At 42.7% G+C, this 72,089-nt stretch overlaps 1 protein-coding gene across 1 annotated transcript; it reads left to right on the forward strand.

Moving 5' to 3' along the window:
- The first annotated feature begins 16,561 nt into the window (after positions 1-16,561).
- TXNRD3 (thioredoxin reductase 3) lies at positions 16,562-44,034 on the forward strand. Its single transcript, XM_063426263.1, has 16 exons — positions 16,562-16,797; positions 20,007-20,067; positions 23,257-23,366; positions 26,579-26,686; positions 29,571-29,643; positions 30,241-30,360; positions 32,107-32,249; positions 32,484-32,599; positions 34,234-34,459; positions 35,018-35,110; positions 35,569-35,645; positions 36,272-36,428; positions 37,220-37,327; positions 38,712-38,807; positions 40,466-40,600; positions 42,616-44,034. The coding sequence occupies exons 1-16, from the start codon at positions 16,693-16,695 to the stop codon at positions 42,676-42,678; spliced, it is 1,791 nt and encodes a 596-aa protein (XP_063282333.1). The 5' UTR covers positions 16,562-16,692; the 3' UTR covers positions 42,679-44,034.
- The last annotated feature ends 28,055 nt before the right edge of the window (positions 44,035-72,089 follow it).

Raw genomic sequence — 72,089 nt, forward strand, 5'->3', positions numbered from 1 at the left:
AGAGCAATTGCTACAGCATGGCTGTCGCCGGAGGGCCCGGATATACAAACAGTGGTTCCCAAAATAAAAGACTGCAGGTTGATGGATGACCTGACAGCTAGGGTGAAAGGCTCTGTGGAGAAGTTCATGAAACTCTGGGAACCTTGGGACAATTGCGTTCTAGGATTGAACAGAGATGGTGGTGGATAGGTCCCTGACCTATGGCCGGGTGCGGACGGAGGTGGAGACCGAGTATGGATTACTGTTCGGTGGGTTCCCCCTTTTCCCTCCTCCTCCTCCCCTCCACCCTTTATACATCCTCTATACATTCCTCTTTGCCAGAAGTAGATCCGTCCTCATCTCTTTTCCGCTCATATGAGGGGAACTCTCCCCCCCACTTCTCTGTCTCTCCTTTTTTTCTGTTTCTTTTTCCTATTTCTCGTCCTTTTCCTTCTTCTCCCTAGCCTGATTGACGGGTCGGAAGGTACAGCGGAGCCATTTGGCTACCCTACTTGGGTGTCACCGAGCTCTGACGATACTGATATTGGGCTTATATAAAAGTTAAAAATTTTCCTCGATAGAGGGGCGACCCATGAGTGACCCGGGAACGGGTAGTAAAGGGGAATGCCATTATGCCGGACCATGTGTACGTTCGAATGTATAATGACCACACACATCGAGCTGACTCCTGCATAAGCAGCACGGTCAAGATGCATTTACACTGCTAGACGAACATGTCTGAAAAATGATAGCCCGAGATCCTAGATTTGGGGCGGGTTATTTACAAAACCGAAAGCAGATGTATAATTACGAATGATGTCATTACTTGTATTTACAAATTTGATTTATATTGAGTCTGGCTTCTGCGCAAGCCCCATGACTGTGTTAACCTTGCCTTTACTGTCGAGTACAAAAATAAAGAATTAAAAAAAAAAAAAAAGATGGCTCCTGCCGCATTTCAGTGTGCCACGGCCCACACACATACCTGGCATCCCTCCCAGCGATCCACTTCTGAATGCTGTGGCAAGGAAGAAGAGGTCACCATATGCGTGGGAGCTGCAGCAGACATCAGCACTTATCACCAACAGAGTTCCAGACACATGCCATAACATAAAAGGAGCAGCCATATTAAGGTTTTTTCTTGCTTTCTGATTTATATTTATGGGGGAGAAAATGGGGATCAGGGAGCAGAGGGAAAACTGCTGTGATGTCCCATCATGCCCTCACACCACCTGCTGTATTGTTGGAGCTGTAGTCTCCCAGCATGCACTATAGAGCCATTAACTTTACAGAGTACCATAGGACAGGGGAGGAATGAGAATCAGAATTGTGTTGTCCTCCTCAGAAGTCACCTTTAAAATATCAAAGTTGTTCTATTTAATTTTTTTAAATTTCTTAATTTGGGGCTCAAAAAATAGGGGTCGTCTTAGACCTGTGCTACGGTCTTATACACGGTAAAATATAGTACAGTACATATTTATCAGCCCTCCTGCATATCTCTGGGTGAGTAGCAGTGTAAGAGCCATGGTGGGCCAGTGGAAGGCCCGGAATTCTGTAGGAAAATCAAAACACTGGTCGAGCCAACTAGTCTGGGTAACAGCTAAAATTAGATAGCTCAGCAGATGAATATACAGACATCCCAACATGGAAAAACTCATTTCAGGTAGGTGGCCTCCTAATTTCAGGTAGGTGGCCTTACGAGCTACTGTGCCCCAACCTCCCCCCTCCTCCCCCCCCCAAATCTCAGGAGGGGCACTGGTAGTGAGGCAATAGAGGCTGTAAAGGAGGGTATGGGCTGTTATTTTGGGACTAGGAAATTTAGTGCAGGACAGGGGCTGTATTAGGGTGGTTAGGGACTGAATAAGGTAAATGGCTGCAGTTGGGGAAGGGGGTTCTAGTGGGGCATAGGGACTGTAGGGGGGTTACGAACTATAGTCAGGGAATATGGACTGTAGTGGGAGGTACGGACTGTAGTCAGGGAATATTGGCTGTAGTGGGGGTATGGGGTCTAAAAGAGAGGTTAGAGGCTGTACTAGGGGATAAGGGCTGCACTTGGGGTGATAGAGGCTGTAGTGGGAGGAATAGGGGAACCAATACCAACCAATTCCATCCATATCTCCCACTCATTCCAACCATATCTTCCCCCAATATCTCCCACTTTCCATCTATATCTCCCCTCAATGTCTCCCATCCCCTCATAGCTTCCCTCAATATATCCCACCCCCTCTTAGTTTCCCTCAATATCTCCCACCACCTCATAGCCTCCCCCAATATCTCCTACCCCCTCATAGCTTCCCTCAATATCTCCCACCCCCTGATAGCTTCCCTCAATATCCCCCACTCCCTCATAGCTTCCCTCAATATCTCCCATCCCCTCATAGCTTCCCTCAATATCTCCCATCCCCTCATAGCTTCCCTCAATATCCCCCACTCCCTCATAGAAAATGAAATACATGCGCTATAGAACATCTCTGTAGATGCCTGAGTGCACATAAGATTGTTGGGTGCATCTTAGAACACAGTCATCAATTTGAACACATAAATGTTGTAGAGGTAAGTGTGTTTCTTAATTACCCCCAATGCACTCCTCACATGCTAAGCACTGCAATACTGTTTACTGGCATGAAGGAACAAAAAACTGTCGCTTTCACAAGAGTGTCAGTTCCACATTAAAGGGGAACTCTACCTTCTGTGGAAATTGCACCATTTAATAACTTTTTCATATGAAGCTTTGTTTTCTTTTATTTAAATTCTTTATTTTTGGTGCATATAGTACGGTAAGTTTAACATACTCGCTAGCATTGCCCCAACAGCTTTTGCCTGCAAATCAATCAACATATAATAACATTTGTTAGGAATGCATAACAGTGCACATTTTATATTTTAAAGAAAAAGATAATAATACGTTGTAGTAGCTTTAACGCTTGGAATGTGGTACAGTGGGCGATGACCTATAAACTAGGATCTATGTCTAGTATAGCTTGTTCTGATGTCGCTTTGTCGTCTGGGGTGTAAGACCCCCTAATGAAAGTCATCTGTGTATCTTAGGACAATATACAAGAAAAGAGAGCGCTAGTACTAAATCGATAACTGACTAACGTAACAACCAATAAATAGTCTAAATAAAATAAATAAAAATAGTATTGTAACTATTTCTGTAGTGATCAGCAGCTAAAACAAACTAAATATCCCAATTTCTATGTAGAGATGCACATGAAGGTTTCAGCGCTTAGTAGATAATCCCCTTATTGATAATAGGGGTGTCTAAGTATAAAGAACAATCAAAAACAATATAACATATATAAGAAAAGTTAAAAACAAGATGAAAAATCAAAAATAAAAACAACTATAGTCCAAAATAATTGTAGAAAAATACCAGTATAAAGGAAAATCCAAAGTCTGCAAAACCTGAGTGTATCTTAGGAGCTCGTCAGGTCGTGTATTTTCCTCTTGGACGCTTAGTTATAATATAGATTGTGGTTGACATAAAAAAAAAAAAAGGGAGAGGAGAGTACTGGAATAGGGAACCTTAGCGTTTAGTCTGGGCTGTTAGTTGTCGTCTGGTAGTTGGGGGTCTTGCGTAGTCCCTAACCGGAGGGGACTCTGGGGGGGGGGGTGCTAGGAAGCAGGCCTACGTGGGGCCCTGTTATGATCATCGCTATTAGTACGGGCTATAGTGGGCACAGACTTTTTCTGGGGTATCCGTCGAATCGGTGCAGTGGGAGTAGAAGTAGGGGTGCTCAATATGAAGGTTGGGTCAAAGGAGCGCTAGAGTCTCAATCTGTGGCTGAGGTGTGATTCCCTATGTCACTGCTCCATGTCCATGTCGGGGGACAAAGGGGGTGACGTTGTCGACATCCCATGTCCCACTGGTATCTTGGACCTTCCGCTCCTGCGGGGCGTCTCTGATGCCAAGCGCTGTCAGAAATGTTTTGGCCTCCGCAACATCGGTGGCCTTGAACTGGATGCCTTCTTTAAGTACTGTGAGTGATCGAGGGGCAGTCCATCTATATGTTATCCCTTCCTCTTGCAGCCTTCGGGTGATGGGTTTTATAGTCTGTCTCCATAGTAGAGTGGTGCGTTGAAGGTCTTGGAAGAGTGAGATCTTGTGGGTCTCAAAGTCCATAGGCGATTTATTATGGATTGCTCTCATCAAGGCTTGTTTGTCTTGTCTCGTTCCGCATCGCAGTATAATGTCCCTGGGTGCTGCGGGCGGCGCCCTAGGGGATTTTGCGATACGGTATGCGCCGTCATGTGTGAATTGCTTCGCCTGTGTTGCTGGGAGCAATGTAGTTATTAGGCGTCTTATGAGGTGCGGTAATTCTTCCGTAGTTACTGCTTCTGCGACCCCTCTGATCTTTACATTCTTCTGGCGGGATCGTTCATCCAGTAAGTCTAGTCTCAGAGACATGTGTGAGTGTTGCTCTTGTAGTTTCGTTACGGTGTCTCTCACCACTGCCAGGTTGCTTTGCAGATCAGCTATGTTTGTGTCAGATGCCTGGATGCGGGCAGTGACCGCCCGTACCCCGGTCCGCACTGCTGCTATGTCTGCGGCAAAAAGCTTTTGGATTCTGTCGAAGAGGTTATCAATGTCATGTTTTGTTGCAGGTTCAGTGTTGACTGGGGTTTGTGGGGATGGGAGCCCCTCTGTGGGTGGTCCCTGTGTGTCTTCACTCACCCCTGCTTTCACCTGGTAGTTATAGGCCCCTGGTTCGGCCTGCTCCAGCTCTCTGGGGTGGGTGTGCGTTGAAGCAGCTTGCCGATGTCCTGTGAGTCTTGGGGTATGGATGCCTGAGATTTGTGGGATTTTTTGCCCAACTCTTCTGGCTCTGGTGTCTGCGCTTGCTGTTGATCGGGTGTAAGCCAGTCTGTATCCCACCAGGCCGCGATTGCATGCGGCCTGTATTTCTGGCTGGCCGCTTGGGAGGCCTTTGAAGGCCGGCGTTTCTGCTTTGCACTCTGTTGTTGAAAGAAAGGCATCGATGTGTGCCGTTTGCTCTCCTGGAGCTGAATCTGGTCGCCCCAGTAGTCGGGGTGTGCTCGTTTAGGTGTTATTCCCTGGTTTTGCTGCAGGATTAGCGGAGCTCTGTGCCGTTTGCCCGCTAGGCCCCGCCCCCCATGAAGCTTTGTTTTCTTTTAAATTAATATTAAACAATTACCAAGTGACATCAGTCTTCTAGGCACAGGCAGGGCACACATGGCAAGTGAGAAGAAAAATCATTACTTCATTTCTTTCTCTATGCTGACTATCAGGGAGCCAAAATGGAGGCGCCCAGTTGTAGGACAAAGAGGTGTTGTTTTCGATATTTTATTTTATTTTTCATGTGCCATCCTGGGAAATGACAGTTCTAAATCGAATGGACAATCTGAACTAGCATTTACTGCAGTTTTTAATTTATTATCTATGCAGTAGACACAGTGGGGACAAAGCATTAATCTCAAATGGGACACTACAAGACAAAATATATTTCTGAATGGCACAAAGGAGATTGTAAGATGTAGAAAGATGCTAAAATGACATGTATGGATCTTCCTTATGTGTTTGCTTATACCAGGAGCAAGTATGACTCTTTTGTCATACACCATGAGTTGGCTGAGGTTTATAGGCATTGGAATATTTGCAAACCTCTTTATGACTCGTGTTCTGTGAAACTCAAGATATTCATGGAACACTATAGTGATGTACTTAGCTTTTTCCAGCACTGAGACTCTTTCGTGGCCACTCACTCTTTTCCACCTCCACAACGTTACGTAGGAGACCTGGCCTCCTCTGCAATGGTGCACTCCTGTTCTCTTCATAGAGGAGAAATGAAGCCATGCGTGCATTCAAGCTTCACCGTAGGAAAGCATTGTGTTCAAACTCTAGACACAAACAAGTCTGAGCGATGTGGAGAGCTAAAACACACTTGGGGTTGGCGGGAGGGGGTGGACTACAAGACACAGTGAAGAAAATTGCGAGAAACAAGGCTGGAGACATGGAGGAACATTGACTTCATGGAGGTGTTTTACAGAACACCGATATGCCATAAATCATTGACCAGTTCCTGACCCACTACAGAAAGAATATATTGCCACCCAACTTCACTACTCATATCACAAACTTTGAAAACGGCTGGCATATATCATTCCGCAAGTTTGGAATGTCAGACTGTCTTTTACACAGACACAGTCACTGAATTAAAAGGTTTTATTTTGAAAACAAATAAATATAATGTAAAAGTCCCAATGCAAGTATAAACGGTAAATAAAGCATATTCTTCATAAGAAATAAGTCTTTAAGGACAAATAAATTATTTTACCAGCGTTCCAGCATTGAAGTTGTAGTAGAATTGCTGGAGATAAATCAAAGCTAGGACAGCGTTGCAGGAGTTAATCAAGGTTAAAACAGCGTTGCAAGGGGTTAATCAAGGTTGAAAAAGCATTGCAAGGGTTAACCGAGACTTAAGGCAGAATTCAGGCAGATAATAGTTGATTTAGGGGAATTCCACAGGTGAGGGTAATCAACTCACTTCAGTCAGGATCTGGCTCTGTACTCCAGGGGAACAACAAAACAACTGAGCACAGACCCTAGGGTGGTCTGTGCTTAAATAGGGAAAAGGGAATGGGAGCCCTCCCATGAGGAGGGGTCTAAGGGCCTATATAAGTGGAGGAGAACATGGGGGGAGGAGAACACAGGGGAGGAGAAATGGGGGGAGGAGAAATGGGGGGTGAGGAGAACACGGAGGGGGAGGTGAAGAGAACATGGGGCAGGTAGAGACCACTAAGGGAGGAAGGGTGGTGAGAAGAATGGGGGAGGGGGGGTGTGAGAAGAATGTGGGTGGGAGGGTGAGGAGAGACCACTAGGGGAGGGTGGGGGGAGAGGAGAGACCACTAAGGGTGGGGGGGATACCACTAATTGAAAGGGGGGGAGAGGAGAGACCACTAATGTAAAGGGGGGGGCAGAGGAGAGCAGAGACCACAAAGGGGGAGACGAGAGACCACTAATGGAAAGTCAGGGAGAAAAGGAGAGACCACTAAGGGAGGGGGAAGGAGAGTAGAGACCACTAAGCGTCAGGGGAGATCTCTAAGGGACGGAAGGGAGAGCTCTATAGGACAGGGGGCAGGACAGGGATCTCTTTCCCACTACGCACACACACACAATGCATACTCAGAAACACACAATGCATCCCTACACACACAGAAACACAACACGCTTCCCTTACACACAGAGACACATAAAGACAATGCATCCTTTGCACACATACACAGAAACACACAATGCATCCATTACACACGCATACAAACACACACTGCTTCTCTTACACACACACAGAAACACAATGCATCTCTTACACACACTTAATGCACCCCTTACAGACACACACACTGCATCCCTTACATATACAGAAACACACCTTGCATCCCTTATGCATACAAACACAGATTCACACAATGCATCTCTTACACACAACCAGAAACGCACAATACATCCCTTATACACAAACACAAACTGCTTTCTATCCCTTACACAAAAACACACTGCTTCCACTACACACAAACACACTGCATCACCTACACAAACTGGTATTCCTATACACTACATTCCATAAGCACACACATTAGATTCTCTACAATAACACATAACACATCCCCTACACACTCCACTCCCTGTGAGCGAACTCATGGGTGGAACATGTAGGTGGACTTATGGGTGCGCCTTATGGCCATACTCACCGTCAGGCCCTGGGGCCCAGACCTTGAGCTGTGTAAGGGGCCCCAAAAAATGGAGCTGCTTCCCGTTCTCCCAGAACATTGACTTTTGTGACCACAGTTACAAACAGCCTCCAGAGATCTGTTCTACACCAGACCAGTGGAGCCAAACTTCAGCCAGAGCCCATCATCATCCTCATCTGGTTGTAAGTAGGCAATCTAGTATATTATTAGTGACACTAATCTATAATTTACCTCACATTAAAGGGAGACTATAGTCCCTAGAACCACTGCAGCTTAATGAAGTGGTTCTGGTGTCTATAGCCTGTCCCTGGAGGCTTTTTAACGTAAACACACACTGTGTGCAGCACTGGGGTTAGTTCATATGACAGATCATATGGGTGGGGCATTGTGATTTCACATCGGGGGGGACTTTTCTTTTGCCTAGGGCGGCAAAAATCCTTGCACCGGCCTTGGTTTTATATGATTAGGGAAGCATGAGGAGGATCGCAGAATGAAAAGAAAATTTATATGCTAGCTGTAGCAATTACAGGAGTGGGTAGACTAAGGGAAGGTGAGATTAGGAATGACAGACCACAGTTAGGTGGAAATCAATGTGCGTATTGCAGAGAGGAAGGACATTGGAAAAGTGACTGCCCAAAGAGGGAATAAAGCAAGTTTTAGACAAGAGGAAGTCTTGGAGGGAGTGACAATAGTAGCACAGGAGACGTCCAGGAAGGTAGATACTATCCCCCTACTCAGAGACCAAGGTATAGGGACGATAGGGATTTTGTGGGTCTGGCTGATACAGTCATGGAGGACTATTGATACAGACCGGGCTCCATCCCCTTTGGCCGAGCGGAGCCTATGGTCGAAGTGACAATAGAGAAAAGAAAAGTCCCTTAATGATTGATACGGGTGCTGAACATTCCGTTGTGACCAAATTAGTAGCCCCTCCCTCTGGAAAGACTGTTACTGTAATAGGAGCTACTGGGAAAGGAGCTTTAGACTGGGTCTCAGGAGTCGTACTTGTACACTAGGGGGCCATTTTGTTCAGCATCAGTTACTATATATGCCTGAGTGCCAAATTCAACTTCTAGGACGAGATCTATTGTCAAAGCTTCAAGCACAATAGATCACCAGGCTCAATAAATCACCAGGCACGTTAGCTGTACTGGTGCCAAAAGAAGAAGAATGACGTCTGTATTCTGCAATGATAACCCCAAACCCAAAGAGTGATGGATCATTATTTGATATTCCAGGATTATGTGCAGAAAATAATCCTCCAGGACTCACCCGTAATATTCCACCTATACATATTGAATTAAAACTTGGGGCTTATCCTGTTAGCCTCTGTCAGTACCATATACCAGAGAAGGCCAAGAAAAACATACAGACATACTTGGATAAGTTTGTGAACTGTAAACGTGGCGGAAGTGATTCCCTGGATTCATCTCTCTAGGGTTAAACCAGCAGCAGATTCTTGGCAAGCTACCCCAGATCCTGAGAATCCTTGTAAGATTCAGGTGAAGCAAACTACCCAGTCCCTGAAGCTTGATTAAAGTGACATAAGGAAGTACGAGACAATTTTTCAAAAACGATGGTTGAGAAAGATATCAGAGAGCACCAAGTAGGTGTTTTGACGGCCATAAAAAAACCTGACCACCTACCAATGTTTCATAGCCAGAGTGTCTCAAAGGGACCTCTGTGAAGGGAAAAGAGGATCAGACGAACAACATTCCTTGCAGCCCTCACAAGCGGGAAGCTGAGGTGCCGTCACACGGTTGAAAATGTGAATGAAGACGTCCATCATAATGTATTTCTTTGTGTGTTTTAGTGTTTTTATTATATGCACAGAATGCAAAGGTGATGACATACAAGGCTGTGATAGTTGTATTAAGACTACAAAAACAGGTAACCAGATATCCCAAACTTAGACACTTAGAAACTTAGATTATAGTGTGTGTCAGCCAGTGTCAGGTGAACCCAAGTGCTTTGATCCCCAATTCCAACCCCGTACAATCTGGCTGGTTCTTCGAAATGCCTACTCTCAGGGGGCATTGATAAATAAAACTTTGTTAATTACCACCTCTTCCTTAGGCATCCTACTATTCGATGCATGCAAAGCAATTTCTGGTAGTGGAAAACCTTGGAACATATGTGGTAATTTTAAGTGGGAACGAACATATGTGTTTAATGATAAATACCTATGCCCTAGTAGAAGAACTACTGAACCTGATTGTCCAAATAGGGACTTCAACTTTTTCCCATATTGGTCATGTCTAGGTTGGGGGACCTGGGGAAAAACACTAGACCAAGATCTGATATTCAGAGGTTACCTACTCCTCCTCATTGTAAATCAGTTGTGCATAATCCTGTACACATGAATACAGCAATTTATTAATAAGCGTGGGAATCTTTTCGGTTTCCAAATATATGGTACAGGGACAGACCCAGGAGCCATCCTATATATAGGCCTTGAAACCAAGACCCTGAATGCCCAAACGCAGCAGGTATTCCATTCCTTTTATGAGGAGATGAGTTTTGAAGATGAAGTTCCTCACACTGTTAAAAACCTGTTCATTGAGAGTATTGCAAATAGTCTTAATATAAATAACTGCTTTGTATGAGGAGGTTCAAACATGGGAGACCAATGGCCATGGGAAGCGAGAGTAGTATGGTACTCTGGTTCTGAGACAAATGAGCAACAGATGCCTTCCCACTCCAGTAATCAAGCAACCATACGGGAAAAATCGGAATGGCAATTAAAAACATCCATAATCGGTCATGTATGCTTACCTAGGGGAGGCCCAATGTGTAACACACCTGTAGGCGAGTTGACTTATCTAGGGCAAAAAGCATATAATGTTAGTAGCCATAATACTACCTGGTGGTCAGCTTCAAATGTCTCAGAGCCTACCAATTCTTTTGTAAATTACATCAATTTAAGAGAGGTATGGTTTGATCTATTGGCTACATCTAACTGGAGAGCCCCAGAAAATTTATATTGGATTTGTGGTTAGAAGGCATATTCAAAATTACCACAAGATTTGGCTGGGGCATGTGTGCTAGGTATGCTCAAACCATCCTTCTTCTTGTTAGCAATTCAAACAGGAGAGACCCTGGGAGTTAAGGTCTATTATGTAAATCATAGGAAGAAGCGAGTACCATTAAATATAGGTAATTGGGAAGATGATGAATGGCCACCCCAGCGAATTATTACTTACTATGGACCTGCTACTTGGGCTAAAGATGTTCTTATGGTTACCGAACCCCCATATACATGCTCAGCCACATCATAAGATTAAAGGCGGTGGTTGAGATTATAACCAATGAGACAGCTAAAGTATTTAACCTCATGGCAAAACAGAATACCCGTATGAGGTCAGCCATTTACCAAAATAGGCTGGCTCTTGACTATTTATTAGTGGTAGAAGGAGGTGTGTGCGGAAAATTTTATCTCAGTAATTGCTGTCTGCATACAGATGATGAAGGGTGAGCTGTGGTTGACCTTACCAGCTACATGGTTAAATTAATGCACGTACATACTCAGATCTGTAACGGGTATAATCCAGGTAGTTGGTTTGGAAGCTGGTATGAACAGTTTGGAGAGATAAAGGCACTGGTAGAAGAAGTGGTATTTATTATCTTATGCCTCTTACTACCCTGCTTGATTCCATTAATAATTCTGTCCATACCTATTGTTATTGAGAGCATTATAGAAAGGAAGACACCAGCTCATGTAATAGCCATCTGGAGATATGAAGCTCTAGCCCAGAGAGAAATAATTTGTAATCAGGTCGATGAATTCTGAGAATTCATAAGATTCAGCTAGAATGCTCACATGGTCTCTCCTGTTTTGTAATTGCCTAAGTGGTATTGGCAAAGTATGGTAAGTGATGCATCTGTAGTACTCCATATCAGAAGCATCAAAGGGGGGAATGTGATGGGATTTCAGCTAGGCCCAAAATTTTGTAGGCCTAAAATCTCCATGTGGTATATACAAGTACAGGTATCTGTTAGTTAGTTAGTTAGTTACATGTAGCTAAGATACTGTTATCAATGTATTGAGCATGTGCAAGAACTGAAACCACATTCCATTCTCCTCAAGGGCCATGGTGCCTGTCCATATAAGGGAATCCTGTGTATCTTGTTTGTTGATTGGTGTAAGGGTACTGATGGGCGATGCATAGCTTATAAAAAGCCTCTACTCCATGTGCTCAGTGCACTGGCCTCAAAATGACTATTGCAATCATGCAAGAGTTAACATTGAGTAGCAGTGATGAGCAGCAACAAGACATAAGCGCTGGAGGGAGGTGATTACATGAATCAGGGGCCAATGACAAATTTGAAAAAGGCAGAGAAACTTAACTTGTCTCTACTTTTTCTCATGTATAACTTTGAATTTAAGCTTTTTTTGTTTGTTTGTTTGTTTTTAAAGGAAGGGTAAACTTAAGTCAGGAATTGGAAAAAATATAACAACAACAAAAACATGACAGATCCCATTTACTCTGAATGCAGATTCTTCAGATGAATGGACATAATCTCACACGCTTAGAGGGAATGGGCAGATGCTCTGTGTAATTAATAATAAAGGACCAGAGTGGAAGCTGACACTCATTTTTCTCAATGGGGAACTTCCTGATCAAACGAACACCATTTTGCAGACATTGGGGTTAAACTATTTTTTAATAAGGCAAGGAAATTGTTATGGTGCCCAGAGTGGTTCTTTCAATATAATAATAGCTCCTGGGATTTATCCTTTCCTTTTTTTTATTGTTTTTTGTTTTGTCTTATGACTTGCAGGGTTGGTCTGTCAAACAAATTAGACAAATTATTCATTTTTTAAAGCATGACACGCCAAATATTAATGTTTTAATGAAGGAAATGTTTGCGTGTGTGAGCGTGTGTGGGAGGTGCCTCAGCTGATCTTTGATTCCGACACTTTGGGCTGGCCCTGTGTAGATGTTTTAATTTTATCTATTTAAAATGAGTCAGCATCCACCTGCACTTTGTAGAGAGCAGTCATGCTTACTCCACAGTTAACATATCAAGAATGAAAACCATAAATATAATTCAGTATATTCTGCCAGAATCATCCAGAGGGTGAAAGGGTTCACGAATTGCAGAAGCGGACTGAAAATGTTGTACATCAGCAAGTAAAGCTAACCCAGCTCAGCACAAGGTGGCAGAATTGTGTCACATGCAGGGCTAATCACTAAACTTGAATGTGTGAAAATTGGTAAGGGGAATACAAACTTTAAAGGACCACTCTAGGCACCCAGACCACTTCAGCTTAATGAAGTGGTCTGGGTGCCAGGTTCAGCTAGGGTTAACCCATTTTTTTTTTATAAACATAGCAGTTTCAGAGAAACTGCTATGTTTGTAAATGGGTTAATCCAGCCCTCAAATCCTCTAGTGGCTGTTTCACTGACAGCCGCTAGAGGCGCTTGCGTGATTCTCACTGTGAAAATCACAGTGAGAGCACGCAAGCGTCCATAGGAAAGCATTGATAATGCTTTCCTATGAGACCGGCTGAATGCGCGCGCAGCTCTTGCCGCGCGTGCGCATTCAGCCGAGTGGGAAGAGAGGAGGAGGATCGGAGGAGAAGAGCTCCCCGCCCGGCACTGGAGAAAGGTAAGTTTTAACCCCTTTCCTCTCCCCAGAGCCGGGTGGGAGGGGGTCCCTGAGGGTGGGGGCACCCTCAGGGCACTATAGTGCCAGGAAAACGAGTATGTTTTCCTGGCACTATAGTGGTCCTTTAAGATAAAATAGCAGAGATGGGAAAATAGTTGCCCCTAGTTTGGCCTTATATTGTAAATTTTGTGAAATTGACAAAATTCTGGGGAAAAATTATGTCCAATCTATTTACCAAGAGGATCCAGGTTTCAAATAAGCACCAGTTTTGTTACAGAGAACTCTGGGTGGGAAAAGCTATTTTCACCATCCTGAGGTCTCCCCGTCTACCTAGCAGACACAGCTAAACAGAGTGCACAAGATGCTAGTCTACCGGTAGCGGAATTAACCTGGTAGGGACCAAGACCAGAGATTGGGAGCTCAAGCAATACCTTCAACTGGATGGCAATCAAACACTGTGTGGACTACCAAAGCTCTACTTGGGGGTAGCTGTGGGAGGGTAATGCACTGCACCAATCAGAATCTTCTCATAGAGATAAATTGGATCGAAATATCTCTATTGGGATCGTGCAGCACTAACCCAAGAAGCAGTAGTTGTATCTGAAAAGGCAGTGTTTACGTCAAAAAGCCTGCAGGGACAGGCTATAGACACCAGAACAACTACATTAAGCTGTAGTTGTCCTGGTGTCTAGTGTCCCTTTTAAAAAAAAGCTATCACTTGTTATAACACAATCGATATCTGTTTTTAATATATGTTATATCCTAATAGGCACTTTAAAGACAAGTTACATTTTTTTTTATATCTGTGAAGCTATTATACAAAGGCAACAAACATTATACACAGTAAACTATTATATTAATCCAATCACACACACACACATTCAGAGGACTATTCACTAGAATGAGTAGCCAGGAATTTCAATGTTAATTCTTTGCATGTCAAAATTTAGACCAAAATAGTCAAACTGACTTGGTGATTTTTCCAGTTCGGCTATTTTGGACTTATATTTGAAATTAAAGGGACTCTCCAATGCCTCTCTCCCTCCCGCCCCCCCATCCCATGTTGCTGAAGGGGTTAAAACCCCTTCAGTGACTTACCTGAATCCAGCGCTATGTCCCTCAGCGCTGAGTCAGGCTCCGCCTACGATCCTCCACCGCCGACGTCAGCCGGCAGGGGGAGACCTAATGCGCATGCACGCCAATGGCCGCGCACGCGCATTAGACCTCCCCATAGGAAAGCATTATTCAATGCTTTCCTATGGGAATTCCGTTGACGCTGCAGGTACTCATGCAAAGATAGAGGACCTCCAGCGTCGTTTAAAACACTTTCCGTGTTTTAAAAAGTGAGAAGTCCCTCTAATGGCTGTCTGATAGAGGAGGACTTAACCCAGCAAGGTAATTATTGCAGTTTATATAAACTGCGATAATTACACTTTCAGGGTTAAGGGTGGTGGGAGTTGGCACCAGACCACTACAATGGGCAGAAGTGGTCTGGGTGCCTGGAGTGTCCCTTTAACTTTGAATTCCCAACAGCTCTCCCTTTAGTAAACAACCCCGACAGTCCTAATAAGATTAATACCAGTGGCGTACATACCAGGGTCGCAGGGGTCGCGGCTGCGACCGGGCCCGGGCCCACCAGGGGGCCCGGCCGCCCCTGCGACCCGGTATGTACCCACAGGGCCAGCCTCTTCTGCTGGGGGGCCCAGGAGCCGGCCACCTCCGGGCCCCCCGAGGCTGGCCCTGCTGTCACCCGGCTGGCGGGCGCGCGAGGGAGCACTGTCCCCTGGGTGCTCCCTCTTCAGCTCCCTCGCGCACCGCACTGAAACCGGAGCCGGAAGATGACGTCATCTTCCGGCTCCGGTATCAGTACGCGGCGCGCGAGGGAGCTGAAGAGGGAGCACTCAGGGGACAGTGCTCCCTCGCGCGCCCGCCAGCCGGGTGACCAGCAACACCACTGGACCCCAGGGAATCCCCCCAGCTCTCACACAGGTAAGGAGGCTGGGGGGATTAAATTAAAAAAAAAAAAACAGAAAAAACGTGTGTGTGTGTGTTTAGTGAGTGTGTTAGTGAGTGTGTGTGAGTGTGTGTTAGTGAGTGTGTGTGTGTGTTAGTGAGTGTGTGTTAGTGTTAGTGAGTGTGTGTTAGTGTTAGTGAGTGTGTTAGTGTTAGTGAGTGTGTTAGTGTGAGTGTGTTAGTGTGAGTGTGTGAGTGTGAGTGTGTGAGTGTGTTAGTGTGAGTGTGTTAGTGAGTGTGTTAGTGAGTGTGTTAGTGAGTGTGTTAGTGTTAGTGAGTGTGTTAGTGTTAGCGAGTGTGTTAATGTAAGTGTGTGAGTGTGAGAGTGTGTTAGTGTGTTAGTGAGTGTGTTAGTGAGTGTGTTAGTGAGTGTGATTGTGTTAGTGAGTGTGTTAGTTTTAGAGTGTGTTAGTGTTAGTGTGTGTGTCTGTTACTGAGTATGTTTGTGTGCGTCTGTCACTGAGTGTGTGTCTGTCAGTAAATGTGTGCGTCTGTTCATGAGAGTGTGTGTGTGTGTGTGTGTCTAAAGCACTTACCTTTCTCCAGCGCCGGGCTCCCTTGGCGCTGGGGATCTCTCCGTCCCGATCCGCCTCTCAGCTCCGAATGCACATGCGTGGCAAGAGCCACGCGCGCATTCAAACCGCCCATATAGGAAAGCATTACTCACTGTGATTTTCACAGTGAGAATCGCAGAAAATCCTCTAGCGGCTGTCAATGAGACAGCCACTAGAGATGGATTAACCCTCAGTGAAACATAGCAGTTTCTCTGAAACTGCTGTTTTCAGCTGCAGGGTTAAAACGAGAGACCTGGCACCCAGACCACTTCATTGAGCTGATTTGATCTGGGTGTCTGTAGTGGTCCTTTAAGTGTATGTGTTTATGCATGCACTGGCGTACATACCGCGGTCGCACGGGTCGCAGCCCTGCGACCAGGTGCCCGCCCGCCATGTGTTGCGGCCCCAGCCCGCGCAGAGAGCCCACAGATCAGTTTTCGCACCGGGGCCCCATGGGTTGTGTGTACGCCACTGATTAATACATTAATTTAATTAATAATTAAAGATTAATAATAAAGCGTTTGAGTGCAATGACAGCCCATGGACAAAACCAAAGGTCAGTAGCCCTTTAAGTCGCGGCACGTAACCCGAGATCTGCAAGTTCACCATTACAAGGCAAGCTTCGCTGTAACACGTGATGAGTCTGGCATGCAGAGGTGGTTGTCCTCGTGACGTCACGGGGGAAGTGGGCGGGGTTAAACTAAGCCGGCGAAGGATTGCCTGGCGGGAAGGCGCTGCGGAAGCAGTAGATGGTGGCCGAGTGCGGACATAGCGAGTCACTTCCATTCTCTGTCCTGCTGCCACCCTCACGTCCGCGACCATGCCGCCCACCGGCCGAGAGCAGCTGAAAGGCCGGGTCCAGGAGCTCATCGACAGCAACCATGTCATGGTGTTCAGCAAGAGCTTTTGCCCCTTCTGCATCCGGGTAAAGCATGGAGGGCTCATGGCTGGCTGGGGGTAATGGGGTGTCTATGGGGGGGGGGATGGGATTTGTGATGGGCAGGATGGTATAAGTCTAGGAATAGGCAGCCATTGTTAATCCAACTCCCATGACAGGCAGCCGTTCTCATCACATAGTATGCCAAGCTCAGACATGCCTGGCTGCTAGAGGTGGAGGGCCACATGGGGTTTCGTTTCTTTCATCTTGGAGGCTTTGTTTTAATTAACTCTTCTAGCACCTTGGGGATCCATTGTTGGCTATGCTTATAGTGCTGTTGTAAGAGGAGTATGTCTAAAATTGTTCCAGATATGCCTGCCTGCTGTGCCATCTACTAATTTTGTTACGGATGTTTAAATATGCAGAGTTTGTGTGCTATAATTTTAGATCTCTTTCCTGCTCTTGGTGTCCATTCCATCCCCTGTTTGTGTTTGTGGAAAAAACATAAATAATGAATGTGCTGATGTGTTCCCTTGTGCTCCATATATGTGTGGTCATGTGCACCATATTGTGGATATATGAAGAGGCAAACATATGACCAAAAGTACTTTGGTTTATGTTCCCTGATTTTCATAGAGGAAATATTTTGCTCTATTTAATGGATGTTCTCTGAAGTGACACATTACCGTATTTATTCGAGTATAACGCGCAAAATTTTGTACCGATTTTTAATTTAAAATTAGGGGTGCGCGTTATACTTGAATAAATATTCGAGTGAGTGCTCCGATTATACCTCCCAGGACTGCCGGGCTCATTACAAGCCCGGTGTTCTATCAAAAAATCCTACCCCGTGAAAATTCCCTACCCTCGTCACTTCCGGTGACGCGGCCGCACCGGAAGTGACCCTCATCCAATGGAGGAGGAGGGTGTGCGCAACAACTAGGCTAGGTAGGGATTTTTCACGGGGTAGGAGAAATTAACGCCACAGTGCGCACGCGCGTCAATGTACTCCCGTCGGAGGTACAGCGCGCGTGCGCACTAGTGGCAAGGGAGCTCTTCACCAACCGCGCGTGCGCAGTATAGGGGTAGGGAATTTTGATGGCTATTAGCCCTGTGAGATCTCCCTACCCATATACTGCGCATGCGCGAACTATGATCGTCGGATTAAAGCCTCTCCCTGCTCCCAACACGCTCAGCCATCCAAGATTGAGGGTGAAGTATGGTGGGACGGTGGGTATTTATGTGCATTATATTGGGGGGGTCTGTGCAGACCCCCCCAATATAATGCACATTAACACCCACCGTCCCACCGAGATTTACACTTGGAAGCTGGAGGAGCTGCACGGAGGTGAGTAAACGCTTGCTGCCCGCCCCCCCAGGACCGCCGGGCTTGTAATGAGCCCGGCGGTCGGTATTATCTGAGCACCCACTCGAATATTTATTCGAGTATAACAAGCACCCTAATTTTAGATTAAAAATCAGTATAAAATTTTATACCGATTTTTAATCGAAAATTAGGGGTGCGCGTTATACACGTGTGCGCGTTATACTCGAATAAATACGGTAATTCGTTGTGAAATCATCAGTTCATGCTTAGGGTTCCGCCTTAAAATGTATGCTGAAACAGTACTTATTTGGTTTATTTTATTTGGGGATTTTTTTTTTTTTTTTTTTTTGTCAAAGACACTCTAACACTGACAAGATAAAAACAAAAACAAATTTTGACATGTGTGTCTACCTGTGTCAGTATGTGTATATACCAAGGTGTGTGGATCTGTCAGTATGTGTGTGTGTATGTATCAGACACACTGATACACACACTGACAGATATACTGTGGCGGAACACCTGGCACCCTAACTGAGTGCCCTCACCAATCAATGCTCCTAGTGCTCACCAAGTACTCCAAGCTCTCTACTAGACACCATCAGCACTGTAGTCCCCACTTCCAGCATTACAGCTTGGGTAGGGTCTCGCTGTCCTCTACCCACCCTGGGCCCAAGACCAGGATCCAGCTTCCAGTGGGTAGACCTCTCCTCCAAGAGAGTGTAGCAATATGCACTTAAAAGAGCAAGTGATTATACTCCCAGGGGAGTATAGTGATATAGAAACTCCCAGAGTGATACAGCCGTTCTCCCCCACACATGATATAAGACTCTATGTTGAGTGTAAGTAGGAACTCGTTTGTTGGTAGATACAACTGGCCTTATATGCAAGTCCCCTTGCATCGGCACTCCCCCCTGGACCTGAGAGTAAACCACAGCAGAAGCAAACACACGATTGCATTGGTTCTCAGATCCAGGACACTCCCATACATAATGAGAAAATCCCTCCCCTGTGCCTGGGAGATAATTGGATCAGGAACTGTACTAATATCTCCAGGCAGAAAAACACACATTTCAGCAGTACCCTGAAAATACCCCTAAAACCCATGGACATCCCACTAACGTTACGTCCCCCGATAGCCGATCTGGGTGACGAACATATCAAAAACTCACCCAGATTGATTCAGGATTTCCATGGAAGTCCATATTTTGACCGACCCCACGCGAGGCTCCTGTCCAAATGAGTTCCATGAATTCAGGCTTGTGCGGTCGGTCTCTTTCGGGAAAACCAAATATAGTCCAAAGTACCGAATGTAACAGTTCATGGGTGGATTCAGTCTATGCCTCTCGTTCGGGAGCTTGCTCCCAATGAATGCCGCTCTTCTCATAAGAACACAACCGAACATACTTGGAGTTGGAAGTCCCAGCGGTGTTTGCTCCGTCGAGTGTCCAATTATAGTTCCATGTACTCGACTACCAAACACCCCTGTATGTGATCGTGTCTAAAGATGGCTGCCGTCACGTGTTCGCACATACGAACGACAGCCAACCAGCTAACCACTTAGAAAGTTGCGGTTAAGGTGTTGATAGGGGTCAAGAGTCAACAAGCAGCACACGACTGTTCTGTGTGATCGGTCCGTTCGACAGTTCATTCGGTATACAAACAACATTAGTCGGTGTTTGGCAAGCCCAAAATACCGAACCATACAGCGCCACCCAAAGACTGCTAACCCCTGCAGTAACCTTTTAGTGTTTTAGTGTCTCTTTACTGCACCACTGCGACTTTTGGAGTCTTTGCCGAGATTTGTGTATTCTGTTTTTCTCATTTTTCTGGGCACCATTTGTTTTTATGGTCTTTGGGATATTACCATATTGCCAGGCTGCTTGTTTTTATTGGGAAAGCATATCCTTTAACAAACTTTGTATTTTCACAGGTTAAAGAACTTTTCACATCGCTAGGCAGAGAATACAATGCTCTTGAACTTGATGAATGTGGTAAGTTTTCTATACCGAAATACGTTCTTATGAAGCAAGTGTTATGCTGCCGTACACTAATTCAGTGCTTTTTTTTTGAGAAGTATTGTATTGGTAGAGTGTGTGCAGTTGCCACCCATGCCATAGGTCTGTGTTGCTTCTCTATGAAAAGCATCAGATTGAACTGGAGAATATTATTGCGTGTTGATTATCTCGCAGTGGATCAATGAGGAGATGGCGGTAGAGTATCCATGTGTTCTATACTATTGAAAAGTTTAGCAACCAAATTCTATCACCTAAAATATTAACTGTCTACATGAAATATTGGTCAGAAACATTAAATGACTATAGTACATACTGCATGCACAGAATATTACAAACTACAGGTAAAATGGTTACAAATCTATAGTAATACATGAGAATGTTGGCAATCCAGGAATACAGGAGGTGGAGTATCTTCCAGCTTCAGTCAGTACCTGAGAGTGGTAGGTGTTTCACTGCAGGATGGAAAATGCAGTCTTTCACTGAGTTGAGTGAGGCCTGTGGTTATGGTGCCTGGAGTGCCCTTACACCAGTCCCAGTGTCAATAATAAGTACACTGAAGAGGTAATGGTGCCTGGAGTGTTCTTTTAAAAATACGTAATCTATTTATTTTAATTACAGCAATAGGCTGCAGTAATTTTAAATAAAGGGACACTATAGTCACCAGAACAACTACAGCTGATTGCATTTGTTCTGGTGAGTAGAATCATTTCCTTCAGGCTTTTTGCAGTAAACACTATTTTCAGAGAAAATGCAGTGTTTACATTACAGCCTAGGGATAACTTCACTGGCCACTCCTGAGATGGCTGCTAGAGGTGCTTTCTGGGGCAGTGCTGCACAGTAAGCAGCACTGCCATTCAGTGTCTCCACCCTCTGCATGCAGACACTGAACTTTCCTCATAGAGATGGATTGATTCAATTCATCTCTATGAGAAGATGCTGACTGGTCACGGCTGTGTTTGACTTGCGCTGGCTTTGGCTGTGATCTGCCTCCTTGACAGTCTTGGCCAATCCTATAGGGAAGCATTGTGATTGGCTCAGACCACCATTTCTGATTATGTTGGCAGACCAGCAGCTGCAGACTTGAATACAAGTAAGATTTTAAAAATTTTGGGGGCACCAGGGGGGCTACATGGTGGTTTTAACACTATAGGGTCATAAATACACAATTGTCTTCCTGTCCCTATAGTGTGCCTTTTAAAAGGGACACATTTAAAATATATATATTTTTTTAATGCTCAAGCGCTCCTGTTTATTTAGTCTTAAAAGAATACTATAAGCATCAAAATATCTTTAACTTAATTAACCCCTTAAGGACACATAACATGTGTGACATGTCATGATTCCCTTTTATTCCAGAAGTTTGGTCCTTAAGGGGTTAAGCAGTTTGGGTGTATAGCTCTTGTCCACTGTTCAATTACCTGCTATTTAGGAGTTAAAGGGATTCTACAGTGACAGGAAAACAAAGCAGGGGTTTAAACTTCTTCAGCCACTTACGTGAATCCAGCACCGATGTCCCTTGGTGCTGGGTCAGGCTCCAACAGCAGCGGAGACCTAATGCGCATGCGTGTCAATGGCCTCCATCGAATTAGGATTTCCTCATAGGCAATTTTAATCTCCCACAAGAGGCTCCTACAAGATCTGTGCATGATACAAGACATATTTTTTTTAATTAAACTATGCAATAGAGGTAGTTTAAACATTGGGTCTCATTTTACAGGGAGTGTTTAGGAAAGCTGTGCAAGTTACATGCAGGGAGTTGGGACTAGGGCTGCATATACAAAGTGATTTTACTCCTAAATGGCAGAGAATTGAGGAAGGATGGGAAGGATCTATATACCAAAACCACTTTATTAAGCTAAAGTTGTTTTGGTTACTAATCTCTCAAGTCACTCTATCCCCCCACACTTTCAGGGATTCTGAAATGTATACTTTAGGGCTCAACTCAATACAGATGTATCTTTCCTGATTTTTTTTTTTTTTTTTTTTAACCATTCCTAATGAAACCGTGTGATGACCTTCGATATCCTTTCTTTTGTATTCTAAGTTTCTTACTAACTGGTCAAATATTATATGATTGACCTGTTGTATGCATACAAGAGAGTGTTGGTGTAGGACAGCTGTGTTATGACATAATTGTGGCAGTTTGTTTTTCCTCTCCACTCTGTTTTTATATTTTCTATGTGTTCATTGTAAATCATGCTGCTTATCAAAGGAAAGGAAAATAGCTAATTATCTAGTGCATGTAGTCATGGTGGCTCAAACTCGCCAGTCCATGTAGCAATAAAATTAGTTTATTCACTAAAGTGAACAGTATTTCAAGGTGAATTTCAAATTAAACGCTAAAATAGCGGAATATAAAAAAACTGTCCAGTTTAGGTGTGCTTCCAGTTCAATTACTTTTGCCTTAGACCATTCTTTGCATTCAGGATAATTCTCACTTTAATACCACTGTTTAAAGGGACCCTGCAGACAGAGCACTTTAGCTTAGAGAGTGTGTTCTTTGGGCAGCAATGTTGCTTTAATGTTTTATTTAATGCCTTTTGTAAAGATGTAATTAAATGCCTTTTGTAAAGATGTCTTTAATCACTACTTAGTCTACATTATGCATTCTATTAAAATATGGAAGCTAGTAAAAAGGAAAAAAAGGTTTTGCCCTACCAAATGCTATTTCCAAGGTTTCTAGTAATACTTATTTTTTTATTTTTTATATATAACAGAAATTGTACTAAGCTTTACAGCTATTTGGGTATTGCTCTGCATTTCTAGCATTTTCACCAGTCAGATCAGTTTGAAGTGGATATGCTGCTTATGTGACTTAGTTTAAATAGGACAGGGGCATGCAAATACTGGTATTTCTAACTTGAAACAAATGGGATCTAAACACACGTTGTTGCTGTGCTACTTCTATAAGTTTCTGAGTGAGAACAGTGATTGTATTTTACCTCTCGGCCACTTGGTAATTTAATCGGGTGACAGGAGGCAAAGTGGAACCCAAATGGGTAATACGGAAGGTGCTTCTAAGAAATCAGGGTCACCCGTTTCTTATTCTGTTGTTCACAAATCTGGTAATTTTATTTGGACACTGTTTGTAATGAAGCTATCTTGTTAGATTCACCATATTTTCAACAAACTGTACTGATCTGTACTGTGTGTTTTGCATTTTAGACGATGGCAGTGATATTCAAGAAGTCCTTCACGAACTTACCGGGCAGAAAACTGTCCCTAATGTTTTTGTTAATAAAACCCACTTAGGCGGCTGTGATAAAACACTTCAGGTAAAATCCACTTCTGAGTGAAAAGCGTCTGAAACCATTTGCGACACCTTGAGATGTTTGTCTTCGGTCTTATGACTAACTGTTAACATTGTTGTATGTGACTATTTCTTAAGCAAAGATATTTTTGTAGTTATATGGAAATCATACATTTTATAGAATTCCATCTACTCATGTGCCGCCAGTAACATTATCTAACTGTTGTGGATTCCGGGTCTAAGCAGCCCTTGTTATAACCATTGGTGCTTTATTTTTTTTTGAAAATTCCAAGCACCATAATCACTACAGTGCAGTTGACCCTTTATCTTGGGCTCCGCTTCCTGCCTCTCATTTTTCCGTACGGAGAGCTAGAAGCTCCTGCTAAGAGCTTCCATGAGCTCTTCTGAGCCAATGATCTGCAGTGCTGGGTTTAGCGAGAGATTTCAGGCTGCAGAAAAGCAGGGAATGTAGTTACACTATTGGCAGAAGGTTTGACCACTTAAAATTGCAGCGTGCAGTAGTGGTTGTGGTGCTTTGAGTGCTTCAATAATTGTTCTTGCAAATTTCTCCTTCTATTAAGTGTGCAGCTAGCATACATATAACTCCTGTAATGGCATTTCACTATATGAGCAGCCCTCAAGTCATAAAATCTAAAGTGTGTGTGTGTGTGTGTATATTCAATCTCTTTTAACAGGTGTAGCTCAGTCCTGTATAGATTAGACTTAATGTATTGTATAACTGTCATATCCAAATTAAGTTTTCTTAGAAATGAAATTAACCGGTTACTCTTGCATGTTATCGATCTTGTGCAGATTTCACACTAATGCATATGCACAAAGGCCACCTGTAAAGAGCAGTTTCCAGGAAAAATAATAAAATAAGTAATATATACATATGCATGAATATATAAATTCATGGTGGTTTTTGTTTGTTTTTGGTTTTTTTGTATGTGAACACCAACGCTAGGACAAGTGAAGGGGCACACCTGTAACAGCAGCACTGCAAACTGTTTTTGGTTTTTTTTCTCGGAATATTGCAAGAGTTCGATTTTCAGAAACAACTTGGTTACTGATAAAACGCTTGATAAGAGCAAAGTCTACATTTGTTACTGGAGTCATCAGTGCAGGCGATTCAATTAGTGTGGTTTGCCCTTTATTTTTAGATGAAATGTACATGGATGGTGCATTTAGTACAACACTGGAATACTTTGTTTCATACGATTGTTAAACATTTTTTTGAAAAACAGAATTTTAGTATAACCCTGAAGTTGTCAATGAAAGTGCGGTTCTTGGCAACCCCATTTTCCTCCTAGCTTTTATGTGGTGTGCACCAAATTTGCAGATTTTAGTCTCTTTACGGGGCAATTACTCCTCATTGAGTGCTGCTTGACGCAAATCATTTACAGAAATGAGGCCAACAAATTGAACAGATTGAGACATTTATAAAAAATAAATTTCAATATCCGCTGGTTATGGCAGAGGTAATGTTAGTGTCCCATGACAAGATGGCCATGCCGGCTCAGACATAGCCCAGATTAACAAGGTCTCTGCCAGATGCTAGGGAACCAGGTCAATCTGGTAAGTGGGCTTCTGGAATAAACCATTCCTGGACATAAAGTGACAACCTAGACCTGCTTCACTGATACTACAACAGCAGGCCCAATAAGAGGGGCTACATGAAATATATGTTTAAACTATGGATGAATAAGAGACAATCATCTACACTAATACCAAAACAGCTAGTTACACAATGTTTCAACATAGTGAAGAGCAAACTAGTGCCACAGCTGAAATTAGGAGCACTCAGGGATGTAGCAACCAAAAGAAGAGTGGCTGCAGCAGATTCCAGGAGACATCTCTGAGATCTCTGTGTAGAGGAGGGCAGTTCTAGGAACATTTGAGATCTTCGCTCTTCTAGGAACATTTTAGATACTGAGCAAAATCCTTATTTTCCCAGGCCACTGGTAGGTGACCTGAGAATGAGGAATACACAAACCACCTAGAGGGGGTGAGAAAAAAAGTATATAATATGGTAAGTCAAAGCAGTTGCTTTGGTCTTTCAGTATGTTACATCTCCCCAAGAAGTTGATCTGCAGCCCTGAGGTTGAAACAGTGGAGTGTATTCACCAAATGCCACATGGTACCCATATAGCTGCTGAATGTGGTTGTGTTGTCACAGTGTGGCTGTTTAACTCATTTTACAAAAGGCAAATGTGGTTATTTAAGTTCAGATACTTGTTGACCCAGCTATTCACAATCTGCTGAACTGCACTTTGAGTTTTTCCAATTTCGCTGATATAGACCAGGGAAGTGTTTCTAAAATTCTAAGTCTATGTGATGCACTTATATAAGAGGATGTTTTTGGGTAGCAACAATGAGATATATCTGAAAAGAGAAGGTATCCATTCAGCTCAATTTTGTTCGCTTGTGAATACAGTGAAATGACAACTAAATGCAGGAGAAATTAGCAAAAACAAACAGACCCTAAGGTATTTATGGTTTAAAGGACCACTATAGGCACCCAGACCACTTCAGCTCAATGAAGTAATCTGGGTGCCAGGTCCCTCTAGTTTTAACTCTGCAGCTGAAAACATAGCAGTTTCAGAGAGGGTTAATCCAGCCTCTAGTGGCTGTCTCACTGACAGCCGCTAGAGGCGCTTCCGCAATTCCATAGGAAAGCATTGAGTAATGCTTTCATATGGGCTGTTTGAATGCTGGACGTCCATAGGAAAGCATTGAGTAATGCTTTCATATAGGCTGTTTGAATGCGCACGCGGCTCTTGCGCATTCAGATCTGACGTTGACGGCGGGTGGAGAGTTCCCCAGCTCAGAGGGAGCCCGGTGCTGGAGAAAAGTAAGTGGCTGAACGGGTTTTAACCCATTCATCCCAGCAGGAGGGTGGGGGGGACCTAATGACCCTATAGTGCCAGGAAAACGAGTTTGTTTTCCTGGCACTATAGTGCTCCTTTAATGTAAGGGTATCTTTGGCACCCCATAGGCTTGAGAGCTTGCTCCGTGTTGGTCATTATTTTGATAGGTTGTAACCCCTTCTGGTGCTTCTGTTTTGACTTATAAAAGGTGTTCGCTTTCCACATACAGACTTGTGTTTTTTTGTTTTGTTTTTTTGTTCCATTTTCTTTTAAAAGTTTACTTTTTCTTTACATCTGTATGTGCAAAATGTTTCTGACTGCACAGACCTGTAGCTTTTTTTTTTATATAACTATTTCTTTGTTACAGGCTCACCAGGATGGAACCTTGGGGAAATTATTGGATGAAAACCATCTAAAGTATGATTATGATCTTATAATCATTGGTGGTGGCTCTGGAGGACTGGCATGTTCAAAGGTACAGTATGTGTAATTTATATTGTACTTCACCCTACCTGCCCTTGCTGTTATTTATTAGAACTTGATTTGGGAGTAGACAGGTGTTTTTTCAAATTTGAAAACAGACATTAATTCTTTATTGCTACATTGTTTCTGGGAACCCAGCAACTATGTAAATCTTAGTTTAAGAAACGCACTTTGTACCAATCCAAACACAAACCTAATATCCTCATACATAGCATTTCGTGCCTTGATTTTGTGTTTTCTAGTTTGTGCTGGTTGAATGTTAACTGTTTTCAAGCCCAACAATGTTGAAACTCTCACAATAATTATGGATTTGCCTACTCCTTAAAGGATTTAAACTCACAAGAGCAGTAACCATATCAGAGCATTGTCTGAATAAACTAACATTAATGTGATTCCAGGTTTCCCTTCTGTACAGTGATTATTACTTTGAAATATTGTTGAGCTTGCTTGTAACATAGGAGTTTGAATTGTGGATAGACTGTGCTGTCTCCTTGCTTAATCTGATATCTGGCATCCTTATTTTAGTATGTCCATTCACCTCTGATCACGCTTAGCAATATTGTACTGGTCCATCATGGGTGCTGAAATGAAGTGGCTCAATATCTGCTGTTTGTTTACAGCTGTCTCTCTAAATGTTGACCATTAACCACCGTCAGCGGTAAAACGTGCGTTTGGACCGCTGACGGTCCTGAACCGTCATAACGGTCTGGGGCTACTTACCTGATCGCCGTCGGTCCCACGGCGGCGATCAGTGCTCCACCCGGTCCAGGGGGGTTGCCTGTCTGCCCGGGCAGTCCCCCCTCGGCAGATCAGGACCCCACGGCCATGTGATCACTCGATCACATGACCGCAATAGGTGTCTGTGTATCTGCCTGCAGGGGGACTGTCTGTGCTGACAGGCAGTCTCCCTGCAAGTGAAAAATCAAAAAAATAAAGTGTAAAAAAAATAAATAAAATAAATGTGTGTGTGTGTATATATGTATATGTGTATATATATGTATATATATATATATATATATATATATATATATATATATATTATCTATATATAATATATGTATATGTATCATATATATATATAATGTCATATTAAGTGTATTTTTATATTTATATATACGTATATTAATATAAAAATACACTTGTATTTAAATTACACACGAATATATACAATATATATAATTGCTAAATATATGGTATATATATATTATTATAAAGTACAAATAATGTTAATAAAAATAAATAAAAATAATTTTTAATTAAAAAAAATATTTATATATGCAATTTTATTCTAACAGTATTTTGATATAAATATATATATATATATATATATATATCTCAAAATACATTTAGAATGTAATGATATATATCTATGTATAAATAAAAACAATACGAAATATACATATGTCCATATACATAATTACATAAATAATTTCATAAATATACACGTAGACGTCAAATATATAAATATGTATATATATAAAAATTCTACATGTGTATTTATGTAATATTTTTACCTAATTAAGTAATTTTAATGATTGCAATTTGAGGGACCTGCCTGCCAACCCAGGCCGAAAGTCCAGATAATTTAATTTGCTAGCACTGTGTTTAACCCTGTAACTTTCTATGACACCCTAAAACCTGTACATGGGGGTACTGTTTTACTCGGGAGACTTCGCTGAACACAAATATTAGTGTTTCAAAACAGTAAAACATATCACAGCGATGATATTGTCAGTGAAAGTGAAGTTTTTTGCATTTTTCACACACAAACAGCACTTTCACTGAGGATATTATTGCTGTGATACATTTTACTGTTCTGATACACTAATATTTGTGTTCAGCGAAGTCTCCTGAGTATAACAGTACCCCACATGTAGAGGTTTTATAGTGTTTGTGAAAGTTACAGGGTCAAATATAAGGCTTGATTTTACTTTTATTTTTTATTTTTTTATTGAAATTTGTCGGATTGGTTAGGTTGCCTTTGAGAGCGTATGGTAGCCAAGGAATGAGAATTAGCCCCATGATGGCATACCATTTGCAAAAGAAGACAACCCAAGGTATTGCAAATGGGGTATGTTCAGCCTTTTTTAGTAGCCACTTAGTCACAAACACCAGCCAAAGTTAGCGTTTCTTGCATTTTTAACACGCAAACAAACATAAATGCTAACTTTGGCCAGTGTTTGTGACTAAGTGGCTACTAAAAAAAACTGGACATACCCAATTTTGAATACCCTGGGTTGTCTACTTTAAAAAAATATGTACATGTTAGGTGTGTTTCGGGGATTTATGACAGATAACGGTGTTACAAGGTCACTATTGATACATTTAAAATATATATATATATATTGAAACAGCAATTTCCTACTTGTATTTATAGGCCTATAACTTGCAAAATAAAGCATGTAAACACTGGGTGTTTTTAAACTCTGGACAAAATTTTTAATCTATTTAGCAGTTTTTTTCATTAGCTTTTGTAGATAAGTAAAAGACTTTTCAAGTAAAAGTCCAAAAACATGTTTTTTGTTTTTTTTTAATTTTTCACCATATTTTTTTTTTTTTTTTTTAAATACAATATATGACATAATACAAATAATGGTATGTAAAGAAAGCCCCTTTTGTCCTGAAAAAAACAATATATAACTTGTATGGGAACCGTAAATGAGAGAGCGGAAAATTTCAGCTAAACACAAACACCACAAAAGTGTTAAAACTGCTCTGGTCCTTAACGTACAAACATCGCAAAAACAGGCCGGTCCTTAAGGGGTTAACAGTATGCGGCATGATGCCTCCGAACCTAGTTCTGCTTGTTGATTTAAAAAAAAAAAAAAAAATACTTGTTGAGATTTAATTTTCTTTTGTTTCTCTTGTTTGCATAGGAAGCAGCTGCCCTGGGGAAAAAGGTCATGGTTCTAGATTATGTTGTACCCACACCTCTTGGAACTTCATGGGGTAGGTAAACACTACTTTTCCAGGATGGTTAAACTGTTTTTTGATCTATAAGTCTTCTTTATTATCTAGTTCTTGATGTGAATGTGAAAAGTTTTTTTTAATACTTTTAATTAAGTTCAGTTGACTGGGAAGCCCGCTTTCAACACAACCTTGTACAGCAGATGCAAGAATACAGTGGCTGCCAGTGAGGCGTAATCAAGTGATCTCTGCTGCACAGGCTTGTTTTTTGTATTGTATTTAGAATGCAACCTGACAAGTGTGGCAGATGGTATTTGTGAGGAGGAAATAACTCTGTTTTGTGGCCCCATATAAAATGCTTAACATTTCCAAGGTTTCAGTTGATGATATAGGTTGTTCATGAGTCATTCCTCCCACAATCTTTTTTGCAGTAGTAGAAAGCACTATACTCTTTGGTTCTATGCTGGAACAGATTAAGTTAACAAGTTGATTTTTGGCAATACATTTTCTGGAATTCCAACATGTTAATGTATTGGTGATTACTATACCTTTCACTCATTACTGCTGGCTTCTTGTTCCATTTCCTACTGCATATATCTCATTTACATATGTATTTTTTTTCCATTCAATCTTTTGTAGGACTTGGTGGCACCTGTGTTAATGTTGGATGCATTCCCAAGAAATTAATGCATCAAGCTGCAATCCTAGGACACGCCCTTAAAGATTCCAGGAAGTTTGGATGGGAATATGAAGAAAATGGTAAATTTTAGCTATTCAATCTCAGGATGAACATAATGTTCCTTTTGCAATAATGGGAACCCAATCTTGGGTCCTGACCTAGAGTTTAAAGCCACTTTCCTATATATAGGCTATGTCCCCCCTTTTCATATAAACATGATTTAAGTCATATTTCTTATTATTAAATTAATTTCATATGGTATCATGCATATATCACTGTCTGGCAAGTAGCACTATCACTTTGAAACCTTTGCATTGTCCAAGTGGAATCAGTGTTTACAATTATTGGGTTAAGTTCACAGTGGGGATACATTAATTATGTGGACACATGGTTTGTATTATTTGTAAGAGGTCATAAGATTTAAAGGTTTAGGCTTAGAGTACTTCATTTTGGGACTAAGGAAAGAGTTTGTGTAGGTTTTAGAATGGGTTAAATTTGGGGTTAGGCAAAAAGGGTTGTTTAGGATACAAGCACCTGGCGTTGGATGGGTTATTTGCAAAGTACTTGCCTTCCTATGATTGATAGTACAGCTTTAGCAACTGTTATACAGTGTGCATCACTCAATGCTGTCCCTGCATGGCACTTCCTTTGTGAAAGACTGTTAGTGGGAAAATGGGGAGATGATCACTTCCTGTCCAACCTCACACACCGACACTGGGGGAGCTGGAACAGCAATGAGTTTTACACCCTCTGTACCTGTAGCTCTATCAAGCATAGAATGATGACTGGACTACAGAGGACACTGGCCGAGGCTCCTGGTTCCTATCTCCCCTCACCAGCCCAGCTAATCTCCAAAAAGGCACATTATAGGTGCCCCCTTGAGGAAAGCTGTCTGCATGAAGAATAATAAAATGGTTGTAGATTCTAAAACAAAGACAAAACCATACATATAGTTTTTTAACTGTGAGACATGGCAGTAATAGATTGCACTCACGAGATGGAAACTCAAGTATCGCCTGAAAGCCCAGAACAGGACTGCAATGGTCTGCTCTCCACCTTGGGTAGTAATGCATTGTCAGCAGGCAAAGGAACTTCAAAGGATGGAGTCAGGAATCGGGTACAAAATGGGTATTTATTAGGCACAAAGCGCCTGATTAAAAATATATAGTAAAAGCAAATACAAAAGTATAAATAAAATATATGTGGTGTCTGCAGGCAGTGCATACTCTGCCTAATGGGAAATCTGACACGGAAGGCACCGTTGTGAAGAAATGGAAAATGCCTAAATACTTTCTTTTGTATTTTTTACTCTAGATTGATTTGTAAAGAACTCAAATCTTGTTATTAAATCTTCCTCGTTAGAGCAACTTTGTATTTAAAGCACTTAAGTGACATCTGTGTGTTTAGAAGGGAAATCCTCGTTCTCTAAATGATGTTTAAAGCAATGGCATGGTACTCTACCAAACATTGAAAGGGACACTGTAGGCACTATCTGCTTAATCTCATTGAACTGGTTAGTGTCTGGAGTCCACTGGTGCCATGCTTTCAGGATTAAACAGTTTGTAATGTTTTCATGAAGCGATCCCTTCCACTCTTTCCTAGAACTAATGAGGTAATTGGACAGCTGTGCTTGGCTGGTGCCTATTGCCAGTATGAATGGCTATGACTACAAGCAAGTGTATAATCTCTGCCTTCCGCACACCTTAAGTAGGGAATGTACTGTAGGTGAACAGGGAGCCTTATTTAGTGTTGAACTTCTTATAAATGATTATACTATCATAACAAAGTGTGATGGTGTGAAACCCCATTCTATGTTTTGCTTTCAGTTCGACACAACTGGGATACCATGAGAGATGCAATCCAGAGCTACATTGGTTCCTTGAATTGGGGATACAGAGTTGCACTGCGTGACAAAAGCGTCCGATATGAAAATGCCTATGGAGAATTTGTTGAACAGCACAAAATAAAGGTTTGTGTGTGTTTTGTTTAACCCAATTAACAATTGGGTCATTTGCCTCTGCGGTTGATGGGAAGTTTAAGTACCAGCCTGTCTACATCGTTCAGTTTGATGCTAATTAGTGCAATGTTGGATCCTCTTTCTCATGTTTGTAGATAAACGTAGTCCTTGCATTTGTAATATTGCAGCCTGAATGGCTAATTTCTATTTTCATACAATATGCAATTTATTTATTTTTACAAATAGGCAACAAACAAGAGGGGGAAAGAGGCTTTCTACACAGCAGAGAAATTTGTAGTAGCAACTGGTGAGAGACCCCGATATTTGGGGATACCAGGTGATAAGGAATACTGCATTACAAGGTGAGAATCCAGTGGCAAGTTTTCATCTCTTTCCTGCAATAACTGTTAAAATTGTGCCATGCCCAATCAGGATATTAGAAATTTAATTTCACTATACGGGGTGTATTTATTGTTTTACCTTATTTTAATTTATTTTTATTATTAAATCATTAAAATTATCATTAGAAAATCTAGGCTCCCCTGTCCTTTCCTCCGTGTGTGGATTGATCACATTTTGGCATATCTATTTGGGATATGTATATAAGAATACAGTTGTGTGAGAGCTGTGTTGAGGGATTCATTGAGCTAATTAAGATTGATTTGAGGATTGATCAAGGGAGGTGGGGGAAAAGTTGAATGTCATCGATAAGCCTGGCAATGACATTATTGGTGTAAGACAGTTAATGGACGACACATCTTCAGTCTCTCACTCCATTCCTCACCAAGCATTTTTTTTTTTTTTTTTTTTTTTTTAATTGCATGTTGAATTAGAACTAGAACTTGCCTGGATGTAAAGCGAATCCTATGACCCTAACTAGTAGAGTGCTGACACCAGAAACCCATTGGTTGTTTTCTAGACAATCTGTTGTAAATGAGCAAATTTTTTAAAGTTTGGACTGAAGAGATGTTGAGGCATTAGAGCAATGGTTTCACTGAGAAGTTGGATTGAGTAATAATTGCATATTAAAGGGGCAGTCTTGGCACCATAAGCACTGCAGCCCACTTTAGTTTTAATTGAACTATCAGTCTGCTGGTATTGTCCTACTGTTAAAGGAACAGTCTTAAGCATCAAAACAACTTTAAAGAAGACTTTAAGAATGGGGGGAGGTGCAGGGGTTGTTTGTTTTTTTAGAAATTGAACAGCAATGGTGGAAATCTCAAGTAAGTTGAGTGGATGAGTTAAGAGTTCAGATCAGGATTGCAAACACTTTCTCTTAGCTGTAAAGCAAAAGGAAAATCCTCAAACATTATTATCTTATCTTATCAGTCGTGTCATAAAAATAGTTTAAATTCCTTTGGGGGGAGGGGCAGGCAAAAGTGGTGAAATTAACTTTTGGATTATGAGGAAAAAGCAGTAAATGTTGGGTAAGAGGTTAAAGGAACTTGTATTTTATTTATTATTTTTTTCTTCCTCCTTGTGCAAACTTGCAATAAATCTGGAATGCTTTGTTGCATTCTGTTTTTGCAGTTTTATTCACATATGCAACTTTATGCTATTGTACTATAAAGTCTCTCTTGGTTCATTGGCTGATAGCACCCATCTGATCGCTCTCGGCCAATGAGTAAAGCCCTGCACTGCCAGGCTTAGCTCAGAGCTGTAAACGTCCTGTTGACCGGAGGCGAGGAACAGACACCAAGTAAGTCAAACTAGTTAGTCTGCTTACCTTGGAGTGGGGTGCTTCTGTTGCCATAACCATTGCTGCATGCAAGTATGGTGTGTTCATTTCTAAGACAGCTGTTGGGTCTTGTTTATACATGGGTTAACATGACTGATGTGTCTTCAGAGTGAACCCTGAATAAGGTATGCCCACAATTCTTTGTCAACAAGGAGAGTACATTAACATTCTGTGCTATGTATTTGACAGGCGGTTTGGTTTGACACTTTATTTTATTAATTTGAAAAAGCTAATTTTTCCCTATTTCCATTTTTAAAGTGATGACCTGTTTTCCCTGCCCTACTGTCCTGGAAAGACACTAGTTGTTGGTGCGTCATATGTAGCTTTGGAGTGTGCCGGATTTCTTGCTGGTATCGGCTTGGATGTCACTGTCATGGTGCGATCTATATTCCTCCGTGGCTTTGACCAAGAGATGGCAAATAGAGCTGGAGATTACATGGAAACACATGGAGTGAAATTCATCAAACAATTTGTGCCTACTTCGGTATGAAACTGCTAGTTTGCAGCCTTCCCAAAGATTATTGAACTAATTTAACCTTTTCCTGATGATATCCCAAGACTTTTATTATATTCTGGTGAAGACCTTAAATAAGCTGAAAACTGACAATGGCTCGAGTAGCGTGCCTTTTAGTTCTTCCCTGCTAATCACTTATATAGATTCATAGCTGCTTAATCCATCTCACATGGGCAATTCAGATGTGAAATGCCAAGTGACTCCCTCTGCATGAGAAACAAACCCAGACAATCGCTACACCTTGCTGAGGAGGCCCAAAAATGGTCAAAAAGATTACCTGGGGTTGCTGAAGTTCTTGCGCAGAGGGAACTTTGCCGGCAATTCATATCTGGACTGCCCTTTTGGATGGAATTAGTATATGCCTGATTCTCTTAGTAAAGGCATAAGTGAGTTAAAACATGATTGAGACCAGAGTGTGTACTACTGAGCTTGTTTTGTATCCTGTTCTCATATTCTGTTTTTGCTTCAATACTTGAAATAATGTTTTTTTTACACTCCTTGTAATGTCACCATTGTCCTTTTATACAGATTGAATTGCTGGAGGAAGGAACTCCAGGAAAGCTAAAGGTTGTAGCAAAGTCAACAGAAGGCGACCATATTATTGAAGATGAATATAATACAGTAAGGATTCTTGTGTTACTTTTTGCTAATCTCAGAATTGGATGCAGAGACAAATTGTTAGTGTTCTATTGGTAACCATTCCAGATTACATTTCAAATTTGTCAAATTGACTAACTTATGCAGAGAAATATTTCCTTGCCTGACATTCTAAAAACATTCCCTGCCATTTGCTAGTCCATTTAGAGGCTGAGCTTCACATGGCTCGGCATATCACAGGAATCTGAAACCTGTGCCATATTGTGTTCAGGATTGGAGCATCATGGGTATTATTGGCTGCAACTGCTGGAATGGCAAACATCCACCATCACCCATCCCGGCATTGTGCTTGTGCTGTTTAAGCATTCTTTATTTTTTACATAAATAAGCAATTTGTGCAGGTAACTGCTTAGAAGAGTAAACATCCTTTGTGTCCCCCCTTTTTGTATCTAGTTTTAAGTAATACGTTTCTGTTCCTACAGGTGTTAATTGCAGTGGGGAGAGATGCGTGCACAAGAAACATTGGCCTAGAGAAGATTGGTGTTAAAATTAATGGAAAGTAAGTCGATTTGAATTTTCACCATATATAATGGGTTTTCAAAAGGATTCTGAATTAAAGAGCTTCTGGCTCCTCCTTTAAAATGTACATCTGTTTTTGGTATGTTTTATTTTTCTCATAAGGTTGTTTTTTTTTGTTTTTTTGCGTGGTGTGTTTAATGAGTAGATTGATATTTTTAATGGATGAATATACTATGACTGGGAAAAGCACAATACACCGCTTTGAATATAAAACATTGAGAGAACTGTTTGTATTTAGTGGTCTCAATGCCTTTTCAGATCAGATGAAAGCGATTTGCTAATTCTTTACATGGGCTCCTTCTGCCTCAAAACTATACACCTGTCATCACACAGAAAAGCAGGATATTTTTTTGCATGCTGGACTATCCAATACTTTTTTGCATTATTGTTTTCTGTAACGTTAACGTGCTAGTATTATAATTCACCTCCTCCCTATTAACACCAGTACACAGAGTTTTTGAAAAAGTACCCTGTTGTTAAGGGTAAGCTTTATTGAGTTCTTAGACATGTCCAAGCAAAACATCTATCTTTTGATTTATACAGATGGTATATTTTAATGATTGTGGAAAACACATTTCATTATCTACATGGTTTTTCTACCTCCAGGAATGGAAAAGTTCCTGTCAATGATGTGGAAGAAACAAACGTGCCTTATGTCTATGCTATTGGGGACATCTTGGATGGAAAGCTTGAGCTGACCCCAGTGGCAATCCAGGCAGGACGTCTTCTGGCCAGGAGGTTATATGGCGGCTCCACTTTGAAGGTAGTCTGTTGAAATATTTTATTGCTGTATCGAAACATGTCATGGGACAAAATTAAACGCTTTTTGACTTTGATTTTTTTTTTTTCTGGCAAAAAAATGTTTTTGTTTGGGAGCTCCCTGCCCTGGTTTTCATGTCTTAATTTTCGTATATCCATTCCATGGTCGTTACGGTTTCCTTTACTTTAACAATCTCCCAAGAATATATAATCCCTGGTTAAAGCAGGTGGGTCACTGCTGAAGGAGAACCAGGGTAATGCATTGACCAGTCAAGAACTTGTTTTTTATGCTTTATACTGCGTGATAGCAGGGGAGGGCAAGGGGGGAGCGTTCGATATTCATTGTGTGACTAGACTTGTTCACTGTGAATACTTCAGATTTAAATATTATAGAGTTCTGTACAGTAAAAAGGTTAAAAAAAATAAAAGTATAGATGTTTTGCAACTGGTTTAGACAAACACATTATTGAATGGTGATCAAAAGTGCCTGCAAAACACAGCATGTATTCAGAAAAGGAAATGTAAATGCTTTCTGCAATAGTCCCACCCAGCTCCACATGTAGTCTCCGTGATTGCGTGTGACCTTAATTCCCTGCAGGATGCCCACTGTGCTACAAGGAAAAGCCTACAGGAAATGGCAGTATGAGCATTCTGGCACCAGGGCTTATTTAGTCAAAGAAACCTATACTTTCAACCTTAAATGGTTAAATTGACCTATTTTAGAGCCACAACTACACTTGTCCCTCCACTTGTTTTCACATAATCTTACAGCCAAGGATGTTCTGTTTCTTGCAGTGTGATTACGTTAATGTTCCAACAACTGTGTTCACTCCTTTGGAATATGGCTGCTGTGGGTATGCAGAGGAGAAAGCCATTGAGCTTTATGGCCAGGAAAACCTTGAGGTAAGATCAGCTCTTGATAAAATGTTCACCCCAAACCCATTTCAATAATAATGTTAAGTCTGTCAGTGCCATAAAGTGCCCTATCATTCACTAGAAAATCAGAGCCTGTTCTGTTTAACTTAAAAAATGCATACAATCATTTACCCATGTTTATATGCTGATCAGCCACAAATATACCAAATGACGGGTGAAGTGAATAAAACTGGTTATATCGTTACAATGGCACCTGTCAAGGTGTGGGGTGTATTGGGCCGTAAGTGAAGTGAGTTGTTGCTTTTCATGAGTAAGTGACTTTTTTTACAAGGGCTATATAGTGATGGTTAGAAGACAGGATTGGAGCATTTACAAAATTGCAAGTCTTGTTGGGTGTTCCCAGTATGCAGTGGTTAATACCGATCAAATGTTGTGCAAAGGACAACCAGTGAACTTGCGTGAAGGTCATGGACACCCAAGCTTGTTGATGAATGTAGGGAGCGAAGGCTAGCCCATCTGGTCCGATCATGCAGAAGAGCTACTGTAGCTCAAATTGCTGAAAAACCTAATTCTGGCCAAAATAGAAAGGTGTCAACACACAGTGCATCACAAATTGTTGCGCATGGGGCTGTATAGCCGCAGACTTGACCCATGATGACCACTGCCAAAAGAGCCTTCAATGGGGATGTTAACATCAGAACTGGACCATGAAGCAGTGGCAAAAGGTTGCTTGGTCTGATGAATCTTTTTTTTTATTTTGTTTTTGGATCCGATGGATTGCTGGGTGCGTGTGGTTTTTTTTGTGGGTTTTTTCTTGGTGAAAAGCTGGGGTAGCAGGATGCTCTATGGGAAGAAGGCAGGCGGAGGAAGTGTTATGTTTTGCTGGGAAACCTTGAGTCCTGGCATTCATGTGGATGTTATGACATGCACCACCTACCTAGAGATTGTTGCATTCCACATACACCACTTCATGACACTGGTGTTCCCCCTAATAGCAGTGGACTCTGATGGCAAGGATAATACAGCCTGTCACAGTACAAAAATTGTTCCGGAATGGTTTAAGGAACCTGACTGTTTAAGGTGTTGTCTTGGCCTCCAAATTCTCCAGAGTTCAATCTGTGTGATGTGCTGGAACAACAAATCCAATCCATGGAGGCCCCACCTCGCAGCTTGCAATACTTAAAGGATTTAAAGGATCTGCTGGTAATGTCTTGGTGCCAGATACCATAGAACACATTCAGAAATCTTGTGGAGTCCATGCATCAACACATCAGAACTATTTTAACTGCACGAGGGGGTCCTACACAATATTAGGCTGATGGGTTTTAATGTTGTCTTATCAGTGTATATGCAATGCTTCACTCAGTGAAATGGATTGTTTGTATAATGGATTTTGTTTACCCTTTTTTAGGTTTACCATACACTCTTCTGGCCACTGGAGTTTACTGTTGCCAGTCGTGACAATAATACTTGTTTTGCAAAGATAATCTGCAACAAACTTGATAATGTGAGTTCACTGTGTACAGTTTTTGTATGCTTAATGGTGGGTGGCAAATTTAGACATTGTCAGGGTTAACTAAAGTGAGCATTCACCTTAAATTTGCACTGAATTGCAAAAATTCTCTTAAGTCTGCTATACTTACGGTCTGGCTACTCTGGCCTTAAATTTGAAAATCACTTTGCATTCACACTTTGGTTAATAATCCTGAACTGCATCTGTTAAATTAATTTTGTAAAGTTCACCAATGGGGATGCAGCCCAGAGAATATCTTGTGTAACTTAATCTTTATTTTACCCACCAGTTAAACCTGCTCTGCGACTGGTCACCTTTATATACACCTTTTATAATTACTCTTTAAGGCAGTGCAGCAGTATACCAATTTCCCTAGCCCCAAGGGGAATTCATACTTTTATTTACACGCTAGGCAAGTTCATCTAGCAGGCTCTCACTTATATCACTACCTAATATCAAGCTGAGTCATGTTAGACTGCTCACATGACATGATAGCCTAGACATGCAGAGGGTGGAGACACTGAATGTCAGTGCTGCACACTGCCCCAGGAAGAACCCTAGTAACCATCTGAGGTGTAGCCAGTAGATGTATCCTTAGGCTGTAATGTAAACACTGCATTTTCTCTGAAATAAAACCGTTTACTGCAAAAAGCCTGAAGGGAATGATTATACTCACCAGAACTACATTAAGCTGTAGTTGTTCTGATGACTATAGTGTCCCTTTTAACATTTCCAGTTCTCATATACAGAGAAGGGTAAATAAAAATAGTTAATGTATCATTTTACAAAATAGATTCCACTGTACTTCCATGGAAGTTACTATTGCATAACTTGTCCTCTTCTGTGGTAGGAACAGGATGTGTTAAAATACTCTGCAGTGGGCAATCTTTACAAAACACGGTTTCAAATATGTATTTAAGTATACCACTTCCCTTATAATAAAAGACTTTGCAAAGTCTAAAACCATAAATTTTGTCCACAAAATTGTTGGGGAATTTTGCATTTTACACACACACACACACTATGCCATCATGGGGGTAATTCTCATTCCTGGGCTACCATACGGTCTCAAAGGCAACATAACCAATTGGGCAAATTTCAATGTGTATAAACTTGGAAAGTTACAGGGTCAAATATAGCACGTACCATTTCTCAAACACCATAAAACCTGTTCATGGGGGTACTGTTGTACTCGTCACTGAATATAAATGTGTGATTTATTGCAATAAAAGCAAACTGTATTATGACATTGTCACATTGTCCTCACATTTTCTTAGAATGTATTAATTTAGAAATTGTTTCATATATGAATATTTGATGTGAAATGAAAGCCCTGTTAATCCTGAACAAAATATGTAATAATTGTGGGTGCACTTAATATGAAAGAGGCAAATTACGGTTGTAAAGATACAGGGTCAAATTCCAGGTTTTGTTTTGATCAGAACTTGTACAATGGCCTCCGTCCTTTAGGGGTTAAAAATGCTAGTTGTTTGCATGGCTAGCTAAATATGCTTTAATTAGAGCCAAGACGTCTGTTTATCAAAGGGAACTTTGTATTTCTTTGCTGTAGTTTGTTTGTCACACACTTGTATATAATCTGGGTACTTGTTTAATTCTAAGTTGCATCTAATTGTGTTTTATGATCTTGTCAGGATCGAGTCATTGGGTTCCATGTTTTGGGACCAAACGCTGGGGAGATCACACAAGGCTTTGGTGCTGCCATGAAGTGTGGTTTGACTAAAGAGAAATTGGATGAAACCATAGGCATCCACCCAACATGCGCGGAGGTGAGCAATCTAAAGAAATGTACAGAAAGTATATCCTTGTGTAGCTTCTTATGGTTTACTTTATACACTTTAAACAAGAATTTTGAGTTATTTCATTGTATAATGGTCTGTCATGGTGTAGAGATTTTAGATAAGTCATACCTTGCGACTTATTCACAAACTGTGCTTTTCACTAAACTGTATTTTTATTTAACTTTTTAAATTCTCAAAAGTATTGGGACACACCTTAATTATTGAATTCAGGTTTTTTCGGTCAGACCCATTGCCACAGGTGTATACAATCAAGCACCTAGCCATGCAGTCTGCATTTACAAACATTTGTGGGAAAAATTAGTCTTTCTGAAGCGTGGTACTATAATAGGATGACACCCTTGCAATAAGTCAGTTTGTGAAATTTCATCTGTCAGATATTCCATGGTCAACTGTAAGTAGTATTACTGAAAAAGTGTTTTGTACTAGCAGCAACTGGGCCATGAAATGCAAGTCTGCATAAAGTCAGAGCGGTGTCACATCTGAGGCACATGGTGCATAAGTCGCCAACTCTCTGCTGATTCCATAGCTGAAGAGTTCCAAACTTCTGCTGGCATTAATAACCGCACAAAAACTGTGTGATCGAGTAGTGTAAAGCACGCCAACACTGGCGTAGTGGAAACCTGTTTTGGGGAGTGACAGGGGAATGTTACCTGACTGCATTGTGGCAACTGTGAAGTTTGGAGGAGGGATAATGGTATTGGGCTGTTTTTCAGGGGTTGTGCATCAGTTTGGGAAAGGCCCTTTTCTGTTCCAGCATGGCATTGCCCTAGTGCACAAATCAGTCCATAAAGACATGGTTACATGAGTTTGGTATGGAAGAACTTAAAGGGACACTTCAGGCACCCAGAACACTTCTGCCTATTGAAGTGGTCTGGGTGCCAACTCCCACTACCCTTAACCCTGCAACTGTAAATATTGCAGTTTTCCTAAACTGCAATATTTACATTGCATGGTTAACTCCTCCTCTAGTGGCTGTCTAGTAGACAGCCACTAGAGGGCACTTCCTGATTTATAGCACAGATTTTCTGTGCTATAGCGTCGTTGGACGTCCTTGCGCTATGTGAAGACCTCCAGCGTTGCTGAAATCCCAATAGGAAAGCATTGAAAGCATCTTTCAATGCTTTCTTATGGGGAGGTCTGATGCGCGTGCACGGCATTGCTGCGCATGCGCATTGTCTCCCCCGCCGGATGACGGCTGGGGAGGAGCGTGGGCGGACCCTGAACCAGCGCCGAGGGACATCGGCGCTGGATAAAGGTAAGTCACTGAAGGGGTTTTAACCCCTTCAGCAACCTGGCATGCGGGGTGGGAGGGAGAGGGGACATGCCGTGCCAGGAAAATGAATTGTTTTCCTGGCACTAGTGTCCCTTTAACTGGCCTGCACAGAGCCTTGACCTCAAACCCCAACGAACACTATTGGGATGAACTGGAATGGTGATTGCAAACCAGGCCTTCTCATCCAATATCTGTTCCTGACCTCACAAATGTTCTACTGGATGAATGGGCAAAACTCCCTACAGAAATACTCCAAAATCTCGAATGCAATGTTATAACCGTCCCTGTTGGTGTACTGGCCAGGTGTCCCGATACTTTTGTCCATATAGTGAAACATTTTAAATTTCTTTCTAAACTAATCTTTCTAGTATGCATGTAAAAAGGAGAAAAAAAATACTGTGTTCATTCAGCAGCCTTAAACAGAAACTGGTTTTGCATGTTTGTAGGGTTTTGTCTTTTTGTTTGCATCTCAGTCAAACATTATATGATCTGCTCATTAGAGCCAGCCACCACATGTAGATATAAAGAACTAAAATTACAATAAATTAATCAATAATCAGTTGAGGTCTTGACATAATTGTTGGTACAGTTAATGAGTGAAAATGGGGGCAGTATTAATTAACTCTAGGAGTACTTCCCAGCTACATATAGATTTTCATAACTTTTTTTGATATTGCTCTCAATCTCTTTATTTCTGATACTTTTTCAGGTGTTTACAACCATGGATGTTACCAAATCTTCAGGAGGTGACATTACTCAAAAAGGCTGCTGAGGTTAAGCCCTGCTGTTCTCATTCCCTGGATTTTGTGCCTCTGTTGTTGGCCAACACAATATTTAAGTTACCTCAGGAAAAAACACAATTTTTCCTCTACTAGGGGACCTGCGACTCCTGTCAGGTTGATATACTAGTAGAACAATAAACTTAAGTTGGTGAAAACTCGTTGGCTAGCCCAGGGGTAGATGTTCGGGGCAAATAGAACAGCAGGGTAACTGCAAATTCCGGATCTGAACCAGCTTAAAGTGAATTGTCTTCTCAAACTGCTTTTTAATGAAGTCTTTACTCGTCACCTCTAATAGAGGAGAGTTCTGACCGATCACTTGGCTCAATCCGGATTTCATCTTCCAGCTCTCAACTAGGCATCTGGACCATATTTCCTCATGACTAAGCATGTCTGCTGACAGAGCAGCACTACAGTTCTTGTAGACTACTCATGATAATGTTGCCTGTCTCTGATTTTTGGTTTGGTTTTGTGTTTTTGTTCTTTACTCACCCCACTCCCTCTGCCCTCTTTCTACAGTTTTAGTGTAGTATATTACAAATGATTGTACATACAAGATATTTTGAGAAATGTTTGTGTATAGACTAGCCAAACATTCAGACATTAAGGATGCTGCTATTGCAGTGTGTATTGTATCTGCAACAAAGCTGGGCTAGAACTGCCTGGTTGACTTTTATTTATCTAGACCGAATCAAATGAAACGACAGGCTTTTCTGTATTTCACGTAAAATATCAAAAGTCAAAACTATGTTAGTCTCTAATTCTTAATCCTTTTGGTACCCCATGAAAGTGTGAATTGTACAGACTTGCGGAATTATTCCATAATGAAATAATTTAGTGGTTTGTTTTTTAATTGGTACTGTTTTTTTTTTAAAACTTCCTTTGGAAATGTTGCTGACTAGTTGATCAATGTTAAATACTTTATTTTCACTCCAGTAAGTTGGTTACACAGCCCTCAAAAGAGAAAGTAAGGTAACAGAATTATTTGTAAGTTTTATAAAGCCATTTTCTTCCTGTGCCATTAAATTTAGGGTTGTGCTTATCTTTCTCCTTCTCCCCCCTCCCCCCCATATTTCTCCTTACTTTAAAGCTTCACTCCAAACTCTCCCTGTAGTTTTGCTACATGATCAAGCTGTCACCTATTACTATATCATAAATAAGATTTTGGCTGCCCAGATCTGATGACAGGTTTACCAAATATTACTGCACCTTTTAAGACAAATGTTTTCTAAGCCATTCATCATTAGAAGTTGACATGTACCCTTTGGAAATAATGCAGACTCAAAACTTTGTACCCTGTTCTGCAATGTCTGTATCCAACGGATCAATAAAATACATTAACTTATTAAGATGTTTTCTGTTCTGTTTATAAACTTGATCAACTTGGGAACATTGAATAAGTGGGTAAGAAACAGACTTTCCCTTACATGGAGCTGAATCCAGAAGAGGATGGAGAAACCTGCATTATGACTTCCAAAGAAAAAAAAACTTCTTTAGAGAGGTTTGTTTTACTAGACTAATTTGGGAAGTAGAAATAGCGTGGGTTATGTATAAATAATGGCATAATCTCAAACAAATCATTTATGCATTTGGACATACTGTTGACTGTCAGTATAGTCTGTATAAAGATGTTGAAATGGGCTTTACGTAAGAATATAAAAATTACCTCTTGCCTTTACATTGCAGCTCTTCATACAGTGCAGTTAATGTAGAATGCATGTATTATTGCAATAAAGTGATCTAACAAAAGGTCTCAATGTTTGCTCTTGCTTTCATATATTGTGATCAATTTAAGATATATTTTCTGTCCTGGTGCTTTGGTACCGATTTATGCCGGAAACTTATTTTTTTTATACGCAAGTGCTGGCACTAATTGAGCTGTTTTAGACCAGGGCTGCCCAACAGGTAGATGTTGTAGAACTACAACTCCCATGATGCTTTGCCTACCTTTTAGAATTTATTTATCATGACAAAGCATCATGGGAGTTGTAGTTCTACAACATCTGGGGATCTACCTGTTGGGAAGCCTTGTTTTAGACACATTTTACACCTATCCGCAGACATCTTCGAGGGTTGGTGAATCTACAACTGGTATAGGCTGTACCACTCTTGGGCACCATTTTAATAGAAAAAAAGGGCAATTTCTAGTAGGGATAGTACTTGCCCAATTTAGTGTCAGTACCCATGATTCCATGGTATTTCAATAGTAGAACGAGTAATTGTGCTCTTCTTTCATATAGCAAGTTGAATGACCTTCCAACCATCTTGCGGAAGTAGTTGCCACCAAAAACAAAGTTTTATACGTCAGGAGGGTAGCATCCAAACTCTCAAGAGGAACAAACAGATCCTCAGGTAATTAAGAACCAGTGGAAGGTTCCAAGGAGGGTTAATAGATCTGGAAGGAGGTCTCAACCTGAAAGCTGCCTTGAACCTGGAGATCAAAGGATCCAAAGTCCATGAGATGTTGCACAAAGCTGAAAGAGCTGAAGACTGACCTTTAAGAGTGCTAAGGCCCTTATCCAGACCTTCTTGCAGGAACTCCAAGATCTCGGTATTGTGAGGATGGAGGAAATCAATATTCTTGGCTGAAGTCCATTCCCTGAACACATCCCAGATCCTATGGTAACACGAGGAAGTAGAAGCTCTCCTTGAATGCAAAAGGGTATTAACCACAGCTTCTGAGAGCTCTAATTGTTGAGGTCTTTCTTTTTCAAGATCCATACCCCCAAATTGAAGCGTTCCGGATGAGGTTGGAATATTGGGCCCTGCGTTAGCAGATCCTCCATAAAGGGAAGAGGCCAAGGCCATTCCTGGCTCCTCATGGATAGTAGGGGAAACCACGGCCTCCAAAGCCAAACCGGAATTCTGGCAATAACCTTCTTTCCTTCCGACCACACCTTCCACAGGAACCTGGGTATCATGGGTACGGGAAGGAATGCATACCCCAGATCGAATGACCAAGGAAGAGAGAGAGCATCCTGGCCCAGTGCCTGACTGTCTGGGTGGAGGGAGAAGTAATTCTCCACCTGATGATTCTGGGAGGACGCCATCAGGTCGATCTGGGGCATGCCCCACCGATGGGCAATCCATGCAAAGGCTGCCGGGTGAAGTTTCCATCCTCCCGGAAGAATTTCCTTTCTGCTGAGGAAGTCTGCAGTCGCAGTTCTCCGAACCTGGAAGATAGATCGCCTTCAGACCCTGGAGATTGGTCATGGCGATCGTCATCAAGGGAGCTAGTTCCTTCAAGTGCAATCTGCTTCTTGTGCCTCATTGGTTGTTCACATATGAAGCAACCGCTCGGTTGTCCGTTTTGATCAGTACCCAAGAATTTAAGATCCTTGGTAGGAATACCAAGATGGCCTTGGAAACAGCTCTCAGTTCTCTTAGATTTGAGTGTAGCTGACTCTCTTCTCGGGTCCACTTCCCTTGAGTCCATGTGGAATTGAAGTGGGCACCCCATCCAAAAGAACTGGCATCTGTTGTAATAACCGTCTAAGGAGGTTCCTCCACCAGGAAGCCTGCTGCCAGATTCTTCTTCTTCCACCAGTTCAACCCTTTCCTCAGGGGCAGACAGAGCCTTTGCTCCCAATCTACTCCCACTCTGTCGAACTGGAGAAGGAAGCAATTCTGGACTGGACGAAACTTCCACTGAACCCATTTTACCAACCCTATAGTCGATGTCAAAGAACCCAGGAGACTCATGACTTCTCTTGCGGAGGCAGTCTCGAGACCTTGTAGCTTCCCTACTTTGTCTCTGATTTGTGTGACCCTTACTGGAGACAGGAACACATGGGCAGATATGGTGTTGATCCCTGCTCCGAGGAATACGATCGTCTGTGAAGGAATCGGGGAGCTTTTTTTCCACATTCAGAAGCCAACCGTGGTCTTGAAGAATGTGCATTGCCACCAACGTGTGATGAGCCACTATCCTTTGAGATGGACCTATGATAAGGATGTCGTCCAAGTAATGGAAGATCTCGATACCTTTCTCCCTTATGAAGGCTATCAAAGTGACAAGAACTTTCGAGAACTTTCTTGGCGCCAATCTGAGGCCAAACGGAAGTCCCTGGAACTGAAAGTGCCTTCCTAGCGCCCAGAACCTGAGAAACTGCATATGATCTCTGTTTATAGAGATTTGGTAGTAGGCGTCCCTCAAGTCTATGGAGGTCATCCAGTCTCCTCTTTTGATGCTCTTCAAGATGGTCTGTAAAGATTCCATTTTGAATGTTCTCACACCCTTCAAGTTCAAGATGAGACGCCACTTGTTTTTTTGGGGGCCAAAAACACTGTAGAGTAAACCCCAAGGAACCTTTCCTGTCTTGGAACTTCTTCTACCACTTCCTGTTCCAGAAGAGTAGAAATGCATGTCCTCATGGCCCTTCGTTTGATGCCTGCCGACACCCTAGATTTCATGAAGAAAGTGGATTTTGGGCGAGGGGAAAATTCTATCCTGTAACCCTCCTTTATCATGGATGTGACCCACACATCCGTAATATTTTCGGCCCACACCGGTAGAAGAACAGTCTTCCTCCCACAGTCCTCGAACGGGCCTTCAGAAGTTCTTCCCATATGTTCTAGCTCCTCTTCCTCTGGAAGCCTTATTCGACAAAGGATTTCCATGAAGAATTTTTGGAATATTCCCTTCCAGGTTTAGCTTCTTAGTCTTCCAGGAGTAGGAAAAACTATTTCTGCTTACTTGAGGCAAACATGCTTTTATCCCATCAGCAGCTTTTTGAATAGCATCTTTCAGAATTTTGCCAAATAGGAGGTCCCCCTGGAACAGAAGGCCACACAAGGACGCCTTAGAGGCATAGTCTGCTCCCCACGAATGAAGCCATAGACAGGGCCATACTCTTGGCAATCATGCGAGTGATGTCTAGGGAGGCTTCTGAACAGAATTCCGTTGCAAGGCTAAAGTCCTTGAGGCTCTCTAAGAGGTGTTCCCTACAGACACCCCGATCAATGTCCTCCAAATTAGCGAGCCACACTCTTAAGGCCCTGGAGAGAGTGGTCAGTGCCACAGCCGGATAAAGGGCGGAGCCCAGGGCCAAGTAGGCTTTAATCAAATCTCCATCCATATGCTCTGAGATATGCCATGGAGTCAATAGGAAGCGTCGTTTTCTCTGCCATATGAATCACAGCAGCGTCAATCTTAAGAACTGAATTCCATAGGCAGCAGTCCACGGCAGAGAGAGGATAAATCCTTGAGTTTATTTTTTAAGTTGGATTTCCTTTCTGGCTTATTCCATTCTTGAAGGATCATGTCCCTGATCGAGGAATGCACCGGGAAGGTAGGTCTATTCGGTTTTAGGTCCTCAAAGAACCTGTCAGCCTCTCTCAATTCAGACTTTTCTTCTGTGAGACTAAGAGTGTCTCTGAGAAGCGTAATAAGTCTATCAATCGAGTCGAGAGACCTGGAGGTATGTTCAACTTCCTCCTCACCATCATCTGAGACCTCCCACACATCAGGGTCTTCTCCAGAGCTGGAAGACTGAGGTTCCGTTCTGCTTCTCTTACTCGGACCACTAGACACCGTGGTAGACTTAAAGCCCTCAGCAATAGCTTGGGAAATCCAGAGTTTAAGGTCGTCCTGTGGGGAACCCCTACTGGGGACATCTGCCGCTTCCAAAAAGCATTCCGTGCAAAGGTTCCTTCCGTGCGGAGCAGGTGATGAACAATTAACCCCTTAAAACCGGAGGGCGTACTATTACGCCCTATTCTAAGCGGCTCTAAACGCCGCAGGGTGTAATAGTATGCCCTCCGGTTTTTTGTTTGTTTGTTTGTTTTTGCTTTTGTTTTTTTACTTACCCGGTCGCCGGCGATCGCGGCACATCTGACGTCCTGAAGCCCCCTCTCCCCCCCCCCCCGGCCATGTGAGGACCTCACAATCACATGACCAGGTTAGTTGCCTGTAATTTATACACACTGTCTATATATTAATAGTAAAATACACCTAATTATTTATATATAAAATTACACGTAGACTGATACTGATTAAATATATATAATTATTGAGATATATATAATTATATATAATATATATATCTCAATAATTATATATATTTAATAAGTATCAGTCTACGTGTAATTTTATATATATATATATATATATATATATATATAATGTATACGTTAAATAAAATTTAAAAATATATAGATGTTATTTCGTTCTAACTGTATTGTGATAATATGTATATCAAAATACACGAACATATATATATATATATACACACATATTAATTCTACATATATTTATGTAATATTTTTACATAATTAGGTATCTTAATTAATTACAATTAGCGGGACCTGGCTGACAACCCATGCCGAAAGAATAGGGAATTTAATTTGCTAGCACTATATTTAACCCTATAAACTTTCCTAGACACCATAAAACCTGTACATAGGGGGTACTGTTTTACTCGGGAGACTTCGCTGAACACACATTAGTGTTTCAAAACAGTACAATGTATTACAACGATGATATCGCCAGTAATAGTGAAGTTTTTTGCATTTTTCATGCACAAGCAGCACTTACACGGACGATATTATTGCTGTGATACATTTTACTGTTTTGAAACACAAATATTTGTGTTCAGCGAAGTCTCCCGAGTACAACAGTACCCCTCATGTATAACTTCCACCTATTCACCCGTGGAAAATATCAATATAAACTTAGCTTTTTCGGATACTTGCTTCCCTTTAGTCACCTCCCAACTTGGTGACCATATACAACTATTGCAAACTACAAATCGACCAGGGATTCAGCTTGTATCACTAGAATATAAGCATAAAATACAACAGTGTAATAAAGTTAGATTTAAATATTTATTTCAAGGTTGCACTCACAAATTGATGGGTTTTTTCAAGCCCTCAGGTTGCCTCCCCTGTAGTTAGGGGGGTTCCTCCTTTTATTTGGTTGCCACGCCAATTCCAAAATTAGGAAGTCCACACACTCCCAATGGTTGGTAAAAAAAGGAAATTTATTGGCTTTAAAGTATAAAAATAAAATCATAAAATGATATTACTGGTCCTACGCGTTTCGTCTCCCTTAGGAAACTTCCTCAGGGACCAAATATCAGTTAAAACATACAATTTACATACACTGTCAAAACAAAGTGTACAAATAAGCCTCTGGATGAATGGGCAAAACTCCCTACAGAAATACTCCAAACAAATACTAACGCTAACTTTGGCCAGTGTTTGTGACCAAATGGCTACTAAAAAAGACTTGACATACCCCATTTGCAATAACTTGGGTTGTCTACTATTGCAAATGGTATGCCATTATGGGTGTAAATTTAATTCCTGGGTTACTATACAGTCTCAAAGGCAACGTAACCAATCTGGCGAATTTCAAATGTAACGTGCTCTATTTGACCCTGTAACTTCCCAAAACACCATAAAACCGGTACATTGGGGGTACTGTTTTACACGTGAGACTTTGCTGAATACGAATATGTGTATTTTATTGCAGTAAAAGCAAACAGTATTATGACATTGACAGTTAAAATGTCATGGAGAACTAAAAAAAGAACTAAATTTCTTATTTTCTCCAATTTTTTTCATATTAAATTGTTTCATAGCTAAATATTTGATATTAAATGAAAGTCCTGTTTCCCCTGAATAAAACGATATATAATAAGGGGGGTGCATTTAATATGAAAGAGTTGAATTACGGTTGGACAGACAGCGCAAATGCCAGGTTTTGTTTACGTTTTGTTTACGTTTTGTTCTGTTTACAACGTGTACATTTGGCTCAGTCCTCAAAGGGACTCTCCAGGGAGGCAATTTTACTCACCTGGTTCCAGCGCCGGGAGCCTCGTGAAGCTGCGCCCCCTATTTCGTCAAAATGACGAAATAGGCGGGCGCGAGCAGGGAGCAATCAGACGCTTCCATTTGGAAGCGTCATTGCTCCCTTGTGCGCATGCGCGGCTTCGCTGCACATACTTCAGAGGGCGGCATTCATGCCGCCCTCTGAAGTCCTGAGCGCACTACCGTGCATGCACGTGCCGAGCTGAGTGACAGCTCAGCTCGCGGTTTTTGCCCGCCCCCCCTCCTCCGCTGACAGGCTGGAGAGAGAAGGCGCGCGCACACAGTGCCTTCTCTCTCCTGAACACGTCAGACGTATTTTCAAACGTCTGACGTGTACAGGGCCTTTTTAGGGCCCTGCGTGATAGGAAGTCCCTCTGGTGGCCGTCTGAGTGACGGCCACTGGAGGTATTCCTATCAGTCAATGTTAACATTGTATTTTCTCTGAAAATACAGTGTTTGCATTAGATTGCATGCAGGGAGCTATAGATCTCACCTGAACAAATACATTAAGCTGTAGTTGTTCAGGTGACTATAGTGTCCCTTTAAGGGGTTAATGCATTTATTGGTCTTTTCCCTTGATTTCCTTGCTGGAGAATCCAGATGCTTGCTGGGGCTGAAATAAAGCCATATATAACATATATTCCAGGCTTAATTTGGCACTTTAAAAAAAAAAATGAAAAAATTAATGGCTCACCTATGTTTTCTAGAGAGGGATGAGGCAGAGGCAGAGGCAGAGGCAGAGGCAGAGGCAGAGGCAGAGGCAGAGGCAGAGGCAGAGGCAGAGGCAGAGGCAGAGGCAGAGGCAGAGGCAGAGGCAGAGGCAGAGGCAGAGGCAGAGGCAGAGGCAGAGGCAGAGGCAGAGGCAGAGGCAGAGGCAGAGGCAGAGGCAGAGGCAGAGGCAGAGGCAGAGGCAGAGGCAGAGGCAGAGGCAGAGGCAGAGGCAGAGGCAGAGGCAGAGGCAGAGGCAGAGGCAGAGGCAGAGGCAGAGGCAGAGGCAGAGGCAGAGGCAGAGGCAGAGGCAGAGGCAGAGGCAGAGGCAGAGGCAGAGGCAGAGGCAGAGGCAGAGGCAGAGGCAGAGGCAGAGGCAGAGGCAGAGGCAGAGGCAGAGGCAGAGGCAGAGGCAGAATCCATACTAAAAAGGAGAATCAAAGGAAATTCTAAACGCAATTCCCAATAATAAAGCCAGAGGCAAACTGACAAGTAAAAAACCCTCAAACAAGAAACACAGAAGAACTGGTAATCCTACCTTAGAATGACAGTAAAAACCTCCAGGCAGCCAAGAAATAACAGCAAAGGATGAACTGCAGAAACTCAGGACTGAAATCCAGTCGCCTTAATAGCTGATGCAGTGCACAGGCAGAGTGTCTGTATCATCAAGTTTAAATAGAGCCAGGGAAACGTCTGGTCCGCGCATGCGCAGACCGCTGGAATGCACGCTATGCGTTTCAAACGCTTGCGGCCAATGCAAAACACTTCCAGGTTCGGCCACGATTACATTTCCGACTGCTGGAACGCATACCCCTATGTGTGGACCTTCGACATATTTATTACCCCCCCCCCCCTTCCCTATATTTGTATAAATACCCTATCTCTTCCCCCTCCCCATTTATTCCAAGTTCCTGGTTACTGTCTATACTTCTGTCAAGTTTATTGTTTGATCCAGCACGTAGAACTGTATAGCACGGATGACAAATAAGTAACGTATTACCGGTCCTTAGAATGACAGGATTTAACGTACATAGAATAGTCAAAATACTAGCCGAGGTCAGGGAACACAGAAAGGGACGCAGCGATGAGGAAAGCCAGGAGTCAGGTTACCAGAATATAGAGAAGTCAATAAACAAAGTCAAAAACCAGGTAGAAAACTAATAACAGGAACACGCTCTCGGACAACCACAAGGGAAACCACGACAGGGCACTGAGCAGGAAGAGAACTGGGCCTAAATACCCCTCCTTTAGTTCTGATAGGCTGTAACTGGCCTTTGACCCCAAAGTCAGTTACCAGGTTTCATTTGCATAATTGCTGCTCAGCATTAACCCTTTTGTGGATTAGGTTGCTGCTCGGCACAACTTTTCCTGTGTGGACAGTAAATGTCTAACCACATTTCTACAAGCGGATGAATACGTGACACCAGGTTTCATTTGCACAATTGCTGCTCAGCATTAACCCTTCTGTGGATTAGGTTGCTGCTCGACACAACTTTTCCTGTGTGGACAGTAAATGTCATTAACCACATTTCTATAAGCGGATGAATACGTGACAACTTCTACTCCTTGATACTATCTAGGCAGAGGTTAATCTCTGTATTTCCAGAGCTTCACCTCAGGACCCCCTTGTCCCGAGGGGTTCCTTCTTTACTTTTGTCTTTTATCAAGGTTACCCCCATCTTTGAAGCTCTGTTGAAGGTTGTGACGAACTGAGCCTCGTCACGTGTTCTTGGAGGGGCCTGCTGGCCAGCCTCTTACCAAGTGAACAGTCTTGATTTGTGGGATTTTATATTTGGTTCCGGAACCAAACAGCCGCACAAACCAGAGACCACCCTGGAGCTTGTTAAGCCTAATTGCTAATTTGTAGCAATTTCCACTGCAGTGTTCGTCTGGGTGGCCGCAATTCCTATGGACTGCCATGAAGTGGCAGCCATGTTGTTCCCACAAATGTAGGCAGCGGTGTTCGGTCATGTATCTCATGGAACTGAAAACGGACACAGAAACTCCTGAACACCGCTGGACTTCCAGCATCGCCTGCGTTTGGTTCTGCAACGCTTAGAAAGGCGCTGTTCGGCGGAAACGTTCCCACGAACAAGGGAATCAAGCTCCAGAGTAAGATTATTGACTATTTTCGGTAATTTGTTTGGTTTTTAAACTGCTGGCTGGAACGACTGCAAGCCCTGATTCTCTGGAACTGTTTTGGGCATGGGACCATGCAGGCGGTCGGTCAAATTATGACTTCCAGGAAATTCCTGAACCCCTCAACCGATCTGGGCGATTTTTTTTGGATATGTTGGTCATCCAGATCAGGACTGTCAGGGGATGTAACTTTTGTGGGGATTTTGTGTTTTTTAACGTATTTTGGGGGTTTTGTAAAATTGTATGTTTTCTGTGCCTGGAGATAATGGAGTTTAATATAGTGGCTGACTCAATTATCTCCCAGGCATAGGGGAGGGATTGACCTATTTTCTATGGGAGTGTCCTGGACCTGAGAGCCAATGTAATCATGTATATGTTTTTACTGTAGTCTACTCTCTGGTCCAGGGGGGAGTGCCCCTTGCATGGGGACCTGCATATAAGGCAAGTTGTTGCTGTCATTAAAGAGCTTTGTTTTACCCTTCATGAAGTCTAGGCTCATGTTTAGGGGATTGGAGAGCTATATTCTGGGGATTGCTATAGTTACTATACTCCCATGGATTATAATCACTTGCTCTTATAAGAGCTATCCTGCTTTGCTCTCTGGATTAGGAGAGGTCTAGCCACTGTAAGCTGGATCCTGGTCTTGGGTCCAGGGTGGGTGGAGGGCAGCGAGACCCCAACCAAGCTGCAGTAGTTTGTTAGATTTACGGTGGTTCCGGTGCTCGCAAGTACTAGGAAGCGGCTATTGACGGAGGTACCCGATCGGACTGCCAGGAGGTCCGTCACAGAGGCGTTTTAAGGTCAAGCCTTGTACCCTTGATGCTTCATGGGGATCTAGAATTGTCCTTTCCTACCACATTTTTTTTTTTTTTTTACATGGTAACCTCAATAGAAGGTCAACGTCCAGTAGCGGACTAAAAAAAATAGATGCAGTTCTTACACGTGATTGTTTAAACATGCATCCTGAGTTAAAAAAAAATACAGTTCCTTTTGTGATGAAAAGTATCTGTCATTATTGTAACAAGTCTGTGGATACAGTCTCTAATTCCAGTGTATTATATCTTCACTGGAATGAACATGGACTCCCAAAACCGTAGCCGTGTATTACAGCAAGTAAAAATCCTCTATAATGTCATCTTTCTTCAGATTGCCTTTCCGCATTGGTGTCCACCGTACTCTTTCCAAACCTCCTTCCCAGGTAGACATCTAAATGAATCAGTTTCATAGTACAGACCAGGCATGGTCAATGGGTTTTGCCCACATATTGGGCTTTGTCAAGATAAAGTGCAGCCCATTCTAAGCGTAATATATGCCGTTCATTCCATATTGTTTATTTTGGGTTTTTTTTTTTAAACAGAATTATGCAAATATCAGTTAAAAAAAAAAAACAAATATAAAAAATTGCAATATAAAAAAATATTAAACTGCAATTTAGTATACAGATAAATTATAAAAAGTAATGAAGTGAATAAATACATCACTTACCAGTGATTTATAGTGCAGAAAATAATTGCTACTTGGGGATCATATGTTCGATTCTCTCAATGTAATCCCTGTCCACTTCCCTCTGCTCTGTAAATGTTACGCTAGCATACCTCTGTAGCCTCCAGGTCCTCCGTCAATGTCGGCAACCCTGCTGACGTCGCACGCAATCTCGTCCTATCCAATGCTTCTCATAAAGAAGCAATGGGGATGATCATACATGCACATCAAAGCGCCATGCTCCTCCAATCACATGTTGCCATGAGAAGCATTTGATTGCAGGGCCAAGTTTGTCTTGCTTAACCAGGTAATGTAAACATTGGCATTTTTACAAAAGGGTTAAAACTACAGGACCACTGCAGCCAAATCACTTCATTGAGATGGCTTACTTTAGTGGTCCTTTAAATGTTTTATGGTAGTGTTACGTGGAAGCAGAAGCAGCAGGTACTATGAGTCAGGCTGGGCAAACTGATGGTGCAATATACTTGTTTACCTACATGGGATGGGAGATAATCTGAGAACGCTTCACAGGAGAAAGTCACTAAAATCATGGATTGTATAAAAGATTATTCAGACAACTTAAGCCTGACTTGTTGGTTAGTCATTAAATTGTGAATTGTCAGACGCTTACCATGCAATTATAAATTTAATGCTAATTAAACTAGTTTAGCCGGAAACCTTTTTTCCTTGGAAAATGTTCCCACTTTGCCTATTTTTGCTTACATTTTGCTATTTTATGGGGAATTCCTAACAATTCACTGTTTAATTAACCTCGTCATATTTTGTTAAAGGCATCCAGGAAAGCCCAAATTATTTATCTCCCATCACGGCATGTTAATATATAGGAGACATTTACAGAGGTACCCAGTTACTCCCTTACACTGTGTAGAAAAGATTTAAAAATTCTGTTTATCCTCTGTTGACGTCTCTGGCACACTAGTCTTTATTCAAGCTAATTTACATGTTATATATTACATGTTGCATTACCCCATAGGGGGACACTTTTCAGGGCTATTCACAAAAGTTTTGAATTGTTGGGAATTCAGAGTGGATTTCAAATTTAAGGGCAAAATAGGTGAACTGGAATAATTATCAGCTTTTCTTCTGGTTCACATTGAATTTGTGATAATTCTCACTTTCAGGCAGGCTTCCGATGCTCTGCCTGTGCTGAGTGCCTCTAGTGCTTCCCTCCCTCTCCCTTCATATGTACTTACCCGATCGCCGTCTTCTTCACTGGGGGGGACTGTCTGACAGCCCATACAGTCCCCCCTCCTCAAATGATGACCCCCAGGGGCCAGTTGACCACCTTTAAAGACATAGCGGCAATAGGTGTCCATAGTGCTGCCAGCAGGGAGACTGCCTGAACTGACAGGCAGTGCCCTTGCTGGTAAAAAAAAAAAGTTTTACAAAAGTTTACAAAAAAATAAACAAAGTTAATAAATGAAAAAAATATATATATAAAAAAATATATAGACACATATTATATTTATATATATATATCTTATATATATCATCATACTAAGTGTATTTTCTTATTAATATATAAAATAATATATTAATATAAAAATACACAGAGTAAAATTACACACATATGTATATATATAATAACACTATATATATATAGTAACAAATAACTAATAATTAAAAATAAATTTTAAAATGTAAAAATATATTTTTTAATTATATATATATATATATTATTTTATTATAGCTGTTTTTTGATATTAATATATATATATATATATACACAACCCAGGCCGAAAGTCCAGAGAATTAAATTTGCTAGCACTCTATTTAACCCTGTATCTTTACAAGACACCCTAAAACCTGTATATGGGAGGTACTGATTTACTCTGTAGACTTCGCTGAACACAAATATTAGTGTTTCAAAACAGTAAAACATATCAGAGCGATGATATTGTCAGTGAAAGTTACTTTTGTTGCATTTTTCACACACAAACAGCACTTTCACTCATGATATCATTGTTGTAATATGTTATACTGTTTTAAAACACTAATATTTGTGCTCAGCGTAGTCTCCTGAGTATACCAGTACCCCCCATGTACAGGTTTTATAGTGCTTTTGAAAGTTACAGGGTCAAATATAAGGCCATTTTTTCATTTAAATTTGCCAGATTGGCTATGTTGCCTTTGAGAGCGTATGGTAGCCCAAGAAAGAGAATTACCCCCATGATAGCATACCATTTGCAAAAGAAGACAACCCAAGGTATTGCAAATGGGGTATGTTCAGTCTTTTTTACTAGCCACTTAGTCACAAACACTGGCCAAATTTAGCATTCATATTGTTTTATGCATTTTTAACACACAAACAAATATAAATGCTAACTCTGGCCATTGTTTGTGACAACGTGTCTACTAAAAAAGACTGGACATACCCCATTTTGAATACCCTGGGTTGTCTACTTTTCAAAAATATATTGTTTGATGGGGGTAAATTACATTGGCCGGCTGGAAAAATGTCCCAAATAGGACATGGGTGCATGATGATCATCTGTGAAAATTCCAAGTTGGAAAACTGGAATGTACACCCTCCAAATAAGGTATTTTAGCCCCCAGAGAACACGACACACCTCACACCTATACATGGGTGTTTTTTGTTTTGGTTTTTTTTTAACCATAGATTGGTGGTAAAATGGTTACATGAAAAGAGTCAAAATACCCCAAGTTTAATACCTTAGGTTTTCCTCTTTTAAAAAATATATACATGTGAAGGGTTTTTCATGGATTCCTGACAGATATCAGTGTTACAATGTAACTTTTGTTAATTTTGAAAAAAAAAATGCTTTGGAAATAGCAAAGTGCTACTTGTACTTATTGCCTTATAACTTTCCAAAAAAAAGCTAAGAACATGGTAACATTGGGGATTTCTAAACTCAGGACATAATTTAGAAACTATTTAACACAGGTGTTTTTGGCAGTTGTAGATGCGTAACAGATTTTGGGGGTCAAAGTTAGAAAAAGTGTGTTTTTTTACATTTTTTTCATCATATTTTATAATTTTTGTTATAGTAAATTATATGATATGATGAAAATAATGGTAGAAAGACCATTTAATGGTGAGAAAAATTGTATATAATATGCGTGGGTACAGTAAATGAGTAAGAGGAAAATTACAGCTAAACACAAACACGGCAGAAATGTAAAAACAGTCCTGGACCCAAACGGTAAGAAAATTGAAAAGCGGTCTGGTCACTAAGGGATTAAAAAGATCAGCTTTTTAAATGTTGCTCAATACTGCCATCTGTCTCTCAGGAAATGTAGTACATGGGAATAGTTTATAATCTGAGAAAATAACTGTAAATGGAAGATAAATGGAAATGACTGGGACATCTCTTAGTGTGTAGATTAGCTTCTGATAAAACAATATTAATTTAATGCTGGTAGCATCGTAATGTGTAAAAAATAAGAGTGCAGGGGGGCGGGGCCTAACCGCAGAGCCGAGCGGACGCAGGATAGAGCTGCTCTGGCTCCTGGTGGCAAATATCCCTGATTAAAAGCCTGAAACAGACCACAAACCCACAAAATGGGCCACCAATCAGGAGCTGAGGACCGGGGCTACACGCCGGCACCAAGCATGTGGCACAAAATGAACAAAACCCGGCAATGTGGACCAAGGCCCATCAGCATGGCGGGCGCGGGGGAGACGGCTGCTCCCCCGTCGTCCCTGATGGCAAACAGCTCGAACAAGGGCCCTCGTCCCCCCCCCCCTATGGGCCGGTGGGGGTCATCCCGGTCCCAGGAGGGTACCCGCGGGCGTGGTGGAAGCACTCCAAGCCGAGTCGAACCGACCACAAAATGGCAGCAACTGCCATTAATATTATTTTGGTTCCTCATATTTCACTCACACACTGAGATGCAAGTCCATACTGTCCAGACTCAGTATGGACTTGCATCTCAGTGGTCTACTCTCTTGAGTAATTTCCCAGCAAGCTCTATAGTAATATTACAGATGATGTCTCACCCTTTAATTGGCCTGTAACTTGCATTTTGAAGTCTCATGTATACCCATACTTTACAAGTCAAGCTGGCCCTTTTTAGCCTTGTTTTCTGCCTAAACAGTTAGTCATGTTTGACCAGCCTCATACTTTTGTCTGTCTGTTAAACCTTAAAAATATGCAAGTACACTAAATGCCATGGTGATATAAGTTGATTAAGCAGACAACTCCTCATTGGGCCTCATGTTTACAATTTTCAGGGTACCACATGCTAATTAATACACGTTATATAATATTTGGGCAGAATACCCATATTTAAACTGTGGTGTGTATTATCAGCCTAGACTACCTCTTTTTCAAGTCAACTCAGCAGACAATTCCTCATTATTCCTCATTATGTCTCATGTATATAAGTTTAAGGGTACCCTCTTGCACCTGAGAGGTTTGAATCGACATCCCATCTCCTTGGTACGATAGGAAGGATAGGCTTGAATTTAGGAACAAAATATGTAAAAGTTCTGAAGTGCCTTTCTAACCTCTCTTAGCATGCTTAGCCTGTGTTTAGCAACCTACCATCACCTGCCATACATTTCACAAGCATGAATATCTTGATGTTATAATTTAATTTCAGAAAAAGTGCAGTTAATCAGACATGTAATGTACTCTACCAGTTAATATTTTCTGATACCAATTGCAATGTCTCTGTTAAATTGTAAAATTTGCAAAGCACTACAAAAATAAAGAATGATAAAAAAATAAAATAAAATAAGAGTGCTGCAGGAGGTCTATTACTATATGCAGGCAGCCAGCCAGGACCAAGTATAGGAGCCTAGTTGTAGAAGTCAGTGTGTATGCTTGTGGAAGGGCACTGACAAATGAAAACCAGTGAAGACTTGGCCATAGAGGTACTTGGGGAAGCCAGTTCTACTTGAGGAAAAATGTATTTGCAGTAGTTTAGAAACACTAAGAGGGTTGCAAACCCCATAAATATGGGAAACAGTGTCTTTTTAATTCTGTAATAGGTTTCAGTTCAGCAGGGACCCTCCTCCCTCATTGGTAGCTGTCTGGAGAAGCTTACTTGAGAACATCTAGGTATGTCAAAAAATGGGTCTGGTTTGAAATATGCCCTGTTTCAGCAGATTTTGCACATGCCCAGTGTCCTCTAAGAAGGAATATCCATTCAGCTGCCATTTGGGGAGCAGAGCCAGCTGCCCATGAGTGGAGGCATGCTATTGGTCTCTCTATAAAGAAGCCATTATTGGCTCAGGGGGTGGGACTACAGTGCCCACAGGAGAGATAAGCAAATAGTCATCTTGGAAGTAGCACAGGGAGAGCACAGCAGCAGCAGCAGCTCCTGGCCCCTGCCAAATGTAAGTGTATATTATTATTATCTTTTTCTCTCCTCCAATAGAGGTAGTGACTGTCTGAGGGCTAATTAAGCAAGGAGATTTACTCAAATATACAATATATAAAGCCAGGACCTAGGGGCGACAAGGGGAGTGGGGCATTTCTGACTCAGAGCACTGTGCTGCGAGTCACTAATAATTTGAATAACTCCTATTGCACATACCCACTATCTTCCTTAAAGATCTCATTCACACTTTAACTGAGATCTGAAACACTCATGATGTTGATAGTTGAAAAGTTGTGAAGCTTCAAACAACAGGACTAGGGCTGTGACTCTGAGGACTTATCTGATTTCAATCTACTTTAACTTGTAATGAGTGTTGGTTGATTCTGTTAACCATGTCAGCTACTTCTTGGCTGCATATTACCACTGCATATTAATTATATTGTCAGTTGCAAAGGTAATAAGGAGACAGTATCCTGCTGCTTTAATCACATGTACACTGTGTGCTGAGTGTTAATAGTGAGTCATGGGTAGTTAACATGTTTGGAGTCTGTCATTATGCTAATGCTTTAACCATGTGCGCTGAGAACGAATGGAGTAGCTCACAGGTTTCAAAACAGCAGCAATATTCAATAGAAAGCTAAAGCAGGAGCATCACTGAAGATGAGATCATGAGAGGGAGAGCTAAGAAAGGGCTAGGACGATAGAGAGAGAGCTGGAGCATTATACAGAGACATGTACTGTGTGGGTATCTCTGTATTGCAGCCAGTGCCGGTGCGTCCATAAGGCGGCACAAGCAGGAGGGGAGAGGAACACTAAGGAACAGGGGAGGGAGGGGAGAGGAACACTAAGGAACAGGGAAGGGAAGTGAGAGGAACACTAAGGGACATGGAGGGGAGAGTGACAAACAGGGGGACCTGAGTGGGAAGAAAGACACACAGATGGGCTGGGGATGAAAGCGAAACACAGAAGGGTCTGGGGGTGGAAATACAAAGGGGCTGGAGAAGTGGAAAAAGAGAAACAGAGGGGCTGGGGGAAGATAGACGGGCTGGTGGTGAAAGAGAAGCACACAAACAAGCTGGAAAGAGTAAAAGACACAAAGGGGCTGGGATGGTGTGTAAGACACACAATGGGGAAAATAGGGGATAAGACACTAAAGGGGGTAAGACATTTTAAAAAGGGGATAAGAAACAAAAGGCAGGTTAAGAGGCACACAGGTGAAGATGCTTTTTTTTTTTTGGGGGGGGGGGGGAGTGGGTGCCAAAATCATCTTCACATGTGTACCCAAAAATCCTTGCAACGGCCCTGATTGCAGCTCTATGTAATCCATCACAGTGATCCTGGCTGTGTGGGATAGTTATTAGTTTCTCCTTTTGTGTCCAGCTAGGTGTTATTTCTCTGTATTTTACTCATATCTACTTGTTGTATGGGTATCTCTGTAGTCTACCCATCTAGTCTACCCATCTCTGTGTATTGCAAAGGTATCTTTGTATTGTGTCCAGCTCAGTGTATTGTATAGGCATCTTTGTGTTGTGCCCAGCTCTGTGTATTAAATCTTTTTTTTTTTCCTCAGCTCTGTTTGTAGTATGGTTATCTCTGTATTGTACTCAGCTCTATGTATTTAATAGATATCTTTATGTTGTACTCAGCTTGTTTTATTGTATGAGCATCTCTGTATTATGCTCAGCACTCTGTATTGTATGAGTATCTCTGTACTGTATAAGGAGGCGTAACATTCTGGTGCCCCACCATCTTAAAACTTCACCAGCCACCACTGATGAAAACGTATACGAAATAGAACAATCACCAGTCATGCCGCTCAAACTTTGATCCCCCAGATTTTGTTTAACTACTACTCCCATTTCTTGGCCATCTATTACATTTGAATAATTATAAGCCATCAACATCTATGGGGGCCAGAGAGTTTGAGATCCATGTCCTACGTGGTCAGACTGGTGAATGAAAGAAAAGATCTAAAGCTGACGGCAAAGGTTCAAATACCAGGAAATCGAAAGATGCAGATTTATCAAGCTGGGAAAGCATAGAAACTTTGCATGACTCACTTTCAGTCATCTACAACCTCTACAAGCTACAATACTCTGCATTGTGACTTAATGTGATTATTACACCAGCATTGTCACATATTATCAAGCAGCAGCTGTGTATTATAATATAAAACACCACCCTCCCCACTACCCCGTGGCCATGAGATATCAATAGTTTTCAAGATAATATTTAGCACACGGATTTTTGTTGTTTAGTTAGTTGGTTTAGGTAAAACATTTTAAAAATTAAAAAATTGTAGAATTCCGTCAAATACTGTTACTCATCTGATTTCAGTTTATTTAGCCTGGCTTGATTTGGTTTATTTCAGTTCTCTGTCTCTCCCAGGAATAGTTAAGCTCTGTCTCTGGCAATAAAACATCCCTACAGAATGTGGGCAAGTGAACGACACGCCGTTTACACTCAGACTAAACCCTGCACATACTGTGCTGCCCAACATGCTGGCGTTCTGCAGCCAGAACAGAGTGAGCCTCTCTGAGCCAAGACAGAGTGAACGCCAATAAATTACAAAGAACTCTAAGGAATTAGTGTGATTTGTCAAGCTTCTTGTCTGGCATTATGCAGATACATGAGTCACAAACTCTCATTTGTCATTAAATACAAATGTAAAAGTACTTAAAGGACCACTCTAGGCACCCAGACCACTTCAGCTTAATGAAGTGGTCTGGGTGCCAGGTACCTCTAGGATTAACCCTTTTTTTTATAAACATAGCAGTTTCAGAGAAACTGCTATGTTTATAATGAGGGTTAATCCAGCCTCCAAATCCTCTAGTGGCTGTCTCATTGACAGCCGCTAGAGGCGCTTGCGTGCTTCTCACTGTGAAAATCACAGTGAGAGCACGCAAGCGTCCATAGGAAAGCATTGTAAATGCTTTCCTATGCGACCGGCTGAATGCGAGCGCGGCTCCTGCCGCGCATGCGCATTCAGCCGATGACGTCGCGATCAAGATGGAGAGGAGGAGGAAAGCTCCCCGCCCGGCGCTGGAAAAAGAGGTAAGTTTAACCCCTTGCTCTCTCCAGAGCCCGGCGGGAGGGGGTCCCTGAGGGTGGGGGCACCCTCAGGGTACTCTAGTGCCAGGAAAACGAGTATGTTTTCCTGGCACTAGAGTGGTCCTTTAACAGAACCTAAAATGCAGACAAACATTTCATACCTTTCTAATGGTTAGGTTACCTTCTTTCCCCCAGAACAGCCAGAATTCTTCATGGCATGGATCCAACGTGGTGATGAAAACAATCCTTAGAGATTCTGGTCTGGTCCATGTTCACATGATTGAATAACGCAATTGCTGTGGATTTGTGAGCTCCACATTCATGCAGAAAATCTCCTGTTTCACCACATCCTGAAGGTGCTCTATGCAGTGTTCCCCAACCCAGTCCTCATGGACTACCTACAATCCAGGCTTTGCCAGTATCTCCATTGGAATAAAACAGGGAAATACATAAATCCTGGACTGTTAGTGGTCCATGAGGACTGGGTTGGGGACAGGGTCGGGCTGGGAAGGGGGGCAGGGAGGCAATTGCCCCCCAGGCCGCCCTAAACCCAGGGGCCAGGGCTGCCCACATCCAGCAAAAAAGGAAAATCTGAATCCCCTGCCTCTGGCCCTGGCCCTGCCTCTGGCTGGGGACTCGGATTTTTCAACTTACCTCACTCTTCCTGTAGCCTGCAGCCAGTGGAGTCAGCCGGCCTCTCCTGATGATGTCAGGAGTAGGGGGCATGACTTTTACTGCTCTTCTCCCAGGACCGCTGGGGAGTCTGGGAGAAGAGCAGAGGAAGCCACGCCCCCTCCTCCTGACATCATCAGGAGCGGCCGGCCGACTCCACTGAGTGCAGGTGTTCTATCAAAAAACCCTACCCCGTGAAAATTCCCTACCCTCGTCACTTCCGGTGACGCAGCCGCACCGGAAGTGACCCTCATCCAATGGAGGAGGAGGGTGTGCGCCGCCGCGCAAGCGCACACCAACTAGGTCGGGATAGGGGAAATGAATGCAACAGTGCGCACGCGCGGCAAAGTACTCCCGTCGGAGGTACAGCGCGCGTGCGCACGAGTTGCAAGGGAGCGCTTCACAAACCGCGCATGCGCAGTATAGGGGTAGGGAAATTTGATGGCTATTAGCCCTGTGAGATCTCCCTACCCCTATACTGCGCATGCGCGGACTCCATCAGATTAAAGCCTCTCCCTGCTCCCAACACTCTCAGCCATCCAAGATTGAGGGTGAATTATGGTGGGACGTGGGTGTTTATGTGCATTATATTGGGGGGTCTGTGCAGACCCCCAATTCTGCACAGACCCCCCAATTCTGCGCAGACCCCCCCAATATAATGCACATAAACACCCACCGTCCCACCATAATTCACCCTCAATCTTGGATGGCTGAGAGTGTTGGGAGCAGGGAGAGGCTTTAATCCGACGATCAGAGTTCGCGCATCCGCAGTATAGGGGTAGGGAGATCTCACAGGGCTAATAGCCATCAAAATTCCCTACCCCTATACTGCGCACGCGCGAACTCTGATCGTCGGATTAAAGCCTCTCTCCCTTGCCACTAGTGCGCACGCGCGCTGTACCTCCGACGGGAGTACTTTGCCGCGCGTGCGCACTGTGGCGTTAATTTCCCCTACCCCGTGAAAAATCCCTACCTAGCCTAGTTGTTGTGCGCCTGCGCGGCGGCGCACACCCTCCTCCTCCATTGGATGAGGGTCACTTCCGGTGCGTCTGCGTCACCGGAAGTGACGAGGGTAGGGAATTTTCACGGGGTAGGGTTTTTTGATAGAACACAGGCTCCAGACTTCACTGACTGTTGCTGTATGCTGGCTGCTGCCCACCCCTCCCTGGCTTAAGGTAAGACTCGGGGAGGGGGAAATACACTTTAGGTTTTTTTTTATTCCCCTCCTCAGCCCTGCCCCCCCTTCCTCCCTCCTCAGCCCTGCCCCCTCTCTTCCCTCCCTCCTCAGCACCTGTCCCCTCCTCAGCCCTGCCCCCTCTCTTCCCCCCCTCCTCAGCACCTGTCCCCTCCTCAGCCCTGCCCCCTCTCTTCCCCCCTCCTCAGCACCTGTCCCCTCCTCAGCCCTGCCCCCTCTCTTCCCCCCTCCTCAGCACCTGTCCCCTCCTCAGCACCTGTCCCCTCTCTTCCCCCCTCCTCAGCCCCTGTCCCCTCCTCAGCCCTGCCCCCTCTCTTCCCCCCTCCTCAGCCCTGCCCCCTCCTCTTCCCTCCTCCTCAGCCCTGCCCCCCTCCTCAGCCCTGCCCCCTCTCTCCCCCCCTCCTCAGCCCTGCCCCCCCTCCTCAGCCCCTGTCCCCTCCTCAGCCCCTACTCCCCCTCCTCAGCCCCATGTCCCCTCCTCAGCCCTGCCCCCCTCCTCAGCCCCAGTCCCCCTCCTCAGCCCCCTCCCCCCTCCTCAATCCCTGTCCCCCTCCTCAGCCATCCCCTGTTGCTGTATGCTGGCTGCTGCCCACCCCTCCCTGGCTTAAGGTAAGACTCGGGGAGGGGGAAATACACTTTAGGTTTTTTTTTTATTCCCCTCCTCAGCCCTGCCCCCCCTTCCTCCCTCCTCAGCCCTGCCCCCTCTCTTCCCCCCTCCTCAGCACCTGTCCCCTCCTCAGCACCTGTCCCCTCCTCAGCCCTGCCCCCTCTCTTCCCCCCTCCTCAGCACCTGTCCCCTCCTCAGCACCTGTCCCCTCTCTTCCCCCCTCCTCAGCCCCTGTCCCCTCCTCAGCCCTGCCCCCTCTCTTCCCCCCTCCTCAGCCCTGCCCCCCTCCTCTTCCCCCCTCCTCAGCCCTGCCCCCCTCCTCTTCCCTCCTCCTCAGCCCCTGCCCCCTCCTCTTCCCTCCTCCTCAGCCCCTGCCCCCTCCTCTTCCCTCCTCTTCCCCCCTCCTCAGCCCTGCCCCCCTCCTCTTCCCTCCTCCTCAGCCCCTGCCCCCTCCTCTTCCCTCCTCCTCAGCCCCTGCCCCCTCTCTTCCCCCCTCCTCAGCCCTGCCCCCTCTCTCCCCCCTCCTCAGCCCTGCCCCCCCTCCTCAGCCCCTGTCCCCTCCTCAGCCCCATGTCCCCTCCTCAGCCCTGCCCCCCTCCTCAGCCCCTGCCCCCCTACTCAGCCCCAGTCCCCCTCCTCAGCCCCCTCCCCCCTCCTCAATCCCTGTCCCCCTCCTCAGCCATCCCCTGTCCCTTAGTCAGGCACTGGTCCCTTAGTAAGGCTCTGTCCCACCCTTTCCCTGCTCCTTTTTCCCCCTATCAGCTCCTGCCCCCTTTCTCAGCCCCATGCCTCCCACTACAGCCCCATAACATCCCCACTACAGCTCCTCTTCCCCCAATTGCAACCCATATCACCCACACCACAACCCCTTTCCTAAATTGTAGCCATCAACCTACTTAAGCCCCTATCCCCCCTACATTTCCTAAACCCCCCAATTACAGTTTATACCGTCCACTACAGCCCCTGTCCCCCCACTACAGCCCTGTCCCTTTACCCAGCCACTGTCTACTGGTTTTAAAAGTGTAAAGTTTGGGTGTATGTGTGTGTCAGTATGTCTGTGTGTGCGTGCAAGTATGTCTCTGTGTGTGCCAGTTTGTGTGTGTGTATGTCAGCCAGTATGCCTGTGTGTGTGTGTATGTCAGTATGCCTGTAACAGTGTGTCTTTCTGTGTGTGTCTGTGTGCCTGTCAGTGAGTTTGTGTTTTTTAGTGTGCGCCAAATCAGCAAGTGTGTGTGTGCTTGTCATTGAATGTCTGTTTAGGTGACTGCTACCCCCACCCCCCCTTTCAATCACATGGGAAAGGTGTTTTTACTCTCCTCTTGGTGCAATGGGCCACTTGACTGGATTTGCCCCCCAGGCCATAGGCTGCCAGCCCTCCCCTGGTTGGGGAACACTGCATGGGATTGAGATCTGGTGACAGTGGAGGACATCGGATTACACTGAATTTACTGTTATGTTTTGAGAACCAGCTTTCGATAAGCATGTGATTTGTGATACTGGTATGTTATCCTGTTGGAAATAGCATTTAGAACATGGGAAGACTGTAGCCACAAAGATATGCACATTGTGAGCAAGAATATTAAGGAAACAATAAGAAAATTCACACACACCTCAAACAATAGTGTAAATAAAATTGTAATAGAAAAAAAAGCATTACCCTTTTCTTTTCTTTATAACACCATAGGAAATCCTCAATGTTCCAAAAATAAAAATTCACAACACATAGGTTCTACAGGTATAAAGAAATATGGAACATACATCATACAACATACAGGCACTTCAAAATTTTTTACGGTCTTCTTCTCTTAATTCCAATGGCAGACAAGGATATGCAAGAAAATATAAAAACTACGGCGCAATACACCAGGAGTCACAAAATTTTGAAGTGCCTGTTTTCACTTATACATTGTGAGTTCAACCAGTAAATTAAAACCCTTTGGTATTTTAACTGTACTAGAATATTAAGGAAGGCTGTGACATTTAAAAGATGAAAGAAAATAAAACGTTACCTGTGCTCTCTCCTCAATCCCTATGTATATTTAGACAAATGGAGGTCATTTAGTTGCTCGAATGGCCATTGGAGGGAATGCCCGCCTGCCAACGTCAAGGCAGACCCCCCTAAGCGTTTCCTAACACTGACCCTTCAGCCTGCTTCCTTGAGCTTCTGGCAAAGATATCTCTAATGAGACAGAGAGGGGTATTTTTTACATACACCCCTATATACTTATTAACCCATAATAGGGAACACATGGGATGGGCGGCAGCATTGTAACAAGGCTGTGTGATACAAAGTAAATACAAATACAAAAAAGAGAAGTCCTGTGCTCACTCCCATCACTACTGGGCCGGCAGCAATGACTACAATAAACATCAGCCCCAATATATAGTAAAAACCAAAGAAAAGAAAAAGTTACCTGCGCTCTCTCCTCAATCCCTATGTATATTTAGACCATGGGTCGTCAACCTGGTCCCTACCGCCCACTAGTGGGCGTTTCAGGATTCCAGGTAGGCGGTAGGGATTTTCTAATTTTGAAAGATTGGGTGAGCGGGCGGGCGGGTGTGAGCCGGCGGTACCCCTGCGACCGGGTACCGCCATCACCACAGGCAGCCCCGGCCCGCGCGGCAAACCGCCGGGGCCGCATATGGAGGGGTCCATCGGGTGGCCCATGATGTCAGGGCCACCCGATGGATGTGGATTATGAGAGGGCCCGGTCAGCGCTGGGTGCTTTAACAGTGCGACCGGGCCCCCTGTGATTGCATCATCTCTGCTGGGAGGAAGTGATTCCCCGGTCACTCCTCCCAGCATACAGAGAGCCCGCGCGGGAGGAAGGAGGAGGAGGGAGTCAGAGTAGGAACTCTTACTCCCATCCACCTGAGCCACCACTGGATCCCAGGGAAAGTCACCCTCCTGCACCTTAAAGGTAGGAAACAGGAGGGTGACTTAAATACGTGTGTGTTTGTTTGTGTATGCGTCTTTGTATGTATGCCTTGTGTGTGTCTGTATGTGTGTCTTATGTATGTGTCTTTGTATGTATGTGTGTGTGTGTCTTGTGTGTGTGTGTGTGTCTGTCTGTCTGTATATATATGTGTGTATGTATGTGTGTCTTGTCTTTGTATATATGTGTTGTGTGTGTATGTGTCTTTGTATGTATGTATTGTGTGTGTCTGTCTGTATGTGTGTCTTTGTATGTGTCGTGTGTGTGTGTGTGTCTGTCTGTCTGTCTGTATATATGTGTGCATGTATGTGTGTCGTGTGTGTGTGTCTTTGTATGTGTGTCTGTGTGCCTGTCTGTTTGTATGTGTTTTGTGTGTGTGCCTGTCTGTGTGTCTGTATGTATGTGTGTGCCTGTCTGTCTGTATGTATGTGTGTCTTGTGTGTGTGTCTGTATGTATGTTTGTGTGCCTGTCTGTTATAGTGGGCTATAACAGACAGGCACACATACATACATACAGACACACACACACACAAGACACGCATACATACAGACTGAGCATTGCTATAAGGAAGGTTAAAAAAATGTTTTTAAAAAAGGTGGGATGGGGAATTGAGGAGGGAGATGAGGGGAGCTGATGCACAGAAGAGAAATCATACTATGCGCAAACAGAGAAGTCGTCTGAATATCACTGAAAGAGGAAACCTTCTTTTGTTTCTTACGAAAATCGAACCAGATATCAAATATTTAGTCTTGCAGCATCAACCTCAAGGATCTCGTTAATCACTAGTAAAGGTAATTTCAATTTACTTTGTTTTCTCATTAAACTTTATAAAGTTAAAAACATTATTAACATGCATTAAGTAGAGATAAAAAGATAAATGTACGTACATTTATTTTTTTTAAAACACCCTCCTTTCGAAAAAATATTCTGCACTTGCGCGAAAACTGGTGGGCAGTAAGGAAAAAAGATGCATTAGTGGGCGGTAGGTAGAAAAAGGTTGACTACCACTGATTTAGACAAATGGCGGTCATTTAGTTGCTCCAATGGCCATTGGAGGGAATGCCCGCCTGCCAACGTCATGGCAGACCCTCCTAAGCGGGTCCTAACACTGACCCTTCAGCCTGCTTCCTTGAGCTTCTGGCAAAGATGCTCAACTTATTTAACCCCTTAACCCCTTAAGGACACATGACGTGTGTGACACGTCATGATTCCCTTTTATTCCAGAAGTTTGGTCCTTAAGGGGTTAAGGACACATGACATGTGTGACATGTCATGATTCCCTTTTATTCCAGAAGTTTGGTCCTTAAGGGGTTAAGGAACTTAATGTATGCCCAAAAAATAGAAGGATGACATTGCCAGCAGTATGGCTGTAAGTGCATTGTGGGAGATGTAGTCCACAGCATCTGGAGTGCCGAAGGTTGCCTACCCTTGATGTAGAGTATTGCAGATTTAGCAAATTTTTTTTATTGGACTTACAGAAATTTGGAATTTTGCCAACTTTGAGGAGCTCTTCCCAATACCTAGAGCAGGGGTAGGCAACCTTCGGCACTCCAGATGCTGTGGACTACATCTCCCACAATGCTCTTACAGCCATAATGCTGGCAAAGCATCATGGGAGGTGTAGTCCAAAACAGCTGAAGGTTGCCTATCCCCGACCTAGAGAGTATGTATTTTTTATAGCTGTAAAAGCCACACCTGTTAGATTGAATTATGAAATCCAACAGCTAGGTGCGTTGTTTGTCCACCCAATGCCTTCGAATCCCTACCTCTTAACTTTGAAAATCATGCAGAAGATATTGGGCACCTTGAAGGTTTAAGTTGTGGATGTGTATCTAGTTTTGTTCTTAAATGAATAGTCAGAGTAAAAACAGAAGTAGGTTACTAATCGGTTTAAAGGAATGTTATGTAACTAACCATTTCTCCAATACTTCCTTCCCTCAGTTGGAGGTTTCTGACTGTTACTCAGTCCATGGTTCCTCATTTTAGAAGTCTTTGTGAGTCCAGTATTTAGTTACACTTTGGCATAGGGCTGATTACTCAGTCGGATCTGCAATAAATACATTTTTTGTAATTATGTAGCATGCAGTCTCATTTCAGTAAAACAGTCTTTTGGCTAATAGATGTTAAGCCTCACATGATGAGAGAAACTCTCCAGACCCCAGGGCAGATGTGCAATGATGTGTATCCTTCATAGGTTAAAAAAAAAAAAAGGAGTGGCAGGTGGTAAAATGAGGGGAGGAGCTGTACGTATATGGGCTAGTGTAGAGGATGGCAGGCTGGGTGATGTTACCCAGATGTCTTGTGTGGTAAGCTGCCAGAGGGTGCCTCTGCCTGGGAAAAGCTTCCTAACCTCCAGAGTAGAACATCCTTGACCATGACAGATTATTTCAGATACATTGAAATCATAGACTATACCAACCAAGCAACAGCCAAATAGGCGGCACGTAAGCTCATGACTTTCTTTGAAAGACTACGTGTAGAAGAAATATATCACAAGGGTCTCATAACTCTGTTATATTTCCACTTGGGTTTGAACACTCTACATTGGGGGAGGTTAACATGCATCGACCAATAGGAGGCTCATAAAACAACATCCATATGTGTAACCATGCAGGATTATATTTCGATGGTGCACCACACCTACAAAAAATTCTATGCATAAAACTCCCGACGATCTCTGTTGGCGCCTGTGTGGAATTAAAAGCAACTACAGACAAATGTGGTGGGAATGCCCAAAGGTCGATATATTTTGGCAGGGAGTGAGAGACCTGTTGACACAAGTAGAGAAAGACCCCTGGGTATAACTATTATCTAAACCAATGGAGGGTTGGACATCAACTGAATGAACACTTCTCAATAGGATCACTTTAGCAGTCAGACGTGATTTGGCTCAGAACTGGCTGCATTCAGAAACACCATCCATTAATGAGGTGATCCTGAAAATATGGGATAACTAACTAGTCTAGTGGATAAATTAACTGCCCAAGTTGAAAACCTTCCATAAAGTTTGGGAACCATGGGATACCTGACCGGGATGAGAGAAGGGTAGGAGGTAACTTGGGGCGAAATACTGTACTCACTCAGCTGGCCTTTCTATTGCTACTTCTTGATTTTCAACTTTCTCTACTTTCTTTCTCTTACACTCCTGTGTTTTCTATTTCCCAGTTGCTGTACACTACAAAAAGTTAAAATTGGACAGCAGGCTAAATTGAACAATGTTTCATATTTGACCTATTTATTATTTGTTTAAACACACTAATGAATGTAATATTACTACTATACTTGCTCTCTACCAATACATAGAGAATGGGGGGGAGGGGGGGGAGGAAGAAGCAATATGATGCTGATGCAGAGATAACTACAGTCAACTGGGAGAAGGTTTTTTTGTTCCTCTTAGGATTTTTTTTTACTTAGTTTCTGTTATATATTACAGAAACTGGAGAATAGGAGATTTTAAAGAATCCTAACACCATAGGCAATACAGCCAGAAA

The sequence above is a fragment of the Pelobates fuscus genome, chromosome 7 (genome assembly GCF_036172605.1).
Source record: "Pelobates fuscus isolate aPelFus1 chromosome 7, aPelFus1.pri, whole genome shotgun sequence".
Lineage (NCBI taxonomy): Eukaryota > Metazoa > Chordata > Amphibia > Anura > Pelobatidae > Pelobates > Pelobates fuscus.

What these genes read in the sequence shown, in the direction of transcription:
- TXNRD3 (XM_063426263.1), top strand. Translation starts at nt 16,693, where the DNA reads ATGCCGCCCACCGGCCGAGAGCAGCTGAAAGGCCGGGTCCAGGAGCTC. An exon ending in GAGGACTGGCATGTTCAAAG is followed by an intron (nt 26,687 to 29,570) that starts GTACAGTATGTG and finishes TTGTTTGCATAG; the next exon opens with GAAGCAGCTGCCCTGGGGAA. An exon ending in TTGAACAGCACAAAATAAAG is followed by an intron (nt 32,250 to 32,483) that starts GTTTGTGTGTGT and finishes TTTTACAAATAG; the next exon opens with GCAACAAACAAGAGGGGGAA.